This window comes from Bos grunniens, chromosome 15 (genome assembly GCF_055505025.1).
Source record: "Bos grunniens cultivar Pamir isolate PY7600 chromosome 15, Bosgru_T2T1.0, whole genome shotgun sequence".
Lineage (NCBI taxonomy): Eukaryota > Metazoa > Chordata > Mammalia > Artiodactyla > Bovidae > Bos > Bos grunniens.
The window spans coordinates 49,855,377-49,927,465 of NC_141179.1; the positions used below are offsets into that span (position 1 = coordinate 49,855,377).

General features: G+C 37.8%; 2 protein-coding genes and 3 pseudogenes across 2 annotated transcripts; 3 read left to right on the forward strand and 2 right to left on the reverse strand.

Moving 5' to 3' along the window:
• Positions 1–5,523: 5,523 nt before the first annotated feature.
• On the reverse strand, positions 5,524–6,081 carry LOC147358066 (olfactory receptor 52B6-like; annotated as a pseudogene).
• A 19,560-nt stretch (positions 6,082–25,641) lies between these two features.
• Positions 25,642–26,606, forward strand: LOC147358067 (olfactory receptor 51G1-like; annotated as a pseudogene).
• Positions 26,607–37,982: 11,376 nt separating this feature from the next.
• LOC147358068 (olfactory receptor 51L1-like) lies at positions 37,983–39,072 on the forward strand. Its single transcript, XM_086338443.1, has one exon. The coding sequence runs from the start codon at positions 38,098–38,100 to the stop codon at positions 39,055–39,057; it is 960 nt and encodes a 319-aa protein (XP_086194569.1). The 5' UTR covers positions 37,983–38,097; the 3' UTR covers positions 39,058–39,072.
• A 13,561-nt stretch (positions 39,073–52,633) lies between these two features.
• Positions 52,634–53,600, reverse strand: LOC147358069 (olfactory receptor 52A1-like; annotated as a pseudogene).
• A 13,914-nt stretch (positions 53,601–67,514) lies between these two features.
• LOC147358070 (olfactory receptor 52A1-like) lies at positions 67,515–68,579 on the forward strand. The gene has a single exon (XM_086338444.1). It carries the CDS (start codon positions 67,557–67,559, stop codon positions 68,493–68,495), a length of 939 nt encoding a protein of 312 aa, XP_086194570.1. The 5' UTR covers positions 67,515–67,556; the 3' UTR covers positions 68,496–68,579.
• The last annotated feature ends 3,510 nt before the right edge of the window (positions 68,580–72,089 follow it).

The window sequence follows — 72,089 nt, forward strand, 5'->3', positions numbered from 1 at the left end:
GTCGGCAAAATACCATGAACAGAGGATCCTGGCAGGCTATAGTCCATGGGGTTGCAAAGAGTCAGAAATGACTGAGCAGTTGACACACATATTCATAAAGTATACTTTACTAAACACACTAAAAAAAACACATATTATCAAAATTAAGATAACTGTCCCTAAAATATAGTCATTGAAGACGTGAGTGATTGAATATACAAATGAATGGATATCAAGTTTGTGTTATGAACTGAGAACAGAAGCACTATCTTGTTTTTAAAAATTTAGCAAAAGCTAGAGTCCCAGCAAGTAGATAGTGTTATTGAAAGAGGAAGGCCTCTTGTCCTTCCACAAATTCACTATAATATGATTTAAGCATCTGTCTCATTTGTACTTGGACTTATAAATTAAGAGACACTCTTACTCATATTGTAATATATAGTAATGTTCAGTCACTAAGTCTTGTCTGACTCTTTGTGACCCCATGAACTGCAGCACACCAGGCCTCCCTGTGCCTCACCATCTTCCGGGATTGATCTAAGTTCATGTCCATTGAATGGGTGATACTATCCAACCATCACATCTCATGAACCTTTATCAGCAAAGTGATGGCTTTGCTTTTTATGTTGTTTGATGAAGTCATGATTATTTATTTGCCTTCTAAAAGCCTTCTCTGCCTACCTGAAGAATGTGTATATATTCAGAAGGCCAAATAATAATTCATCTTTGTGTTCCAATCCCCTATTATTAAGCAAAAATGCAATGCAATTATTTTCATTATATCAAACATTAACCTTTGTGCTATGCATTGGTCATCTTTATGCTGAGTGATCACATCATGGTTATCTGGGTCATTAAGAACTTTATTGTATAGTCCTCCTATGTATTCTTGCCATAAAGAAGGCTGAGTACTAAAAAATTGATACTTTCAAACTGCGGTGTTGGGAAGACTCTTGAGAGTCCTTTGGACTGCACGGAGATCCAACCAGTCCATCCTAAAGGAAATCATCCCTGAATATTCATTGGAAGGACTGATGCTGAAGCTGAAGCTCCGATACTTTGGCCACCTGATGTAAAGAGCCGACTCATTGGAAAAGACCCTGATGCTGGGAAAGATTGAAGGCAGGAGAAGGGGACAACAGAGGATGAGATGGTTGGATGGCATCACTGACTCAATGGACATGAGATCGAGCAAACTCAGAAAGTGCTGAAGGACAGGGAAGCCTGGCATACTGCAGTACAAGGAGTTGCAAAGAGTCAGACACGACTGAGTGACTGAACAACAACGTGCTGCAGAAAACACTTTGTGGCAAAAATGATAGCAAGCAAAAAATCAGAGCAGAGGAGGTCACCATCTAAGTGTTTAGCATTTTCCTCTACATAAAATATTGCTGCAAAATATTTCATTAGCACACTTAGTCATTTAATCATTCAATTGAATAACTATTAAAACACAATTTCCTTTTAAAACCTACAATATGGATAATTATATGATTATATATATAATTTATAAAAAGCTTCTATAAACAGCTTTATGTATTTAAAAAAGAATTATAACAATATGAATATTTTCAAGACAGTCAAATTACTTCAACCGCTTGACCATGTATATGTTTCTACTATGTTCATGATGCACGTCTTTATTATTTGATGCCAGAGAAGAATTTTACCTCCTTTGTAAATCAAGAGGTGAATATTTCTTAGGGGAGATAAGGAATTACATTGCAATAATTATGGTATGAGAGTTTATAGATGATAAAGTTTGTCCTAGTACTATGGAATACAATAGAATGTTTAGTGTAGGAAGAGCTAAACTAGGACGATTGCATGTGCTAATATAAACATGCCAAATGAATCCAGTGAACAGAATCCAGACCGCTTATACTTCCCTTTTTTTCAGAATTACTCTGACACAATTTATTCCCCATTAAATCAGAATAAGAAATACAACAGTTTGATCCAGGTTTAGCAATTGATCCTATATAGAGAAATCATATGTTTTGTCCCAGTCATTGTAACTAAAACCAGGTATGTGTGCTTAGTTGCTCAGTCATGTCCGACTCCTTGCGACCCCATGGACTGTAGGCCTCTTTGCTCCTCTGTCCATGGGGATTGTCCAGGCAAGAATACTGGAATGGGTTGCCATGTCCTCCTTCAGGGAACCTTCCCAACCCAAGAATCAAACGGGTTCTCCTGTATTGCAGGAGGATTATTTACCAGATAAGGTACCAGGGAAGCTCAAATTCAATTAAGAAGCTATCCATTCCTGCTGGTGAGGTCTAATAGCAGCCTGACTTTAGTCCTACCTGAGAAATAGAAATTCAGTTATCCTTGGCTGTCATAATATCCCACAGAATGTTACCATGAAATATCCTGCTTTTTGATTCCTTTATCTAACCAAAGGTAATTTCTATTGTTTGTCACCAAAAGAATCTTTAATACACTAAGGTCCTGAAGAGATAAGAAAGTCATACTTGTGGATGCTAAAGGAAAGTTTTTTGAGAGGAAAGGAAATGAATGTTTTGGTTGTAGGTCATACATAATACATAAAGATATATCGGGGGTTGTTACATAAAATCACTAGAATTTATTTTTAATTAATTGAGATATTTATCCATTCAACAAATACTTATCAATTATTTGTGTATTTGGGGGTCTTCCCTTGTGGCTCAGCTAGTAAAAAATCTGCCTGCAATGCGGGAGACCTGGGTTCAATCCCTAGGTAGGGAAGATACCCTGGAGAAGGGAAAGGCTACCCATTCAAGTATTCTGGCCTAGAGAATTCCATAGACTGTATAGTCAACGGGGTCGCAAAGAGTCAGACACAACTGAGCCACTTTCACTTTCTTTCTACGTATTTTGGGCCCTACGGATGTTATGGTAAGAGTGGAATCAGAACCGGTTTCTGAGTACAAACATTTTATATATTGTCCTGCATATAGTAAATTGAAGTAGAAGAGACATGGTTTATTACCAAAAGGATATTTAAATGCCATATACAAATACAGTGGCACATTACCTTAGTTCAGTTCAGTTCAGTTCAGTCGCTCAGTCGTGTCCAACTCTTCCTGACCCCATGAATCGCAGCACACCAGGCTTCCCTGTCCATCACCAACTCCCGGAGTTCACTCAGACTCACGTCCATTGAGTCAGTGATGCCATCCAGCCATCTCATCCTCTGTCGTCCCCTTCTCCTCCTGCCCTCAATCCCTCCCAGCATCAGAGTCTTTTCCAATGAGTCAACTCTTCACATGAGGTGGCCAAAGTACTGGAGTTTCAGCTTCAGCATCCTTCCCTCCAAAGAAATCCCAGGGCTAATCTCCTTCAGAATGGACTGGTTGGATCTCCTTGCAGTCCAAGGGACTCTCAAGAGTCTTCTCCAACACCACAGTTCAAAAGCATCAATTCTTCGGCACTCAGCCTTCTTCACAGTCCAACTCTCACATCCATACATGACCACAGGAAAAACCATAGCCTTGACTAGACGGGCCTTTGTTGGCAAAGTAATGTCTCTGCTTTTGGACATACTATCTAGGTTGGTCACAACTTTCCTTCCAAGGAGTAAGCGTCTTTTAATTTCATGGCTGCAGTCACCATCTGCAGTGATTTTGGAGCCCCCAAAAATAAAGTGTGACACTGTTTCCATTGTTTCCCCATCTATTTCCCATGAAGTGATGGGACCAGATGCCATGATCTTTGTTTTCTGAATGTTGAGCTTTAAGACAACTTTTTCACTCTCCTATTTCACTTTCATCAAGAGGCTTTTGAGTTCCTCTTCACTTTCTGCCATAAGGGTGGTGTCATCTGCATATCCGAGGTTATTGATATTTCTCCCAGCAATCTTGATTCCAGCTTGTGTTTCTTCCAGTCCAGGGTTTCTCATGATGTACTCTGTATATAAGTTAAATAAGCAAGGTGATGATATACAGCCTTGACACACTCCTTTTCCTATTTGGAACCAGTCTGTTGTTCCATGTCCAGTTCTTTTTTTTTTTTTTTTGCATTTATTTATTTATTTATTTTTGATTCCAAATAATCATTTTTTATTACCAAATCATGCACTCATTCATTCATTTGACAGCTTCTTTTGAATGTCGACTATGTGTCAAGCACTGGGAGCTGAAAATTTTTTTTTAATTTAATTTTATTTTTAAACTTTACAATATTGTATTGGTTTTGCCAAATATAGAAATGAATCCACCACAGGTATACCTGTGTTCCCCATCCTGAACCCTTCTCCCTCCTCCCTCCCCGTACCCTCCCTCTGGGTCGTCCCAGTGCACCAGCTTCAAGCCTCCAGTATCCTGCATTGAACCTGGACTGGCAACTCGTTTCATACATGATATTATACATGTTTCAATGCCATTCTCCCAAATCTTCCCACCCTCTCCCTCTCCCACAGAGTCCATAAGACTGATCTATACATCAGTGTCTCTTTCACTGTCTCGTACACAGGATTATTGTTACCATCTTTCTAAATTCCATATATATGCATTAGTATACTGTATTGGTGTTTTTCTTTCTGGCTTACTTCACTCTGTATAATAGGTTCCAGTTTCATCCATCTCATTAAAACTGATTCAAATGTATTCTTTTTAATGGCTGAGTAATACTCCATTGTATATATGTACCACAGCTTTCTTATCCATTCATCTGCTGATGGGCATCTAGGTTGCTTCCATGTCCTGGCTATTATAAACAGTGCTGCGATGAACATTGGGGTACACGTGTCTCTTTCCCTTCTGGTTTCCTCAGTGTGTATGCCCAGCAGTGGGATTGCTGGATTGCTTCCTGACCAGCATGCAGATTTTTCAAGAGGCAGATCAGGTGGTCTGGTATTCCCATCTCTTTCAGAATTTTCCACAATTTCTTGTGATCCACACAGTCAAAGGCTTTGGCATAGTCAATAAAGCAGAAATAGATGTTTTTCTGAAACTCTCTTGCTTTTTCCATGATCCAGCGGATGTTGGCAATTTAATCTCTGGTTCCTCTGCCTTTTCTAAGACCAGCTTGAACATCAGGACATTCACGGTTCACATATTGCTGAAGCCTGGCTTGGAGAATTTTGAGCATCACTTTACTAGCATGTGAGATGAGTGCAATTGTGCAGTAGTTTGAGCATTCTTTGGCATTGCCTTTCTTTGGGATTGGAATGAAAACTGACCTTTTCCAGTCCTGTGGCCACTGCTGAGTTTTCCAAATTTGCTGGCATATTTAGTGCAGCACTTTCATAGCATCATCTTTCAGGATTTGAAACACCTCAACTGGAATTCCATCACCTCCACTAGCTTTGCTCGTAGTGATGCTTTCTAAGGCCGACTTGACTTCACATTCCAGGATGTCTAGCCCTAGGTGAGTAATCACACCATCGTGATTATCTGGGTCATGAAGATCTTTTTTGTACAGTTCTTCTGTGTATTCTTGCCACATCTTCTTAATATCTTCTGCTTCTGTTAGGTCCATACCATTTCTGTCCTTTATCGAGCCCATCTTTGCATGAAATGTTCCCTTGGTATCCTTAAAAAAAAAAAAAAAAAAGATTAACTAGTAGGACAGGGAGATAAGGACAAAGTCCAGTCCTGTGGTGAGGAGAGCAGCAGTGAGCCCATAAATGCTATTAGGGACAATGCTATTGCAAGCCAATTTGGCAATGCCCATGTTCTCACAGTAAGTATGGTGAATGATGTTGCTCTGGCAGAAGTGCAGGCGGAGAATGAGTAGGACCCCAGGGGTGACCACAGCCAGACCACTTCAAGCCACTAGAGCCAGGACCACTTTGCTCATGAGAGAGCCTGTAAGTAGGGTAGTATAATGGTGTGGTGCACAGATAGCCACATAGTGGTCAAAAGCCATGGCCAGTACGACAGCAGATTCAGAGAAAAATAGAGCATGAACGAAAAACATCTGTGTGAGACAGGCAGAGAATGTTGATATGGAAGGGCCCTGCCAAAAGATAAGCATTGTGGGCACTGTGACGGTACAAAGTAGAACATGATTGAGAGCTAGCATGGCCAAGAAGAGATACATGGGTTCATGGAGGCTTCTGTCCCAGATCACCATCACCATAACCAGGCCATTGCCTGTCACAGCCAAAAGGTACATGAAGCTGAAGGGGGTGGAAATCCAAATTTGGAAGTCTTCTAATCCTGGGACACCAGTCAGCAAGAAGGCGGTGAAGGGAGGGGATGTATAGTTTGATGTTGTTGTAGAGAAGTGGCATAAATCTTTTATGTGAAAAATAGAAGGAAAAGAGCCAGAGTAAATAACCGCAAAAAAGAGCGTCTATTCCTTCAGCTTAGTCAAATCTGAAATATTAATTTTGGCATGATAATGGACAAAAGCAAAGTAATCCAAAAAAAAAAAGGGACAATCGTGGGCAAAACAATTCCTTTTTATGGAACATTTTTTCTCTGTGAAAAAAAATTTGTGAATCAAAAAAGAGTTGAGTTGAATTTTTGTAATGCCAGTTGTTATAACTATACAGTTTAAGCATGTCTTTTGAACCTTAACAGCTCTGTGTATATAGTGTTTCCCTCTAATTTGGTAATAAATTCTTAAATACTGAAAAGATAATTTTTCTCTCTCCTTTGTCTTGGTGACACTGAATAGAAGATTGGAGAGAATTAATATTCTATTCTTCAGTGGACAAATTTAATGGGAGGAGATGGGTTGGATGGTAGACTGATAAAGAAAAAATTGAAGGCAGCATGAAAGGTTGAATTCTTGTTTTCCATCCTGAGGGTATGAGATATTTCCCTTGGTTTAAGTTTTCCCACAATTAAAAAAAAAAAAAAAAAGATTTATTCATCTGAACTCTTTTTTTTTTAAATTTTATTTTATTTTTAAACTTTACAATATTGTATTAGTTTTGCCAAATATCAAAATGAATCCACCACAGGTAATGTTCATATTAACATGCCATTTAAACTGCTGTGCAAAAATTGTAGTGTTATCTATACCATCATAACACTAGCTCTCAAGGATCAAGAAATGGAGTCAGAGAACACAAACAAAACTCAGAGTACTGAATGATCTTACTAGAGCAAGTAGATCACTGAAAAAAGTCAAAGCACACTGTTACTCAGTACCTAGAAGGCAGTGGCAACCCACTCCAGTACTCGTGCCTGGAAAATCCCATGGATGGAGGAGCCTGATGGGCTGCAGTTCATGGGATCGCTAAGAGTCGGACACGACTGAGTGACTTCACTTTCACTTTTCACTTTCCTGCATTGGAGAAAGAAATGGCAACCCACTCCAGTGTTTTTGCCTGGAGAATCCCAGGGACGGGCGAGCCTGGTGGGCTGCCGTCTATGGGGTCACACAGAGTCGGACACGACTGAAGCGACTTAGCAGCAGTAGCAGCATTATTGAAAGAAATTTCCAAACAGTAGAGTGACTGCAATCTTTTATTCACAAATAAAAGATTAAGACATAATTTCAGCTACTTTTCTTTAGTAGTAGCAGTTCTTGCTCTTAATATATCAAAAATTATAAGGTAGATTTTCAAAAATCCCTCATTTGAAATTATCCATTATTCAGACCCATAGAACATAAATTCAATTGGTCATGTTTGTAGCCCAAAGTGGTACATTTGGTAAAAGCATCATATATATAAATCAACACTTCCTGACTGCAACTCTTAGCATGTTTAAAGTGATGGATAATAAACAATATTTCATCTAAAAAGAAGAAGAACAACAAAAATCTGGGATCTGCCCATGCTTCACTCTCATGTGAGGCTGTCACACCATTTAGCAGATGGAAAACTACCCTGCGTTTCAAGATACCTGACAATCCTCTCTTGAGTTAACTGAAATCCTTTTCACATTACCCCAATCCTTGTGAAGGATGTAGGGCACATTACCCAATTATCAACATAAATTTACCCTCCTCTCTCTCTCTTTCTCTCCCTCCTTTCATGAAATTCAGGTAAGGAAGAAAAAAACAAAACTTCTCATCAAGAGGCAAACACACAGATTAGGTAAAGGAGCTTTTAATGAAAACTCCAAGAAAGGATATTTTGAATGGTTGTTTCATTAAAACTGTGGAGGTATATCCATAATTTTATTAACTTCACTAGACTGAAGCTTTCCTTCTTTTTTGCGGCTATGTCCTAGTAGTGCCTGGCTTTGCTGTATAACACACACAGAAAATATCAGCATGTTTACATGGAAGACATATCAGATACCAGCATAGGAATGGACAGTACAACAGAAGTGGTAACAATAATAATTTCAAATTTGTATCCACCCTTATTATGTGCTAAGTGTTCCCTAAAATCTGTTCTAACCACTTTACATGGATTATCTAATTTAATGGTCACAAATACCTGATAAACTAGTTATTATTGGTATCCCAGTTTTACATGGAACATAACTCAGACATTGGAGGATTTTCTCAAGATCACATCACTAATGAGTATGTAAAGCCTGCTTTAAAATCCAGGGATCCTAATGACGGAATTCACAGTTATAACCACAAAACTGTTCTAATTTACCTTTTAGATGCATGGTTTTTCTAAATGACTGGAACATAAAAAAAGACAGTCTTAAATTTCCTCTTTGTATATTCACAGTGATATTGCCAGGTCATAGACAAAAAGAAATGTCTAGCTTATATGGATACAGAAAAATAAATATATTTATAGGTTTATCTGTATTGTGCATAGATATCCATGAAAACAGACCAGGGAATAACCTCTGGGCTGAGAAGTCTTTTGGGTATTTTACATGCTGAGTGACTCCTTTTATAACTGAAACCCACAGTCAGTATTTGGATTAGCTGACTAAGCTTTCCTTTCATACTTGGGAAATTAGGTTTTCCAGTTTTAAACTGCATTTAATAATTTTCACCCCAGAGCCACTTCTGAGCAACAGCTCTGCCATTTTGCCAGCTTAATATGCAAGCTTAAAATAAAATAATAATAATAATAAAAAAACACACAGAGGGTTTCCTATTGCTTGACTTCTCTGCAACCTAAGCTTCCCTGGTGGTTCAGCTGGTAAAGAATCCACCTTCAATGCAGGAGATCTGGATTCAATCCCTGGGTTGGGAAGATCCCCTGGAGAAAGGACTGGGTACCCACTCCAGTATTCTGGCCTGGAGAATTCCATGGTATTGTCCATGGAGTTGCAAAAAGTTAGGCACGAGGGTTTCTCTGGTGGCTCAGCTGGTAAAGCATCCTCCTGCAATGTGGGAGACCTGGGTTTGATCCCTGGATTGGGAAGACCCCTGGAGAAGAGAATGGCTACCCACTCCAGTATTATGGCCTGGAAAATTTCATGGATTATATATAATCTGGGGGGTTGCAAAGAGTCGGATAATGACTGAGTGACTTTCACTTTCATTACTTTCATAACAAAGACAAAATATATGTCTGTACATTACCACTTGTTCTTTATTGGCATGTGTTAAAATTTCACTGAGGTGAAAGTATGATAGAATATTTGAAGAACTCTCACTTTTCAAATGAAGCTTTTAAAAACTCACATGTATTATCTTATAGAGAAGTTTTATATTTTCAGAAAATATGAGAATCTGAAGAGTTTATGTATGTCGCCCATACCCCATCCACCCAGCTCTGTCTTAATCTTAACCTCTTACATTAGTGTGATACATTTGTTACAATTGAAGAGCCAATATAGACACTTTATTAACTACAATCCATAGTTTATACATTAGGATTCATTCTTTGTGTTATATATTCAATGAGTCTTGACAAATGTATAATGGCATGCATCTGCCATTACAGCACCATACAAAATAGTTTCACTGCCCTACGGATCCCGTGTGTTCTATCTATTTATCCTTCCTTCCCTTTAACCCCTCTGACAACCACTGATCTTTTTTGTTCTCTATAGCTTTTTTCCCCCCACAATGTCCTGTAGTTGATTGGAATCATACTGTACTGTAGGCTTTTCATATAGGCTTCTTCCACTTAGCAATATACACTTAAGTTTCTCCCAAATCTTTTATGGCTTGATTAATTCACTTATTTTTATTCCTGAATGACATTCCATTGTATCAGTATACCACAATTTATCCATTTATCTAGAGAAAAATATCTTGTCTTCATTTCTTTAAAAAATATTGTGTAAGGAATTTCCTTTGTAGATAGATAAGTAGGAGAAGGAGAGATTGCACCTATCTGGTTTCAGAACTGATCTCAACTTATTGCACTTTAATAGAAGTTTCATTATTAGTTTCATCCTGTTTCCTCATGGTGTTCTATGAAGAGACTATGTTTTGGAATGAAAGAGTGTGTGTATGTGCTCAGTTGTGTCCTACTCTTTGTGACCCTGTGGACTGTAGCCCACCAGGCCCCTCTGTCCATGGGACTTTCCTGGTGAGAATACTGGAGTGAGTTGCCATTTCCTTCTCCAAGAATGTAAGAGGCAAGTACTCTAATCACAGCTCTAGGTCTGAGAATGGATAGTCCTCTGAGGCTTAATTTTATCTTCTGTAAATGGGGTATAATAAACCATACCCACTTTGCGGATATACTCACAATATGACAAATGTGAAACATTTAGCAAAGTATGCAGATGCACTGTAATTTATTAACAAAATATAACTTTATTTTTTCTTATTTTCCTTAATATCCTGGCAAGCCATGTTTTTAATCCATGGATTTGTTAATCCTTGCAGCTAGATAATATAATGTCAGCTAGGCCAGTGAGAACAAAAGAAGGTTACATTTTATATATTATGAGAAAGTAATTGGCTAGGCAGTTGGTTAATTTCAGCCTCTCTGAAATATCTAGACAACTCACAAATATCTGAGACTTGACCCTTGGAACAATGTACAATGTGATCTTGTCTACAAACCAACTCAGATGTGCTTGTTTCTGAGATGATTCTGAATATCAAGTTCATCCAGATCCATTATTTTGAGGATTGCAGGCACTCTTATCTGGGTTCTATACTCAGAATCTCTAAGTCTGCTGTCAGTGTGTCTGCTGGGCTGCATTTTCATCTACAGACACTACTTTTCTTCCTCCCTTTCTCCTTCACTTCCCTCATTTCTTTTATTTCTTTCACCAACTTTAAAATTTCCTTTCATATCCCAGACATAATGATACATGGTGGTCTGTTCCATCATACATCTGAGAGACCCTCCCTGACTAACCTTCAAGGCTAATTAAAACCGTTACAACTTATATCCTTTATAGAATTGACTTTTATATGTAACTCATCAGTATTTGCCCTGCTTCATTTCACATTCCAAGGCCAAATTTGCCTGTTACTCCAGGTATTTCTTAACTTCCTACTTTTGCATTCCAGTCCCCTATAATGAAAAGGACATCTTTTTTGGGTGTTAGTTCTGAACGGTGTTGTAGGTCTTCATAGAACCGTTCAACTTCAGCTTCTTCAGCATTACTGGTTGGGGCATAGACTTGGATTACTGTGATATTGAATGGTTTGCCTTGGAAACGAACAGAGATCATTCTGTCTTTTTTGAGATTGCATCCAAGGACTGCATTTCGGACTCTTTTGTTGACCATGATGGCTACTCCATTTCTTCTGATGGATTCCTGCCCACAGTAGTAGATATAATGGTCATCTGAGTTAAATTCACCCATTCCAGTGCATTTTAGATCGCTGATTCTTAGAATGTCGACATTCACTCTTGCCATCTCTTGTCTGACCACTTCCAATTTGCCTTGACTCATGGACCTGACATTCCAGGTTCCTATGCAATATTGCTCTTTACAGCATCGGACCTTGTTTCTATCACCAATCACATCCACAGCTGTGTATTGTTTTTGCTTTGGCTCCATCCCTTCATTCTTTCTGGAGTTATTTCTCCACTGATCTCCAGTAGCATATTGGGCACCTGCTGACCTGGGGAGTTCCTCTTTCAGTATCCTATCATTTTGCCTTTTCATACTGTTCATGGGATTCTCAAGGCAAGAATACTGAAGTGGTTTGCCATTCCCTTCTCCAGTGGACCACATTCTGTCAGATCTCTCCACCATGACCCGCCGGTCTTGGGTTGCCCCACGGGCATGGCTTAGTTTCATTGAGTTAGACAAGGCTGTGGTCCTAGTGTGATTAGATTGACTAGTTTTCTGTGAGTATGGTTTCAGTGTGTCTGCCCTCTGATGCCCTCTTTCAACACCTACCCTCTTAGTTGGGTTTTCTTACCTTAGGCGTGGGGTATCTCTTCATGGCTGCTCCAGAAAAGCGCAGCCGCTGCTCCTTACCTTGGACGAGGGGTATCTCCTCATCACTGCCCTTCCTGACCTTCAATGTGGGATAGCTCCTCTAGGCCCTCCTTTGCCCGCACAGGCACAGCTCCTTGGATGTGGGGTAGCTCCTCCCGGCCACCGCCCCTGACCTCGGACTTGGGTAGCTCTTCTCAGCCGTTCCTCCGCCTTCGCAGCCTGGCACTCTTGGCTGCTGCCCTGACTATGCCAAAGCCTTTGACTGTGTGGATCACAATAAACTGTGGAAAATTCTGAAAGAGATGGGAATACCAGACCACTTGACCTGCCTCTTGAGAAATCTGTATGCAGGTCAGGAAGCAACAGTTCGAACTGGACATGGAACAACAGACTGGTTCCAAATAGGAAAAGGAGTGTGTCAAGGCTGTATATTGTCACTCTGCTTATTTAACTTATATGCAGAGTACATCATGAGAAAAGCTGGGTTAGAAGAAGCACAAGATGAAATCAAGATTGCCGGGAGAACTATCAATAACCTCAGATATGCAGATGACCCCACCCTTATGGCAGAAAGTGAAGAGGAACTCAAAAGCCTCTTGATGAAAGTGAAAGTGGAGAGTGAAAAAGTTGGCTTAAAACTCAACATTCATAAAACGAAGATCATGGCATCTGGTCCCATCACTTCATGGGAAATAGATGGGGAAACAGTGGAAACTGTCATACTTTATTTTTCTGGGCTCCAAAATCAGTGCAGATGGTGATTGCAGCCATGAAATTAAAAGACGCTTACTCCTTGGAAGGAAAGTTGTGACCAACCTAGATAGCATATTCAAAAGCAGAGATGTTACTTTGCCAACAAAGGTCCGTCTAGTCAAGGCTATGGTTTTTCCTGTGGTCATGTATGGATATGAGAGTTGGACTGTGAAGAAGGCTGATCGCCGAAGAATTGATGCTTTTGAACTGTGGTGTTGGAGAAGACTCTTGAGAGTCCCATGGACTGCAAGGAGATCCAACCAGCCCATTCTGAAGGAGATCAGCCCTGGGGTTTCTTTGGAAGGAATGATGCTAAAGCTGAAACTCCAGTACTTTGGCCACCTCTTGTGAAGAGTTGACTCATTGGAAAAGACTCTGATGCCGGGAGGGATTGGGGGCAGGAGGAGAAGGGGACGACAGAGGATGAGATGGCTGGATGGCATCACTGACTCGATGGACATGAGTCTGAGTGAACTCCAGGAGTTGGTGATGGACAGAGAGGCCTGGGGTGCTGCGATTCATGGGGTCGCAAAGAGTCGGACACGACTGAGCAACTGAACTGAACTGAACTGAACTGACATCAGTATTTGATATTTATTTCTCTACTTTCTATTTCCAAAGACATAAGAAGCTATCCCTGAAGCAGTTTTCCCCCTACATCTCTATATAGGAATACAGTAAGTATTCAATACATATGCTATTTCCCTGCTGAGAGTTGAAGAGTTGCTACCATGACTATGAATTTTTATGCCCTTTTGGACATGAAAGTTTAAACCATGTCCATCCTTTCTGAGAATATCTTGTGCTGTGCTAAGAGAAAATATGGCATGATTTATACACTTAATGAATTTCTAAAAATTCCTAAAGTGTTGTTAAATTTCACTCAAATCTTTAAAAATCATTATAAATAAATGACATTAAAATTCATTAATCAAAATTTCCCAAAGAATGCAAAGTAACAAATGATAAAATGGAGAGTCTTTACATCATAGGTCATTCAGTCAGTCAGTCAGTTCAGTTGCTCAGTTATGTCCGACTCTTTGTGACCCCATGAATCGCAGCACGCCAGGCCTCATTGTCCATCACCGTCATAGGTCATTAGGAAAATACAAATATAAATCACAGTGATATACTACTTCATACCCATTAGAATGCCTATAATCATGAAGACAGAAAAGTATTGGTAACTATGAAAAAAACTGAAATACTCATTGCTGCTATGAATATAGAAGAGTGAAGCCAACTTGGAAAAATACATTGACAGTTTTTTAAAATAGTAAACAGAGTGACCACACAGTTCACAATTCCACCTCTAGGTATGTGAACAAGAGAAATTAAAAGATACGTTCACATGCACTTGTGTATTTATTTTACTAGTAGTATTATTCATAATAGTCCCAATGGGGAAGTAACCCAATTGTCCATCAACTGTTGAATGGATAAATAAGATATGGTCTACCCCCAAAATTAAATGCTTCTTTTTGATATAAAAAGCACAAAACATTAACATATATTATAACATAGATGAACCTCAAATACATTACATTAGGTAAAAGAAGCTAGAGACCAAAGACCAGCTATTATATGCTTTTATTTATATGAAATATCCAGTAAGGGTAATATATAGAGTCAGAAAGTAGATAAGTGGTTACCTAGGCTTGAGGATGCGAATGGAAAGTTACTGCTAATGGACAAGAGGTTCATTTTGGGAATGACAGAAATATCTTAAAATTAGTGTGGTAATAGTTGAATATTTACATAGATTCCTATTTAAGTTAAATTCCTAAGAAGTGAACTTTGGGTCAAATATCTGTGTTTTTGAAGACTTTGGACACATGATGCCAAATTCTGCTCCAGAAGTGTTGCCTCCAGGGCTGCTGCTGCTGCTGCTGCTAAGTCACTTCAGTTGTGTCCGACTCTGTGTGACCCCATAGACGGCAGCCCACCAGGCTCCACCTTCCCTGGGATTCTCCAGGCCAGAACAATGGAATGGGTTTCCATTTCCTTCTCCAATGCATGAAAGTGAAAAGTGAAAGTGAAGTCACTCAGTCTTGTCCGACTCTTAGAAACCCCCCATGAACTGCAGCCTACCAGGCTCCTCCGCCCATGGGATTTTCCAGGCAAGAGCACTGGAGTGGGGTGCCATCGCCTTCTCTGGCCTCCAGGGCTACTGCCCCCATTAGCTCACTTGTGTGGGATGTTTGTAAACAAGTAAGTATGCATTATGATATAATAGACATTAAGCAAGACAGAGGAGAAGGAAGTGGCAACCTACTCCAGTATTCTTGCCCAGAGAATTCTGTGGACAGAGGAGCCTGGTGGGCTGCTATCTATGGGGTTACTTACAATCAGACATGACTGAAGGGACTTAGCATGCATACATGCACTGGAGAAGGAAATGGCAACCCACTCCAGTATTCTTACATGGAGAATCCCAGGGACAGAGGAGACTGGTGGGCTGCCGCCTATGGAGTCTCACAGTCGGACACGACTGAAGTGACTTAGCAGCAGCAATAGTTGAACAAGTATTTCAATAAAGTAAAATGCATCAAAATGTACAATTAAAATGGATGTATTTTGTGGCATAGGTATCTCAATGTTGTTGTCCAGTAGTGTCTGACTTTTTGCGATCCCATGAGGGTCGCCAGGCTCCTCTGTCCTCCACTGTCTCTTGGAGTCTTCTCAGATTCATGTCCTTTGAGTCAGTGATGTTATATAAGGAGCAAGTGTCTTTCAATATAATAGCTATAGTCACTGTCCACAGTGATTTTGGAGCCCCCCAAATAAAATCTGTACAACTTCCACTTTTTCCCCTTCTATTTGCCATGAAGTGATGGGACCAGATGCCATGATCTTTATCGTGTCCATCCTTGCATGAAATTTTGCTTTGATATCCCCAGTTTTCTTGAGGAGATCTCTAGTCTTTCCCATTCTCTTGTTTTCCTCTATTTCTTTGCATTGTTCACTTAAGAAGGCCTTCTGAGAAGGCCCCTCTTCTATCTATTCTCTGTAACTCTGCATTCATTTGGGTATATCTTTCTCTTTCTTCCCTGCTTTTCACTTCTCTTTTCTCAACTGTTTGTAAAGCCTCCTCAGACAATCACTTTGCCTTCTTGCATTTCTTTTTATTTCATGTGCTTTTGGTCACTGCCTCCTATACAGTGCTTTGAACTGCTGTCCATTGTTCTTCAGGCACTCTGTCTATCAAATCTAAGCCTTTAAATCTACTCATCACTTCTACTGTATAATCATAAAGGATTTTATATAGGTCATACCTGAATGACCTCGTGATTTTCTCTACTTTCTTCAATTTAAGCCTGATTTTTGCAATAAGTAGCTTATGATCTGAGCCACAGTCAGCTCCAGGTCTTGTTTTTGCTGACTGTATAGAGCCTCTAAATCTTGGAGTGCAAAAATATAATTAATCTCAATAAAGCAGTTTTAAAACTTAGTGGAGAAGACATAGGAAATATATAATCAATGTTGCCATTATTGACAATAAAATTGTGTTTCATTTACAAAATTTGCAAAGTAGAAAGCTACTAGATAGTAGCTATCCAAAAAATATCTAGTGCTAAACAAATAAGGAAGCAGGATGGGTATGATAAGTACTAGTATAATGATTAATACACAAATGATAATAATATAGAGATGCTAATGCACTAAGATGTTATCAAGTATCATATATGAATGTATAAAATTGAGAGAAGAAAGTTAAGAGATGTTATAGAGATGTTATCTTAATAGTGATTTTAAACAAAAGGATTCCGAGGTTGGGAAGATCCCCTGGAGGAGGAAATGGCAACCTACTCCAATAGTCTCGCCTGGGAAATCCTACTGTTCATGGCATAACAAAGAGTCAGACACAACCAAACAACTAACACTTTCCCTTTCAGGTGTCATCTAAGTCAGAGAAGAGTAATAACCGTTCTTGCATAAATACCTCACTTAGAAAGGGAACAGAATAATTTCCATTGGTTTACATAGTGATAAAGGGGTACTGGTTTGATAATTGCAAAATTTTAAGGGTTCCTTCCTGCTTACAAGCACAAGATGGCAGTGTCCCCTCATGTATGGATCTCAAATGACATAATAGCAAAGTTTGTTCCTTCTAGTTATTTTCCGATATAGTTGACATACATGCCTGCCTACTCAGTCGTGCCCAATTCTTTGCAACTTCATGGACTGTAGCCTGCCAGTCTCCTCTATCCATGACATTTCTCAGGCAAAAGTACTGGAGTGGGTTGTCATTCCCTTCTCCAGGTAATCTTCCCGACCCAGGGATTGAACCCTCATCTCCTGTGTCTCCTGCATTGGAAGCAGGTATTCTCTAGGACTGGCATAATCTCTAGGACCTACCCAATTTTATGTTTATTTTTTAGTTCTGTAGTCCCCTTGTTTTATTTTATAGTCTTAGTATTCATAGTTCTTTTATTCCACCAAGTATTTATTCAGTTGGAACCCTCCTGTCTCCCACTGTATATGTAAACTCAGCAGCCAGAAGAGGTAGGGTCAGGATTTCCTTTAATTTGTCCACTTTTGTCTCTGTTAGGTGTTCTGTTCTTGTGGAAAATCCTGCTGTCTCAACCTGAACACCATTGCCTGAACTTAAATCTAGAATATACTACATAAGTATCTGTGATTTGGGCATTTACTTACCTTTTCAATTTTATAGCTCCCTCAGAGCATTGATAGCATTGAAGACTTCACTTGTTAATCTGTGCTTTTAATTTTCAATTATACATTTTTCATTTAAATTTAAAAAAAATATTCCAGTTTCTTCCTGAATATTGAAATCATGGCAGATTCATTTTGATATTTGGCAAAACTAATACAATTATGTAAAATTTAAAAATAAAATAAAATTAAAAAAATAATATAAATTTATTTATTTTAATTGGAGGCTAATTACTTTACAATATTGCATTGGTTTTGCCATACATCAACATGAATCCGCCACGGGTGTACTCATGTTACCCATTCTGAACCCCCCCACTCACTTCCCTCCCCATACCATCCCTCTGGGTCATCCCAGTGCACCAGCCCTGAGCATTCTGCATCATGCGTCAAACCTGGACTGGCAATCCATTTCACATATGATAATATACATGTTTCAATGCCATTCTCCCAAATCATCCCACCCTCACCCTCTCCCAGAGAGTCCTAAAGACTGTTTTATACATCTTTGTCTCTTATGCTATCTAGCTTACAGGGTTATCATTCAGTTCAGTTCAGTCACTCAGTCGTGTCCAACCCTTTGTGACCACATGAATCGCAGCACACCAGGCCTCCCTGTCCATCACCATCTCCCAGAGTTCACTCAAACTCACGTCCATTGAGTCGGTGATGCCATCCAACCATCTCATCCTCTGTCGTCCCCTTCTCCTTCTGCCCCTAATCCCTCCCAGTATCAGAGTCTTTTCCAATGAGTCAACTCTTCGCATGAGGTGGCCAAAGTACTGGACTTTCAGCTTTAGCATCATTCCCTCCAAAGAAATCGAGGGCTGATCTCCTTCACAATGGGCTGGTTGGATCTCCTTGCAGTCCAAGGGACTCTCAAGAGTCTTCTCCAACACCACAGTTCAAAAGCATCAATTCTTCGGCGCTCAGCTTTCTTCACAGTCCAACTCGCACATCCATACAGGACTTCTGGGAAAACCATAGCCTTGAATAGATGGACCTTTGTTGGCAAAGTAATGTCTCTGCTTTTTAATATGGTATCCAGGCTGGTCATAACTTTCCTTCCAAGGAGTAAGCATCTTTTAATTTCATGGCTGCAATCACCATATGCACTGATTTTGGAGCCCCCAAAAATAAAGTATGACACTATTTCCACTGTTTCCCTAACTATTTGCCATGAAGTGATGGGACCAGATGCCATGATCTTCGTTTTCTGAATGTTGAGCTTTAAGCCACCTTTTTCACTCTCCTCTTTTACTTTCATCAAGAGGCTTTTTAGTTCCTCTTCACTTTCTGCCATAAGGGTAGTGTCATGTGCATATCTGAGGCTATTGATATTTCTCCCGGCAATCTTGATTTCATCGTGTGCTTCTTCCAGCCCAGCGTTTCTTATGATGTACTCTGCATAGAAGTTAAATAAGCATGGTGACAATATACAGCCTTGAAGTACTCCTGATGGTTATTGTTACCATCATTCTAAATTCCATATATATATACATTAGTATACTGTATTGGTGTTTTTCTTTCTGGCTTACTTCACTCTGTAAAATAGGCTCCAGTTTCATCCACTTCATTAGAACCACAGCTCTCTTATCCATTCGTCTGCTGTTGGACATCTAAGTTGCTTCCATGTCCTGGCTATTGTAAACAGTGCTGTGATGAACATTGGGGTACACGTGTCTCTTTCAATTCTGGTTTCCTCAGTGTGTATGCCCAGCAGTGGGATTTCTGGGTCATATGGCAGTTCTATTTTCAGTTTTTTAAGGAATCTCCACACTGTTCTCCCTAGTGGCTGTACTAGTTTGCATTCCCACCAACAGTGTAAGAGGGTTCCCTTTCCTCCACACCCTCTCCAGCATTGATTGCTTGTAGACTTTTGGATAGCAGCCATTCTGACTGGCGTGAAATGGTACCTTATTGCTGTTTTGATTTGCATTTCTCTGATAATGAGTGATGTTGAGCATATTTTCATGTGTTTGTTAGCCATCTGTATGTCCTCTTTGGAGAAATGTCTGTTTAGTTATTTGGCCCATTTTTTGATTGGGTGTTTATTTTTCTGGAATTGAGCTGCAAGAGTTGCTTGTACATTTTTGAGATTGTCAGTTGCTTCATTTGCTATTATTGTCTCCCATTCTGAAGGCTGTCTTTTCACCTTGCTTATAGTTTCCTTGTTGTGCAAAAGCTTTTAAGTTTAATTAGGTCTCATTTGTTTATTTTTGCTTTTATTTTCAATATTCTTGGAGGTGGGACATAGAGGATCCTGCTCTGATTTACATCAGAGAGTGTTTTGCCTATGTTCTCCTCTGGGAGTTTTATAGTTTCTGGTTTTTATTTAGATCTTTAATCCATTTTGAGTTTATTTTTGTGTATGATGTTAGAAAGTGTTCTAGTTTCATTCTTTTACAAGTGGTGGACCAGTTTTCCCAGCACCACTTGTTAAAGAGAGTGTCTTTTCTCCATTGTATATTCTTGCCTCCTTTGTCAAAGATGAGGTGTCCATAGGTGCATGGATTTATCTCTGGGCTTTCTATTTTGTTCCATTGATCTATATTTCTGTCTATGTGTAAGTCCCATAATGTCTTGATGTCTGTGGCTTTGTAGTAGAGCCTGAAGTCAGGCAGGTTGATTCCTCCAGTTCCATTCTTCTTTCTCAAGATTGCTTTTGCTATTTGAGTTTTTTTTTTTTTTTTTTTCCATACAAATTGTGAAATTATTTGTTCTAGCCCTGTGAAAAATACTGTTGGTAACTTGATAGGGATTGCATTGGATCTATAGATTGCTTTGGGTAGTATACTCATTTTCATTATATTGATTTTTCCAATCCATGAACATGGTATATTTCTCCATCTATTAGTGTCCTCTTTGATTTCTTTCACCAGTGTTTTATAGTTTTCTATATATAGGTCTTTTGTTTCTTTAGGTAGATATATTCCAAGTACTTTATTCTTTTCGTTGCAATGGTGAATGGAATTGTTTCCTTAATTTATCTTTCTATTTTCTCAATGTTAGTGTATAGGAACTCAAGGGAGTTCTGTGTATTGATTTTATATCCTGAAACTTTACTATATTCATTGATTAGCTCTAGTAATTTTCTGATGGAGTCTTTAGGGTTTTCTATGTAGAGGATCATGTCATCTGCAAACAGTGAGAGTTTTACTTCTTCTTTTCCAATTTGGATTCCTTTTATTTCCTTTTCTGCTCTGATTGCTGTGGCCAAAACTTCCAAAACTATGTTGAATAGTAGTGATGAGAGTGGGCACCCTTGTCTTGTCCCTGACTTTAGGGGAAATGCTTTCAAATTTTCACCATTGAGGATAATGTTTGCTGTGTGTTTGTCATATATAGCTTTTATTATGTTGAGGTATGTTCCTTCTATTCCTGCATTCTGGAGGGTTTTTATCATAAATAGATGTTGAATTTTGTCAAAGGCTTTCTCTGAATCTATTGAGATAATCATCTGGCTTTCATTTTTCAATTTGTTAATGTGGTATATTACATTGATTGATTTGTGGATAGTGAAGAATCCTTGCATCCCTGAGATAAAGCCCACTTGGTCATGGTGGGCTTTTTAATGTGTTGTTGGATTCTGATTGCTAGAATTTTGTTAAGGATTTTTTGCATCTATGTTCATCAGTGATATTGGCCTGTAGTTTTCCTTTTATGTGGCATCTTTGTCAGGTTTTGGTATTAGGGTGATGGTGGCCTCATAGAATGAGTTTGTAAGTTTACCTTCCTCTGCAATTTTCTGGAAGAGTTGGAGTAGGATAGGTGTTAGTTCTTCTCTAAATTTTTGGTAGAATTCAGCTGTGAAGCCATCTGAACCTGGGCTTTTGTTTTCTGGAAGATTTCTGATTACAGTTTCAATTTCCATGCTTGTGATTTAATTATTTTAAAGCCTATCTAAATTTTTTTTATTTTTGGATCCTCTATGTTTATCCTTGTATTATTATTATTTTTAATATTAATCTTATAACACATATACTTGTTTCTTTTTCTGCTTGGTTATGCTATGGCCAAATATTTTGTGTAAAAATAAACTAGAAATTATTTAAGTCTAGGATAATGTCATATGATATTATATAAGTTTGCAGAATATGTATACACTTCTGATAGATGGTTATTGGCACTGATAATCTCATATCTCTTTAATAAAATCAGAATTTGAGGTTATTTTCACCTATGTTAGTCTCTCTGAAAACTTATCTATTTGTGACTCACCCGTACATCTAGGGAAGATCCCATATGGTCTGCGTATTCTCTAGGACCTGGGTAATCTCTAGCACCTCTCCAGAACTAATATCTATTTTAGTTCTGAAGTCCCTTTATTTTATTGTGTAGTTTTAGTATTCATAGTTCTTTTTTTCCACCAAAGAGTTTTTCAGTTGGAACCCTCCAACCTCTCATTGTGTATCTAAACTCAGCAGCCATTAGAGGTAGAGTCAGAGTTTACTTGCATTTGTCCACTTGTTGCTCCCTTAGGCTTTCTCTGCTCCTGTGAAAATTCCTGCTGTCTCATCCTGAACAACATCCCTCCCTTAGGCTCACAGCTCCCTACTCCTTAATGTACCACTAGTGTCTGTGATTTCCTCAGGCTTCCAGAGACCAATAAAACCAGGAAAAATGATGAGCTTCTTTTATCACAGATGTATAAACTGGAAACATTCTATACTCCTTAGAAAACACTATTTCCAAATTGAGCACTTTAACTATGAGCAAGAAAGCAAAGTGGCGAAAGTTAATCAAGTGACAGAGAAACACAAGTGGCCTACAGATAGGAGTAAGTCGATTATGGGGGAGGAGGGCAGATCTGGGAGGGAAAAGCACTCTCAATTTCTCAGTGGAAAGAAGGGAAGAAACTGTGGGTCAAAAGTAAAAGATTGGCTTTGGATAGTTGGAGATAGAGAATTTGAATGAAGTGAAAAAATAGTGAATTTTGCAGGGAAAAAATATATCATGTGATGCAATAATATGAGATGAAATGTGTTTTGTTATTTTAAATACTTTGGAAAAGATTATTTGGATAGAGTGGTGAGGAAAGAAACTTGATTATACAAATTGAAGAAAGGAAAGAAGGCCTGCAGTTTAGTGAACAGGAGTGGCAACGAGGTCAGAAGTAGTAAAATGTGTAAGAGGCAATCTAGGGGATTTGAGAATGAGAGCACAAAGATGGACAGGGAAGGGAGCAAGGGAAAAATCACGTGTATAATCCACCTCTCTTTTTCCATACACAGGGAAAAAGGAGTTTATAAGTACTGAAATGGCTTCCCTTTCATTCAGAGATCAGTAGGTCATTTAACATATTTTAAACACAGAAATGAACTAACTTGTTTATGTCTTTAAAAATTCACTGCTCTAAGGAGATTTGGTTTGAGGGGAATGACACAAAAGTGGAAAGTATTAGATGAGATAAGTGGCTAATAAAATAGTTTAGAAGAGAAATCATGACAGTGGTAAACAGCAAAAGTGAATAAGTTAAAATATTTTGCACATCAAAACAAGAAGACATGTTAGTGGATTTGAATAACAAAGGACAATGCATGTTGATCTTATATAAATATTTAGTGGTTTAAAAAAGATAATAAATACACAAATCATTTTAAGATTCTAAAAGTTCTGTTAGATAATAGACCTGAATATTTTTCATGAATAAAACTTAAGGAATTGAATAATAGTGTCTGTTTTTCTTAAGCTATGAAAAGATCTGTGTTAATAAGAGAGATCTCTACTCATGAAATTAAAAGACACTTGTTCCTTGGAAGAAAAGTGATGACCAAACTAGACAGCATATCAAAAACAAGAGACATTACTTTGCCAACAAAGGTCTATCTAGCCAAAGTTGTGTTTTTTTCCAGTAGTCATATATGTAAGTGAGAGTTGGACTATAAAGAAAGCTGAGCACCAAAGAATTGATGCTTTTGAACTGCGGTGTTGGAGAAGACTCTTCAGAGTCCCTTGGACAGCAAGGAGATCCAACCAGTCCATCCTAAAGGAGATCATCCTGAGTATCCATTGGAAGGACTAATGCTGAAGCTGAAACTCCAATACATTGGCCTCCTGATGTGAAGAACTTACTCTTTGGAAAAGACCCTGATGCTGGGAAAGATTGAAGGCAGGAGGAGAAGGGGACGACAGAGCATGAGATGGTCAGATGGCATCACCAATTCAATGGACATGAGTTTGAGTAGGCTCCAGAAGTTGGTGATGGACAGGGAAGCCTGACACACTGCAGTCCATGAGGTCACAAAGAGTCGGACGCGATTGAATGACTGAACTGAACTACTCATGAAAGAGTCATTGAATCATGCAGAAAAAAGCCCAGATGATTAAATTTCAGGGGATTTGGTAATATGCCTAAGATGCTATATGGCTGTTGTGACAGACAGCCTGGCAGTAAACATATAGACTAGTTAAGTACTGATGTGTTTAAATGTCTAAGGGAACTGATTTTTTGTTGTTGTTGTTTATTTTAATATCATTGTGGCATTAGGAATAGCACATGCTGTAAGGCATATGACTGAATCTTCAAACATTGACCAAGCTAGTCACATAACTGCAGCAACCATGTAGATGGGTTAGCCACTGTCCTGGGAAATCACCATCCACATGAGCAGAACCCTAAAACTGATATCCATTAAAGCTATTATTGTACTTATGGAGTATTGGGCAAACCATTCGAGTCTCTAAGCCTCCACTTACATATCTATAATATTTCTTTCTGTTCACATCACTGAGATACTTTATGGTACAAATATGATTACCAAAATGTAAAAATTCAAAATGAAGGGGGACTGTGGCAAGCATCTTTATAAATAATTTAATTGTCTATACAATATTGTGGGGCAAGGCTTGTTATCTTTTTCAATGAGGTACATAAAACAATGAGCAGAGGAGCAAAACAAAAACATCAAGAGAATGAACTATGTTATTGCAATTATAGTGGACCACTGAATCGCAGTCTGTGGGTGAATTAATTTCATTCTAATATCTAGGGATGATGAGACTGTGATGGTTGATATTTTTCTTATAGTTTTCAGAGATGGCCAAAGACCATGTCCATAGATGGCAACATCAGAAAACTTGTGAATTCCAGTGACAATAAAAGGGATCGATCAACAAACTGACATAACTCTCATATCAATTATTATCAGTGGAACAAATAATGGAAATTCACTTAAATAAAACTCTTGCTTCATTGCAGGGTATTACTGTTAGTCTTTGCAACCCAATGGACTGTACCTCTGTCCATGGAATTCTCCAGGCAAGAATACTGGAGTGGTTGCCATTCCGTTCTCCAAGGGATTTTCCTGACATCCTGACCCAGGGATTGAACCAGGATCTCCTACACTGCAGGCAGATACGTTACCACCTGAGTGATCATTTCAGGGTAAGTACATAAAGAAACCTTGGTGGAGAATATGAAAGAAACCAAATTCCAAATACTCTAGACTGTAAATTGCTGCTGCTGCTGCTAAGTCGCTTCAGTCATGTCCGACTCTGTGCCACCCCATAGGTGACAGCCCACCAGGCTCCCCCATCCCTGAGATTCTCCAGGCAAGAACACTGGAGTGGGTTGCCATTTCCTTCTCCAATGCCTGAAAGTGAAAAGTGAAAGTGAAGTCACTCAGTCGCGTCCGACCCTCAGTGACACTGTGGACTGCACACTTCCAGGCTCCTCTGTCCATGGGATTTTCCAGGCAAGAGTCCTGGAGTGGGGTGCCATTGCCTTCTCTGAGACTGTAAATTAGGTCAATCCTATTTACCCTTGATGATTTTGGATCTGATTCCCATTTAAACCAGTTTGAGGGCCAGTCTGTGTGCCTCTTTCAACTACGCACACTTGCTGGACAGTTCATATCTTATAATGTTACTTGATTATTCCTGTGGGCTTTATCTATTGGTTAAAATAAATCCATGCATTCATTGCTTTAACTTTTTCTGTCATACATTATAAAATGTTTCCACCTAGTATCCTTGTCAGAGAAAATGAATGCTTTAGGGTTGTGTTATTCCTTTTAGGAGTTCACATTTTTGTGGTAGAAAAATGGCTCCGTGCGACAGTCTCATGACAAGCTGTAATTCAAGTATTGAACAGTTGGCTTCATTCTACCTCTCTGGGATTCCTGGCTGCGAGGATGTTCAATACTTTATTTCCATCCCCTTTTGTGTGTTCTATCTGATTGGAATAGTGGGCAACTGTACAGTTCTTCACATCATCCACACTGACAAGAGTCTCCATGAGCCCATGTACTACTTCCTGGCCATGCTGTCCCTCACAGACATGGGCATGTCCATCTCCACCCTGCCCACAGTACTGAGAACCTTCTTTGATGCTAAGGTTTGATGCTAAGGAGATTGAGATGAGTACTTGTGAAGCCCAGATGCATTTTATTCACACTTTTTCTCTAATGGAATAAGTTGTGCTCCTAGCCATGGCTTTCGACCGCTATGTTGCCATCTTCGATCCTTTGAGGTATTCCAGCAAACTTACCCCACAACACATTGTCTACATAGGGGTCTTCATCATAATCAGATGCTCCACTGTCCTCCCTGTTGTTCTTGTTCATATCCCCACATTTTCTTTCTGTCACTCCCATGTTCTCTCCCACTCCTTCTGCTAACATCAAGATGTCATCCAATTGGCCTGTTCTGACATCTCATTCAATGTTTTGTATAGCTTGTTTGTTGTTGCATTTTATTGGGGTGTAGATTCTCTAGGAATCTTTTTATCTTGCTCTCATCCTCTGCTCTGTGTTGCACATTGCATCCCAGGGAGGGAAACTCAAAGCCCAGAGTACATGTGTCTCCCATATTTGTGCTGTGCTCATTCTATATGTGCCAATGATAGGGTTGTCCTTAGTGCATCGTTTTGTAAAATATTCCTCTCCCATTATTCATATTACCATGGCAGATATTTACCTGTTAGTTCCACTAGTTCTCAACCCAATTATTTATAGCATCAAGAAAAAACAGATTCGCCAAGGCTTCCTGCTGCTGCTGCTGCTGCTAAGTCGCTTCAGTCGTGTCTGACTCTGTTTGACCCCATAGATGGCAGCCCACCAGGCTCCCCCGTCCCTGGGATTCTCTAGGCAAGAACACAAGAGTGGGTTGCCTTTTCCTTCTCCAATGCATGAAAGTGAAAAGTGAAAGTGAAGTCGCTCAGTCATGTCCAACCATCAGCTACCCCATGGACTGCAGCCTTCCAGGCTCCTCCATCCATGGAATTTTCCAGGCAAGAGTATTGGAGTGGGGTGCCATTGCCTTCTCCGAAGGCTTCTTAGGGATATTATTATCCAAAACAATCAGGTTTGCTCACACTTAGAAGATATATGATCCCCTTTCAACCTTTACATTCATTTTCTTCATCCTGAAGATAACCTGTCAGAAATTCTTAGACACATTTTGTACTTATAGTTCCATGATAGTCAATAATTTCTACATGTCACCTCAAGAAAAATAATTGTACTTATTTCTATCAGTACTTCCTTGCTTTATATCATCTCAAAATCTTTGTGTCAGGAGATTTAGTAAGAGGGAATTTATTTCATTCGGCTATTTTATGGTGATATTTTCCATTTAGATTTTAAGATAAAATCAAGTTTCCATGTTAAAACTAAGATAGACAAGTTAACTATTCAAAGGAAAAAGAGATAATATAGAGTAGAGTAGGTGTTGATAGCTAGGTACATTTTGTTTCCATTGAGGCAAATTAGACTTCATTCTCCATATTTTAATTCACATAATAATCAAATGAATGTTTTATTTTAGAGATGGGATAAATGAAAATATTGCATTTATCTCCTTTACATCTACTTAAATGATTGTCAGAAAAAAAGCTAGACAGTAAATGCATATACATACTTTTCATCAGTGGAGAAAACTCACAAGACAAATACAGACTTCACACAAAAGGGACTCTCTACTCATGAAATGGGGTAGAAAAAAAGTAAAAATCCTTTGGTTAATGTACACTTCTATTAAGTCTAATACCATCTGATCTGCCTCTTGAGAAATTTGTATACAGGTCAGGAAGCAACAGTTAGAACTGGACATGGAACAACAGACTGGTTCCAAATAGGAAAAGGAGTACATCAAGGCTGTATATTGTCACCCTGCTTATTTAATTATATGAAGAGTACATCACGAGAAACGCTGGACTGGAAGAAACACAAGCTGGAATCAAGATTGTGGGGAGAAATATCAATAACCTCAGATATGCAGATGACACCACCCTTATGGCAGAAAGGGAAGAGGAACTGAAAAGCCTCATGATGAAAGTGAAAGAGGAGAGTGAAAAAGTTGGCTTAAAGCTCAACATTCAGAAAACGAAGATCAGGGCATCTGGTCCCATCACTTCATGGGAAATAGATGGGGAAACAGTGGAAACCGTATCAGATTTTATTTTTGGGGGGCTCCAAAATCACTGCAGATGGTGACGGCAGCGATGAAATTAAAAGATGCTTACTCCTTGGAAGGAAAGTTATGACCAACCTAGATAGCATATTCAAAAGCAGAGACATTACTTTGCCAACAAAGGTTCGTCTAGTCAAGGCTATGGTTTTTCCTGTGGTCATGTATGGATGTGAGAGTTGGACTGTGAAGAAGGCCGAGCGCCAAAGAATTGATGCTTTTGAACTGTGGTGTTGGAGAAGACTCTTGAGAGTCCCTTGGACTGCAAGGAGATCCAACCAGTCCATCCTGAAGGAGATCGTCCCTGGGATTTCTTTGGAAGGAATGATGTTAAAGCTGAAAGTCCAGTACTTTGGCCACCTCACGTGAAGAGTTGACTCATTGGAAAAGACTCTGATGCTGGGAGGGATTGGGGGCAGGAGGAGAAGGGGATGACAGAGGATGAGATGGCTGGATGGCCATCAATGACTCAATGGACGTGAGTCTGAGTGAACTCCGGGAGTTGGTGATGGACAGGGAGGCCTGGAGTGCTGCGATTCATGGGGTCGCAAAGAGTCAGGCACGACTGAGTGACTGACTGAACTGAACATGTGCAGACTGGTTCCAAATAAGAAAAGGAGTACATCAAGGCTGTATATTGTCGCCCTGCTTATTTAACTTATATGTAGAGTACATCACGATAAACACTGGGCTGGAGGAAGCACAAACTGGAATCAAGATTGACGAGAGAAATATCAGTAACCTCAGATATGCAGATGACACCACCCTTATGGCAGAAAGTGAAGAAGAACTAAAGAGCCTCTTGATGAAAGTCAAAGATGAGAGTGAAAATGGTGGCCTGAAGCTCAACATTCAGAAAACTAAGATCGTGGCATCTGGTCCCATCACTTCATGGGAAATAGATGGGGAAACGGTGGAAACAGTGTCAGACTTTATTTTGGGGGGGCTCCAAAACCACTGCAATCATATGGTGATTGCAACCATGAAATTAAAAAATGCTTACTCCTTGGAAGGAATGTTATGACCAACCTAGACAGCATATTAAAAAGCAGAGACATTACTTTGTCATCAAAGTTCAGTCTAACTTAAGCCTATGGTTTTTCCAGTAGTCATGTATAGATATGAAAGTTGGAATATAAAGAAAGCTGAGCACAGAAGAATTGATGCTTTTGAATTGTGGTGTTGGAGAAGAGTCTTGAGAGTCCCTCGGCCTGCAAGGAGATCCAACCAGTCCATTCTAAAGAAATCAGTCTTGGGTGTTCATTGGAAGGACTGATGTTGAAGCTAAAACTCCAGTACTTTGGCCCCCTGATGTGAAGAGCTGACTCATTGGAAAATACCCTGATGCTGGGAAAGATTGAGGGCAGGAGGAGAAAGGGACGACAGAGCATGAAATGGTTGGATGGCATCACCAACTCGATAGACATGGGTTTGGGTGGACTCTGGGCATTGGTGATGGACAGGGAGGCTTGGCGTGCTGTGGTTCATGGGGTTGCAAAGAGTCGGACACAACTGAGCAACTGAACTGAACTGAACTAACATTTGCAGAACCTTGAACAAAAATAAAGCAAGAAAGATTCCCTCCAGATCACCATTAATTGTAACTGCCCACCACCCTTTGCTGTCTCTCACAATTCCCTAGAAAATAAGAAGAAAGACATTTTCAACAGCTAAGCTTAAAGTACACATTTTAATGAAAGAATCAAAATGGATCCAGACAATTGGAGAATTTTAAAGAGAATGCTAACTAATAATTTTTGTACAAACACTATTTTAAATCACCCCAACACCCCTGCTTTGTTAAATTATGGAAAGCAAAAATAATAATTAAATATTTTATGCAAGGGTATGGCTGGAATATTCATTGGAAGAACTGATGCTGAAGCTGTAGCTCCAATACTTTTGGCCACCTGATGCAAAAAAACTGACTCATTAGAATAGACCCTCATGCTGGGAAAAATTGAAGATAGGAGGAGAAGGGGGTGACAAAAGATGACATGGTTGGATGGCATCACCAACTCAATGGACATGAGTTTGAGCAAATTCCAAGAGATAGTGAAGGCCAGGGAAGCCTGCAGCCCATGGGGTCAAAAAGAGTCGAACACAACTGTGAGACTGAACAACAATGGCTAGATAATTGAAAAGCAAAAAAATACAGAAAGTAACTTTAAAAATCAAACTATACAGAACCATAGTTTTCAAAAATTCTTTTAAAAAGTAACGTAAACTCAGGAAGAAGAATTACAATAGACAACAAACTCTGCAGTTCCAAATGAATTGAAGACAGAAAAAATTCTGCCAAAATATACCTTAAAATTAAATCAGATAAGAAGACAGATTTTTTTTTATCAAAATGAATCACTGAACACTGGAGAATACCAAAAAGAATTTTTTAAAAGTGCTATTAAGGTTTACAAATGATGGTAGCATTATTTCTTCATCCTAACTATGTGCAGGCTGAGCTCCAGGGCAAACCTGTCATATTTTCTTTGCCTATTAAGGAATTTGTTTAACATCCCTTTCTAAAAGAGTCTTCTTTTCTCCTTCATATCTAGGCTTACTTGCACTCTGTCCTCTACTTACTCTTCATTAGTCACAGTTTTTTCTCCTTGTTATATGTAGAAAAACTAAATATGCAAAGATTTACCTGAAGCTTTCTCTCTTACACTTGGGAAACTGATGTTCTTGAGTTGAATCCCCCCCCATTTTGGAAGAAAAAGCAATTTTTGGTCTGATTAACCAAGAAATGAACATTAAGCTTCTTATTAAAAAATGATAATTGCACATATTAAATCTTGACTATATAAGAAGCTTGTGGATAGTCATGATGATAAACCAGAGACAGAGATAAAAATTGACAGAAGGTGTACAAATATATATAAGGTAGAAATTTCTCCTTTATATTAATTAAGGTTCTATTAGGGGAAGAAACAGAGAAGGCAATGGCAGCCCACTCCAGTACTCTTGCCTGGAAAATCCCATGGACAGAGGAGCCTGGTAGGCTGCAGTCCGTGTGGTCGCTAGGAGTCAGACATGACTGAACGACTTCACTTTCACTTTTCACTTTCATGCATTGGAGAAGGAAATGGCAACCCACTCCAGTGTTCTTGCCTGGAGAATCGCAGGGACGGGGAGCCTGGTGGGCTGCCGTCTATGGGGTCACACAGAGTCGGACATGACTGAAGCGACTTAGCAGCAGCAGCAGGGGAAGAAAAGTCATTCTCAAACTGCATAAAGGCTTTGATAAAGGCATCAGGGGGTTATTGAAAATATGTGTGCAGGATTTATGAAAACCAAAAAGAAATATTTATTTGTATGTCTTATAAATATATAGATGATGTATGTATTATAGTATTACAGAAGGTAATTTGCTGCCAACACTAGTCCTAAAGTGTCAAGAAAAAAGAAAGGTATTTACCAAAATATGGAAGGGACAGGAAGGATATAGAGAAGGACACTCAGCATGAGTTTTCCCTTTCTGTAGAGAGATGCAGCCACCATGAGGAAGCCACAGTGAGGGTTGGTGTGGAATCAAGGGAGTAAACCCTCCAGCTGTATGTTTTTCTGTATTCCTGTTTTGCACCATTTCCATTGTTGATCAAATCAAACCAGAAGTCAGAGGGCAAAGTGGCTTGTTGAGGCAGCTCACTGTGGTGAGGAGACAGAACATAGCAGATCTGGAAAAGAGCTTAAGGATGCCCTTCTTCCTGTAGTCAGAGCAACCAGTCTTCCTTTCATAGTTGTATCTACTCTTGGGTTTTGTGGTCTAGGTAGTGCTCTCTATATACTTGTTAATGTGAACATTTGTCCATTACCTTCTCATCATCAGAATGAATCATCCATAATGGAGCTTACATCTAGGTTGCCAAAGAATTCAGCAATGAGAGGTTGAAATTGTTTATTTCCCTCTATTTTATACATGAGAAATATATAGACCTCATGATAAAGTAATATGGTTGCACCAACTAATAATCCTCTGAATTTGGGATCTTTGATCATATCAAGCTTAGATGATGTCAAAGTGATTTAAGTTCATATTTAAAAAGTAAGTATAGGAAAAGTATAAGGCATCTGGTGCCAATGAAATCAGGTAAATTCAAATTGTTTTCTGGTAATTTAAAAAAGAGCTGTGTTAATTTGGAGTTGCAAAGGGTTTCTAGTGATGCCAGTATTTTCATGGACTATTAGTAGATGGTGAATTTCTTAATAAGTAATTTTTCATTATGAAAGCTATTGCTTCTATTGACATAATTACTTCTATTTTCAATTCCTGAGAGAGTCAGTTCTCAATGGGTATCTTAAATACTGGAAGATTACTGGCTTAGTGCAATCTACAATATCTTAGTTGAGTGAATCAGTGACAGTGTTAAGACTTATAATTAAACCAATATTACCAGTCTCAAGACCAGAATTGCAAAGATTAAAAGTAGAACACATTTTTAAAAGAGTTCGTGTACTAAGCATTTAAAAGTCAGTATTGTTGGTGGACACAGTTTTATTCACCCTGAGTAGTCCACATGCCAACCCTGCTGCATGGTATAATTACCAATAGACATTTAGAAGTCAATATTGTTGACAGACATAGGAAACCTTATTCATTGAGTGAAAGCTTCTCTTCATAGTCTGATCCAATGTATATAATCTATTCAGCAGGAAGAGCTCAATGACACAGTGAAGTCAGTACCACTCCAGAGAATCAAGATTTGAGTGATCACATTGACTTTATTGTTTATGATCTTTCAAATACACTTTATTTTTTATTGTAATTTTAAGAGTACAGCAAAATTGAGTGGAAGTTAATAGACATTTCTCACATATTTTGTATTGTAATAGTTTTGAGGGAGGTGACTCACATAAGTGTTTCATTTTTATCTAGTATTGGTAACAGAACTGAACTAGAGTCATTCCCAGCCTTTAAGTTGTAGATTCTATGTCCCTCAACAGTTTAAGTCCTTAATAAGTTCTTCTCATTGGCTACTCCATAGCTAACATTCTTTATCACATGCATGCGTGCCTGTCAGTGACTCATTTTATCCGACTCTTTGTGACTCTATGTGCTGTAGCCCTCCAGGCTCCTCTGTCCATGGAATTTTCCAGGCAAGAATACAAGTGGGTTGTCGTTTCCTACTCCAGGGGATCTCTCCAACCCAAAAATCAAACCTGCATCTCCTGTATTGGCCAGTGGATTCTTTACCACTGAGCCACCTGGGAAGCCCAACATCTTTATTAGCCAGCCATATTCTGGATACAAGCTACTATTTCATCACATGTTGCACTACCACATTTGTTCCAGATATTGAGGTGATCAATATTTGAGACTCTCTATAACCTTCATGTTTCTTTGCCTGTAGCTCAAATGGTAAAGAATCTGCCTGCAATGTATGATACCAGGATTCTATTCCTGGGTTGGGAAGTTCCTCTGGAGAAGAGAATGGCAATCTACTTCAGTATTCTTGCCTATAGAATTCCATGGCCAGAGAAGCCTGGCAGGCTACAGTCCCAGGGATCACAAAGAGTCAGACACGACTGAGCAAGTGAACTGCACTGATAATGCAGCTTGGGAATGCAAAGGCAAGAAGGCTATGTGTGTGTTAGTTGTTCAGTCATGTCCAACTCTGCATCCCCATGGACTGTGCACATCAGGCTTCCCTGACCATCAGCAACTCCTGGAACTTGCTCAAATTCATGTCCATCGAGTTGGCAATGGCATCAAGCCATCTCATTCTCTACCATCCCTTTCTCCTCCTGCCTTCAATCTTTCCTATCATAGAGTCTTTTCCAATGAGTCAGTTTTTCACATCAGGTGGCCAAAGTATTGGAGCTTCAGCTTCAGCATCAATTCTTCCAATGAATATTCAGGACTGATTTAGGGAATGGAAAACAGAGGATTTGGAAAAGGGCCAAAAACTACAAGGGTGGCATAAACAGGGTTACAGGTGCAGTCTTGAATTTCTCATGGGGACTCACATCCTTAAGGACTGGAGGAAGACTTATTAACTCATCTTTCTTTCCTTGAGAATTAGATCAGTCACTCATGACAAGAGCAACTGTATCATTAGGTGAGGATTGGGAGAAGTAAAACTGAGAGGTAATAGGAAAATACAGAGGGGGCTTGAGAGATCAAAGAGAGCCAGGCAGACACCCAAAGTGTGAGAAGAAGGACCAGGGGAATGGTTTGAGAAGGAAGAGGTTCTCAGGTTATTAGAGTGCATACTTTCTCCAGATCTTTATTGTCCATACCCATAGACAGAGGATTCAAGCCAGACATAGGTTTTTCAGATAGAACTTGCCTGAGTCTGAGTGAACTCCCGGAGTTGGTGATGGACAGGGAGGCCTGGCGTGCTGCGATTCATGGGGTTGCAAAGAGTCAAACACGACTGAACTGAACTGAATATACCCTAGACTTTCATGGCAAGTAGTCCCCTGTCTGTCCGTGCACATGACTGTTTACACAGCGTAAAGGAATATTACCAGACATAACAGAAGACGAATCCAGAATAAGAGTGGGATTACAGCAGATAACATTTCAGGTCCCTTCTAATACCATGTATCAGTGATTTTTAACATGATATTAACTATTAATTAAAAACTTTAAATTAAAAAAAAGTTTTTAATTAAGAACTTCCCTGGTGGCTCAGACAGTAAAGTGTCTGCCTACAATGCAGGAGACCCAGGTTCTATCCCTGGGTCAGGAAGATCCTCTGGAGAAGGAAATGGCAACCGACTCCAGTACTCTTGCCTGGAAAATCCCATGGACAGAGGAGCGTGGTAGGCTACAGTCCATGGGGTCGCAAAGAGTCGGACATGACTAAGCAACTTCACTCACTCTATTAATTATTTTCTAAACCTCAAAACTTACAGATTTTTAAATTTATTACCTAACTCCACTGACCTCCTTCTCTGGGGATGTGAAAGATACCAAAAGCTATGTGAATGAATTTGAAATTGCAGTATCAGGACAAAGAGGTTTTTGATTGTCACATCAAATGGGAGCTAAAACATGGGGGCTGTGAAATAATAGATGGACCAGATACTAATGAATATGGAAAGTAATGAATATTTATGTTGTGGTAACAGAATGCTAATGTGACTGCTCATATTCCAGTTCACTGAAGATTCCAGTTCACCCAGGGTCCAGGTCACTGAAGTCCTCAAAATCTCATTCTTACTCTTGGTGAGATTTCTCATTCTATTTTGGACTCTTCTTACAACCCCCCAGTATTGGCACTGATTAAAATGAAATGTATATATGTAGTTTCATCATGATGATCAGAGGAATTTCTGGGTAGAAAAAAATACTATGGAGCAATTCATATTTCTTGCTATACTGAAATTTTAGTGGAGGAAAAGATTAAACTGATACAGTTCATTTTCTACTTCTCAGAGCATCTGGGTCACTTGTAAGACGGCTACTCATGGTGTTTCCTCTAGAGGAGAGTAATTAATAGTCTCCCCTTGTCTTCCTCCTCTCATTATACTTCAATTGTTGTTGCTGTTATTGTTATCATCATCATTGTTGATGTCATCATCATTGTTCTCATTTTCATCACTATCATCATCACAGAAAAGGCTCTGTACCAAGTATTTCACACACAATATCTCCTTCACCTTAGCATATCCCATCAAACTATTAGTATCTTCAGTTTACAGAAGAGGCAACTTTGGTACAGAGGAAAAAGAGTCATTTTGTCTAAATTAAAATGAGTAAGCTTTGAAACCAGAATATAACTTAAGTTAATGTGATTGCAGAACCAGAGAAACAGACTCTACATAAGGGAGATGTTAGATCTCTGTCTCTTTAAAACCTCAGAAAAAAGTCAGTGATATGATGAAAGATGACCTCTAGATCAGGTATCTTCCAGTTTTCAATGAAACTTCATGTTTACTACTTCATGTCAAAGGGAGAGAACATTTATAAAAGAACAAAAAATGGTCTGAATTGACTAAGCAGTGAGATAAAAACCAGATTTTAAAATTTTGATTATAGAATAGAAATTGGAAAAGAATCAACAAAGAGAAGGGATAATATTGGAAAATCTGAGCATTGAAAGTAATAACCAGTGCAATTTTAGACAGGAAGGTGAGGAGATAGACAGGAATTTGAGAAGTTAAATAGCAGGACCATAAGAAATGTCGGTTCATACAGTAAGTGGGTAGAACTTAAGTGTAATATGAACAGTCAGGAAGATTGAATTTGTTTCTAGAATTTACTTATCTGATGTCTTGATTATGGATCTTGCATTTCTTAGAAAATTATTAAACAATTTGGGGAATATCTTCTGTAATCAAGGGTATTTACATGGAACTAGAGGAGACTGAGGGGATTTCATTTCCCAGAACATCAAAGAAGACTTTCCAAGACAGAAGATGCTGATTTATTAGTTTACAGTGGAAGGTAATTTGTCCCATAGACTTTAAATTCTTAAACCAATATTTTGGTGAGCATGGAGGCTGGGCAGTTGATGAGCAAGTGGGTTTTGAGAAGTGGCTCACCTTTCTTAATACAGAGATTTCTTTCTTGACCACAGAAGAAATCCTGGAATCTAGTGGGGGAAGATATATTTTCTCATTTGAGCATAAAAGTTTTGGTGTGAAGGTCAGATGCCAGTAGGCACTTTTTTGTGCATTTTACTTTTGTTGTTGTTGTTGTTTTCTCTTATTTTTGATTTGATGGATAAGTTTCCAATCTCTCAACAATCCCTATAACTATTGTTTTGTAATTTTTTACAGGAAAAAAAACTAGTCTCTAAATGATTAATCAGTTCTGTAACATAAGAGGAAGAATGTTCAGAATCTTTTAAATCAGATTCAAAATCAATTATAGTTTGCTTAACATTCCATATATTATATATTTTATAATTAAAAGTTTTAAAATCCACATATTCTTCTAAATCATCTTAACCTGTATTTACCTCAGGGGGATGCTCATCCCAGAACATATTGATGTTAGAGTTGACTCTATGTAGATATAATCCCTAGGTGGCACTAGTGATAAAGAATCCATCGGCCAATGCAGAAGACTTAAGAGAGGTGGGTTCTATATCTGGGTAAAGAAGATCCCCTGGGCAGGAAATGACAACTGTCTCCAGTATTCTTGCCTGGAAAATCCCATGGACAGAGGAGCCTGCCTGGTCCCAGTCCATAGGGCCTCAAAAAGTTGGACCTGACTAAAGCCAGTTAGCATGCATATGTGGATACCATCCCTGGGGTATCAATCATGTGGTCAAACTTATGTATAGTAAGAATAAGAACCATCCTGACCAAATCTTGCCTGAATACTGTAATGATGCCTTGCATATTCAAGTATTGCTGAAAAATCTATCAAGCTCAGATGAAGACATTTATAAAAGCCATTGTCTCTGTCTCTCTCTTTAGTCTTTAAGTCATGTCCGACTCTTGTGACCCCATGGACTGTAGCCTGCCAGGCTCCTCTGTCCGCAGGATTCTCCAGGCAAGAATACTGGAGTGTTGTAGAAAGTCAATTTTTTTTTTTTTTTTACACAGCTAAAATAGCACCAGTAGACTTCCCTCATGGCTCAGATGGTAAAGAATCTGTCTGCTATGTGGGGGACTTGGGTTTGATCCCTGGGTTGGAAAGATCCCTTTTGGCATGGTAACCCACTCTATTATTCTTGCCTGGAGAATCCCTGTGGATAGAGGAGCCTGGAGGGCTACAGTCCATGCAGTCCCAGAGTCAGATATAACTGAGCGCCTAAGCACAGCATAGCACATAAGACCAGTAACTCTGGCCAAGATTGTTCTAAAGAAAAGTATAAAATTAATAATATAATCTACAATGGTTTTGTATGTGCTGCTCTGGGGGCAGTGTCTTTAGAAGGAAATTGTGTATATTTAGACAGCTTGTTAATAGTTCTTCATCTGAGGAGAAGGGAAAGTCCTTATAGTTATAAAACTGAATGTTTTCTGTAATTGATGACACTCAGCAGTGAAATAAATAAAAACAAAGCAAAACTGTGAGGGTGAATCTAGGAGAGATTATAGGACAGACTGAAGTTTTGTTTTGTTTTTGTGACACAGGTGGTGATCTTATCATTTGTTCCCCCTCTGAAGTGTGATTGTGAATTGGTATTGTGGTTTAACAGTAAGCCCTATGGAAACTGCAAACTCCAGCAATATCCTGGCCTCCACCTTCTATCTCACAGGTATCCCTGGATATGAGGAATCTCATCACTGGATTTCCATCCCATTCTGTCTCCTCTACCTTATTGGAATCATGGGTAACTGTACTATCCTACATGTTGTCTGGACAGACCCCAGGCTCCATGAGCCCATGTACTACTTCTTGGCCATGCTTTCTCTCACTGACATGGGCATGTCCTTGCCCACAGTGATATCACTCTTCAGGGTGCTGTGGTCCATTTCCAGGGAGATCCAGTTCAATACCTGTGTAGTCCAAATGTTTTTCATTCACACTTTCTCCTTCACTGAATCATCTGTGCTCTTGGCCATGGCCCTTGACCGATATGTGGCCATCTGCCACCCACTAAGATATGCCACCATTCTCACTCCTACACTTATCACTAAAATTGGAATTGTAGCCCTGCTTAGAAGTGCCTTTGCCATGATTCCACTTCTAGCCCGGCTGGCTTTCTTTCCCTTCTGCCACTCTCACGTCCTTTCTCATTCTTACTGTCTACATCAGGACATGATCCGCCTTGCTTGTGCTGACACTAAGTTTAATGTTATTTATGGGTTAGTTCTGATCACTTTGCTGTGGGGAATGGACTCTCTGGGTATTTTTGTGTCTTATGTTTTCATCCTTCACTCAGTATTAAAAATTTCATCTCAGGAGGGGAGATTTAAGGCCCTCAACACATGTGCATCCCACATCTGTGCTGTACTTATTCTTTATGTGCCTATGATTGGGCTCTCTATTGTCCATCGTTTTGCTAAACACTCATCCCCCCTCACCCACATCTTCATGGCTCATATCTACCTGCTAGTTCCACCTGTGCTCAACCCAGTCATCTATAGTGTGAAGACCAAGAAGATCCGCCAAGGAATTCTCCACCTGCTTTTCCCCCTAAGAATCAGTTCTTCTGTGATGTAGACATGTCCTCAAGTCAATGATGGCATCAACCTTAAGTGTGAAAATACATAGTGAATGTCTACACTCCATGTTGGCACCAGAGTTACCAATAAAAGATTACTTTATAAAGAGAAATAGAACTGACTGTTGATCTAAAGGAGAGAATTGATGTCCACTGGAATTATAAAGCCTGACTTGGCATGTGCTTCATAAACCTCCTTTAAGTATGAAATTGTTGGAGTGAAGTTTTGGAAATCATTTCCATCTGTTGTCTCTCATTTCTAATCCTAACCATGATTCAAGGTTACCCATCCATGACATTTTCCCTGAGTAGTCTAAATCTTTTTTTTTTTTTGCTTCTTGACATACTGTATTTGCCCACAATTATTATATTACCTTTCTCATAAGTGTGTTTATAAATCTGCTGAAGTTTCCTATATTAAAGATTGAAAAAATCATATGTTGATATAAGAGCTTATTACAGCTCACAGCATTTTATCTATCTTCATGGTGCATTAGTAGCATATTTTAAAATTTTATACACATGTTCAGTCTTTTCTGAGGAAATTTAGTTTCACCAGGAATAGAAACAGTCAACCTTCATAGTCTGTTTGTTTTTACTTAATTTTCAGAAATAATTTTAATCTTTCAGAAAGCTGCAACTCAGAACCTTTTGAAATCCCTGAGATAATGTCTTGTGAAGTCAGGGTTTATAATCCATTGGATTAAATGTATCTAAGAATAATTTAGGATATAATATTCAAATGTAAAAATTCTAAGTCACTAAAGTATAACCACTTACATTTGTGATAGCAAGAAACAAAATATAAAGCTTTTTATCCAGGACTCTTAGCATACAAACTCTTTTCATATAACTCAAATGATCTAGTTTCATGTATGCATAGAGTTGTATAAAAAACTGATACTTCTCATTGAAATTTCTTAATTCACATGTCTACACTTTTTCAAAGACAAGCAAATTAAGCAGGAAAAAAAGATTTAAGAATGCTTTATAACTTTCAGTATGTATATTGGTTTTAATAATAAGTAATATGTTTTCTCAGATCTTACTCTATCTACTGTAGGAACTGTGTCTCATACAGCTTGCTACTTGTGAGAATGAACACTAGGTTGGTTAAATTATGCACTTAATAATTATTGAATACATAATTGATTAATAAATGAATCAATCATTGGATATAGAAGAACTAGTTGTTTTGCATTTTTAAAAAAGTCTTGGAGAGAAAGATTTCACCTGTCATGAGCCTACATTTCATATAACAAAAGAGGTATTATTAACTTAAAATTATATTTCAAATGTCAAGCATGTGACAGACATCTTCACATGACTTATTTCTTTTGCCTAGTTTAAATGCAATTTCTAATTACCCTTCTCCTTCAGCATATTCACTTTGACCAAAGGGATATCAAGTAAAAATAAAGCAAGATATATGAACATCAGACTTAGTTAATATTTCCTGAAGTAGATAAGAAAAATAAAATTAATAGAAATAAATTTTAGAAGAAAATGTGAACATTATCATCTGCTGTATGTCATATAAATAGCATTTAACTATAGCCATTCTATAAAACATTCAAATTTAAAATATATTTTTAGTGTCTGCTTGCTGAACACACCTATTATAATGCTTCTGCTCCAAAAAATGAAAAAAAAATTATCGTTTTTTTGGCTAACAGAAATATATTTAAACTATTGAATGTTAGACTTTTCATTTCACTCACAAAGAAAAATATACAAATGAATATCTAAATAATGCAAGCCAACTTTTGACTTTACGTATTATTATCCTCTAATGTTTCTTAAGATGTATTATGAGTTACATTATATTCATAAAGTATACATTACTAAAAGCATTCAGAAAACACATAGTCTCAAAATTAAGATAACTCTTCCAGCGAAATATAGTCAGTGAAGACATGAGTGATTGAATAAACAAATGAATGAATAGCATTTTTTATTATGCTATGATCGCAAGTTTGTATAATGAATTGAGAAAAGAAATACTATTTTGTTTTTAAAAATTTAATGAAAGCTGAAATCCCAGCAAATAGATAGTGCTATTGAAAGAGGAAGGCCTCTTGTTTTTCCATAAATTCACAATAATATGATCTAAGCATCTATCTTATTTGTACATGGGTTTATAAATTGAGGCACTCTTACTCATATTGCAATATATAGTAATGTTGAGTTGTTAAGTTGTATCTGACTCTTTGTGACCCCATGGACTACAGCACGCCAGGCCTTCGTGTTCCTCACCATCTCCCGGAGTTTGCCCAAGTTCATGTCCATTGAAAAGGTAGAAACATCCAACCATCTCATCCTCTGCTGTCCTTTTCTCCTTCTGATTTCAATCATTCCTAGCATCAGGGTCCTTTCCAATGAGTTGGCTGTTAAATCAGGTGGCCAATGTATTGGAGCTTCAGCTTCAGCATCAGTCCTTCCAATGAGTTATTCAGGGTTGATTTCCCTTAGGATAGACTGATTTGATCTCCTTTCTGCCCAAGAGACTCTCAAGAATCTTCTCCAGCACCAAATTTGAAAAGATCAATTCTTCAGTGTTCAGTCTTCTTTAAGGTCCAACTCTTACATCCATACATGACTACTGGAAAAACTATGGCTTTGATTATATGGACCTTTGTTGGCAAAGTGATGTCTTTGCTTTTTATCGTTTGATAAAGTCATGAATATTTATTTGCCTTCTAAAAGCATTCTCTGCCTACCTGAAGAATCTATAAGATATCTAGAAGGCCAAATAATAATTTATCATTGTGTTCCAATCTCCTATCATTAGGCAAACATGCAATGATATTGTTTTCATTGTGTCAAATGTTAGTCTTTGAACTATGCATTGATCATCTTTATGCTGCAGAAAGCCCTTTGTAGCAAAACATGATAGCAAGCAAAAAATCAGAGCAGAGCATGTCAGTATCCAGTTTACCATCTAAGTATTTAGCTTTTTTTTCTATATAAAATGTTGCTGCAAAATATTTAATTAGCATTCTTAGTCATTCACTCATTCAACTGAATAAATATTAAAACATAATTTCCTTCAAAAAAAAAAACAAACCTATAACATGGATAAGTATGTGATTACACGGAATACCTAGAAACAGCCATATATATTTATAAAAAGAATTATAAATATTTTCAAGACAGTCAAAATGCTTCAAGCATTTGACCATGTATATATTTCTATTATGTTCATGATGCACTTTTTTACTGTTTGATGCCGGAGAAATATTTTAGCTCCTGTATAAATCAAGAGATGAATATTTTCTAGTGGAGATAAGGAGTTACTTTGCAGTAATTATGTTATGAGAGTTCATAGATGATAAAGTTTGTCCTAGTACAATGGAATGCAACTAGCAAGAATATTTAGTGTAGGAAGAGCTAAACTAGGACAATTGCATGTGCTAAATATAAACACGCCACATGAATCCAGTGAACAGAATCCAGACCACTTATCATACTTTCCTTTTCTTCAGAATTGCCCTGACACAATTTCATCCCCATTAAATTAGAATAAGGGATATAATTGTTTGGTCCAGGTTGAATAATCTGACCCAATATATTGAAATTATGCATCTTATCCAACAGTTATTGTAGCTAAGACCAGATAGTGTCACCAGATTCAATAAAGAGGTCATCCATTCCTGCTGGTGAGGTCTTATAGAAGGCTGACTTTAATCCTACCTGAGATATAGATATTCAAATTATCCTTAGCTGTCATGACATCCACAGAATGTTACCATGAAATATCCTGCTTTTTGTTTTCTTTATCTAACCAAAGGTAATTTCTATTGTTTGTCACCAAAAGAATCTTTAATACACTAAGGTATTGAAAGAGATAAGAAATTCATATTTTGTGGAAGCAAAAGGAAAGTTTTTTGATAGGAAAGGAAATGAAATATTTAAATTGTAGGTCATATATACTGCATAAGGTATATTGGGGGTTTGTTACATAAAATCATTAGCATTTTTATTAAGATACTTATCCATTCAAGAAATGTTTATTAATTATGTGTATATTCTGGGCCCTGTGGATGTTATGGTAAGAATAGAATCAAAAAAAATTCGTGAATATATAGAGTTTACATTTTGTCCTATCCATAGCAAATTGAAGTAGAAAAGACATTATTTGTTATCCAAAGGATATTTACATGTATGTAGCTACAGTGGCACGTTACCTTAATATGTTCAGATAATTCTTTGTGGTACTTGAGCAATACCTTGTTAGCTTCCTTTTTACCCAATATTAGGAAAATAACATTTAGAAATACAAATTTTTAAAGATTTATTCATTGCATAGATGTTGCAGGAGTAAATCTGTCCAGATTTATTTAGGTAAATAAATATTTATTTATTTAGTTTGATCAGCCTCTTCATTTTTAGGAGAGGAGATTGGGGTACAGAAATATTAATGTTTTACTAATACATTAGTGGTTAAGCCAGGGATAGAGCTGTGTTTTTGAGAATCTTTTGAGTATATGTCCCATTTCTAATTCTCATCCTCTTCATATGTAAAATTAGATACTTTAATTCAATTATCAAAAGCAGATGTATATTTGGGGGGAGGTTTTCGCTTAAAAAGTGCCCCCCAAATTAAAAAAAAGTTAAAGAAAAACCTGGTGTGGCTCAAGATTTATTTGTTTCTCTCTCTCTTTTTTTTTTCTTACTTTGAATATTGCAACTTAATCATGGCTATGTACTTGTCATGACTGGGGCAGCGGGGTTACTAGCAGAGGCTAACTGCAGTTAAACTACACAAATTGGAAGTAAATTGCCACACATTTACTTTGAAGTGTACAAAACTCCCTGTATAGCACAGGGAGCTCTGCTCAGTATCATGCAACAACCTCAATGGGAAAAGAATTTCAAAAACAATAGATACATATGCATAACTGAATCTCTTTGTTGCACATGTGAAACTATCACAACTTTGTTAATCAGATATACTCCAATATAAAATAAAAAGTTAAAGAAAAATATGAATATAATGTTCATCCATAATATTCTAGAGAATACAGAAATATTCAATTTTGAAAAGTACTGTTTGCTTTGTTAGTTTTCAGTTTGTCTTTTAGTGCACTATTATGAGAAAAATAATGGTTGTTTTTTGTTTATGTAAAAGACTCTGAGTTTATGTTTGTGACTCTTGCCTTTCAGAATGGTCACCATTGATGCCCACACACATGCCTATAGCTCAGTCTGCCTGAACAGCTCTGCCCTTGTCAGATGAGTTCCTTTATGCTGCCTTTCTTCTGAGTTCCCTGTGATGGTAATTTTTTAATTACAATATCCCTGCCTTTCCCATCAGTCTTATTTGCAAATTATTGTTAATTAACTTGTTCTAGTTACAGTGGAGAATGTATATTATTTCAGAAATAAGGATGGGAAGAAACATCACATTGAATAATCATATTGATCAAAGATGATAAGTAAATGATCCCTATCATATATACATTAAGGTTGACATTAAACACAATACATTTATGTATATCATAATTCAAATTTTGAAGTAAAAATAACTATCAGAGTCAGCCATGGGCAGTAGTAGTCCCCATTTTATACAACAGCAAAGTAGGTTTGGGGAATTTTAAATTTTATGTAAGTTGAGTTTTTTTTTTTTTTTTCTCCATAAATATTTCTAAGAAAAGTTTCCCAGTATTTAAGTCTCTTTAAAATCTCATATTGTAAGTTATCCTCTCAGTTTCTTTATTCTAAAAACTGACTGGAAGACACAAACTGAAAGGAACCCATGTAAATAAAAGTGAAAAAAGAAAACTGAAAAACAGTGATTCATGAAATGTCAAAGTCAAAATGCTATTTCTACACATTCAGTCTTTAATTAAGTTAAAATATATAATTTTAACTTATAATTGGAAATGTGTTATTAATTCTTGGTGAGACGTGGTATTATTAATCCTGGTGTTATTAATCATGAGACAGTTAAGCATCTGCCTGCAATGTGGGAGACCTGGCTTCGATCCCTGGGTTGGGCAGATCCCCTAGAGAAGGAAATGGCAACCCACTCCAGTACTCTTGCCTGGAAAATCTCATGGAAAGAGGAGACCAATAGGCTACAGTTTTCAGTTCAGTTCAGTTCATTTCAGTCGCTCAGTCATGTCCAACTCTTTGCGACCCCATGAATCACAGCATGCCAGGCCTCCCTTTCCATCACTATCTCCTGGAGTTCACTCAAACTCATGTCCATTGAGTCGGTGATGCCATCCAGCCATCTCATCCTCTGTCATCCCCTTCTCCTCCTGCCTCTAATCCCTCCCAGCATCACAGTCTTTTCCAATGAGTCAACTCTTTGCCTGAGGTGGCCAAAGTACTGGAGTTTCAGCTTTAGCATCATTCCTTCCAAAGAAATCCCAGGGCTGATCTCCTTTAGAATGGACTGGTTGGATCTCCTTGCAGTCCAAGGGACTCTCAAGAGGCTTCTCAAACACCACAGTTCAAAAGCATCAATTCTTCGGCTCTCATCTTTCTTCAGAGTCCAACTCTCACATCCATACAGGACCACTGGGAAAATCATAGCCTTGACTAGACGGACCTTGGTTGGCAAAGTAATGTTTCTGCTTTTCAATATGCTATCTAGGTTGGTCATAACTTTTCTTCCAAGTAGTAAGTGTCTTTTAATTTCATGGCTGAAGTCACCATCTGCAGTGATTTTGGAGCCCCCAAATATAAAGTCTGACACTGTTTCCCCATCTTTTTGCCATGAAGTGATGGGACCAGATGCTATGATCTTCGTTTTCTGAATGTTGAGCTTTAAGCCAACTTTTTCACTCTCCTCTTTCACTTTCATCAAGAGGCTTTTCAGTTCCTCTTCACTTTCTGCCATAAGGGTGGTGTCATCTGCATATCATTTTATGGGTTCGTAGAGTCGGACACGGCTGAGCGACTTCACTTTCACTTTACTATTAATGCATTATGTGCATATATGTGACTATACATCTATACACATGGTATATGTATATGCATATATATGGGGCTTCCCTGGTGGCTCAGATAGTAAAGAATCTGCTTGCAGTGCAGGAAACACAGGTTTGATCCTTGAGTCAAGAGGATCCCCTGAGGAAGAGAATGGCTACCCACTCCAGTATTCTTGCATGGAGAACTCCAGGGACAGAAGAGCCTGGTAGGCTGTAGTCCATGGGGTTTCAAAGAGTTGGACATGATTGAGTGACTAACACCTTCCCTTTTTTCATACATATATATGGGCTTCCATGGTGGCTCAGTGGTAAAGAACCCACCTGCCAATGCAAGAGATGTGGGTTTGATCCCTGGATTGGGAAGATCCCCTGGAGAAGATAATGGCAACCCACTCCAGTATTCTTGCCTGGGAAATCCCATGGACAGAGGAGCTTGATGGGCTACAGACTATAGGGTAGCAAAAAGTTGGAGGAAGTTAGTAAATCAACAACTATATATATATATATATATATTTAATAAGCACATGTGGTAAGTTGCTTCAGTTGTTTCTCAAAGAGTTGGGTACAACTTGACAACTGAACAGCAAATATATACATATAAAACCTTTATAATTTGCAGATTCAGTGTTTGTAAACTCACCTACTTGTTAAAATTTATTTGAAATATCAAAATCAACACTCACAGTGTCTTCATTGTCATTGGTAATTGTGCACAGATCAGCAAAATATTTGAACTGTCCAATGCACATGTTCCCATATCCACAGGATGATGTTCTGCCTTCTTGTTTCAGATCTTATACTATAAATGAGTACCCTTTCTTGCAGTCTTTTTATAATGTGTTTTTTTTCTCATTTTTGTGCTTGTGGTGATTTTTCTGTATAAAATGGCCCCCAAGCAAAGGGCTGAAGTGTTGCCTCTGTTCCTAAACACAAGGCTGTGATTTGCTTTATGAAAGAAATAATATGCTGGATAAGCTTCTTTAAGGCATGAGTTATATAGCGCTGTTGTCCATGAGGTCAATGTTAGTGAATGAAAAATACTATGCATCCAGTAAAGGAAGAGGAAATTTACAATCTGCTTATGAGGCTGCTCAGACAAGTGCTTAAGTAACATTTACAGTGTGTGATGATGCTATGGAAAAATGGGAAAATGGCTAAATTTGTAGATCATGAGATAGTAGTCAATTAAATAATATGTAATAGGCAACCCGGTTGTGAGGGCAGAATCCAAATAAATTTACAGACATATCACCCAGGTTGAGGAAAATGTGTAACCCTTTTTGACTAGTTTTATTATAATGAAATACTGAATGTGATTCCTTATTTGTAAGAAATACATATTAATTGTGTTTAACATATATTAAAATCTGTCTTTAAACAGAAATACACACAAAAAAGATTATGTGCTAATTGGTTGATGAAAATGTGTCCAGAAGCCCCAAAGGACTTCATGTTATATTTCTCCAAAGGAAAGATGGTTCAGAATTTACTGGAATGTTTGCAATGACTTCACAGAACATACTTGCAGCAAATAATGAGGACTGATTATGTCTGTATGTATATATATATATATATGTGTGTGTGTATATTATATATATACATATATATTCTGAAATTCTAGTCTATTGAGATATACAGGAAAATATATGCATGTTTACATATATACACATACACACATGTTTATGGCATCATTAATATGTTTGAAAAAATGTTTACTTAAAGAAAAAATTAACTAAATTATGAAACTTCTACAATATTCTGTTATAGGAATTTTTAAAATGAAGGAAGCCCAAAAGTTTTAATTACAGAGATGTCTGTTTTGTGACAGTAGATGAAAAATTCCTGAGGAGCAATATTTATTAAATGAAACTCATTTTTATTTTAAATAATTCCACATATATTCTGGTATTAAAAAGCCTGAATATCACACTCTAATTAACTCTGATAAGAAAGTAAGGAGAGCAAACAGAAGAAGAAATTTACATTGTTTGAGTTTTATATAAGAAAATGCATTAACTTTAAATAAGAATATCCTGTGGATTTTTTATGAGGTGTGGTGTAATTTTTACTTAATTGATTTTTCATATATGTATAAGTCACAAAAGTTTTCATATATATTAAAGCCTATATAATTTTGTGTTTGCAAAGTTATCTAAGCATAAATTTTAAATGTATTGAAAGGTAAAAGCAAGCTAAATAAAATATTATATGTATGAAATCTAAATTATAACTCAGTGAAGATAAGCAGATAATGGAAGCTAGAGGCAACACTTTACCAATGAACTTTAAATAAAAAAAGTTAAAATGCATTGCAGCAAATCTGAAGCAATAGAATGACAGAGGAATATTTCAGAGAACAGAGAAAGTGGACTGTTTAAAGCTACATTTGCAGAGTCACCTGCTGTTCCTGAGGATAAAGCAGGAGAAGAACAATTTTTTTTGCTGGCAGAAAACCAATTTTAAAAGTCAGGAAAAAATAGCAACAAAAAAAGAGAGAAAGACAGAGCAGGCAATATAAGTATCTGACTGCAGGTGAGAAAGAAGAACCCAGAACTAAGACTGATAATGAAGTAGTCTTCACATAACACATTGGCTGAATGAAGCTTTCCCAGTGACTCAGACAGTAAAGAATCTGCTCACAATGCAGGAGACAATCTCTCCACAATCTTTGGGTTGGGAAGCTCCTCTGCAACAGGGAATGGCAAGCCACTCCAGTCTTCTCAGTTGGAGAAGAACTCCATGGACAGAGGAGTCTGATGAGCCACAGCCCATCGGGTCGCAAAGAGTCAGACACAACTGAGCAACTACAACACACACACACACATACACACACTGGCTGAATGGGAGATCAAAAATAAAGAGAACTTTGAGGGCGGGGGGAAAGAGTTTTTGGCAGTCTTGCCTTGCTTGACTCACAGGATTATTAAGCTGGGTTACGGATTGTATACTTAGCTCACAGTTGAAAGCTCTAGCAAGCAAAACCTTACATGCAGAAATGTAGCCAATAAAGTGGGAGAGGAATCTCCAGTTGAGTCAGAATCTTGACTAGATAAGTGTAATAAATCCTGGCTGGTTAAGAACCTGCCTGCCAATGCTGTAGATGTAAGAGATGCAGGTTCGATCCTTGGCTGGGAAAGATCCCCTGGAGAAGGAAATGGCAAACCACTCCAGTGTTCTTGCCTGGAAAGCTCCATGGATAGATGAGCCTGGTGGGCTACCGTCCGTGGGTCAGAAAATTTTATATGTCATATCTGACACGCTAGGAAAATTACTAGCTTTAGCAAGAGACAGGAACATGAGTTCAGAAACAAGGAGAAAAAGAAATAATTGAAACAAATACACAGTTGTTTTTTATTGTAATTATTAGTCAAGAATTTTCAAGTAATGGTGTTTAATATGCTCAAGGAAACAGTGAAACAAATAATGAATAAATGAGAAAATTGGGAATTTCAGCAAAATATACCCAAAAATAAACTACACAGTAATCCATATTCACAGTGGGAAATTTTAATTCTATTAAATGTTAAAAACACAACCAAGGAACTGTAAAATTATAAATAATGAAATCATATAACATTAAAAATTTGATCATAAACATAAATATATAGGTATGGAAATAGTTACAGATATAAATAATACTCGGAGAAGGCGATGGAGAATCCCTGTCCCTGGGATTCTCCGGGCAAGAACAATGGAGTGGATTGCCATTGCCTTCTCCAATGCATGAAAGTGAAAAGTGAAAGTGAAGGCGTTCAGTCGTGTCTGACTCTTCACGACCCCATGGACTGCAGCCCACCAGGCTTCTCCGTTCATGGGATTTTCCAGGCAGGAGTACTGGAGTGGGGTGCCAGTTAGACAGCTTAATTTGTGACAATAAACGTTTTTCCAATGTGTACATTTAGGAAGTGACTAAATAAAATTTTGAACCAAGTTCATTGGACTCCAGAACTCTCACATGTAACCAATTTCGACCATTTCTTTCATAACAAATTGAAATCTGCTTTTTCTATTAAATATACTTGGCAAACATTTGATTGCTTGCACTCAATGGTGATGAGCTTGAAAAATGAAACCTATCTATGAAATATTATCATTAGGATATGAAAAAATAAAAAACAAAATAAACTTTGCTTAATACTAAAAAAAAAAAAGAAAAAGAAGAAGAAAAAAAGACATTTAGAAACCAATATAATAAGAATTCCAGGGCTTCCTTGTGGCTCAGTGGTAAAGAATCTGTCTGCCAATGCAGGGGACACAAACTGGATCCCTGATTGATGAAAATCCCACATACCATGAGGCAACTAAGTCCATGCACCACAACTACAGAGACTGCACTCCAAATCCTAGGAGCCACAGCTACTAAAGCCCTGGCACCTTGGCGTGTGTTCTCTGCAACAAGAGAAGTCACTATAATGAGAAGCCTGTGCACCACAACTAGAGGGTAACCCCTGCTTCCATAACTAGAGGAAAGTCCTCACAGCAGTGAAGACCAAGCATAGACAAAAATAAATAAATTTAAAAATTAATAATAATTTAACAATTCATAATTTCTGTCCAGGTTTCTTAGACCTCCATCCTTACTAGGTCAAAATTGTTTGTTGACTCAAATAATTGAATGAACTTTAGAACAATGTGGTCCACAGTAAGTTTAAAAGTTGCCTTTATGTTCAGAACATTCATAGAAACCCCAAATACCAAGGATTTTTTCAAATTGCTCTTTATATAAAGAAATTAGTAGACACTTAAGAACAATAAAAAATATAATGATAAGATTGTATGCTATAGTCCTAAATTTGTCAGAAAAAAACATTTCATGGCATGAGATTCACCAATTTGGTAGCATAATATATATTTAGTAAATATAACTTCATGAAAAGGATATATTTATAGATATTTATATCTATAGTAGACCAGAAGGAGACATTCAAGGGGTGAATTTTGATGAGACAAAGTAATCATTAAAGATTTTTTAATAGCTGGAGAAAGAATGTAAAGGGACTTATATACCAAACATAGGAGTTGGGTCCTGTAATTCTAAGTATAAGAAAAATTCAGTTATATTCCACTATGATCTGCAGAGGGTCTCTGCATTTTTTTATTTCACTCAAACATGGCTGCCTGGAGCCAGCAAGGGAGATCCCACCCATGACAAGATCATGCAGAGGAGACCAGACAGGCAAGGCAGATCAGGACTCCAGGGACTTCCTGGACCTGCTCGAGCATCTACCCCAAAACCAAAGTCTGTCTGTCTACTGTTTACTATATTATGCCTTTCACCAACTCTTCTGACATTAACAGGGAGCTATCCCTGACTACCTTTGTCTGAAAAAGATCAACTTAGGGCTCTAGTTAATAAGTCTCCTGGGCATGAAAGGAGTATTTCAATTCAAACTTTTCCTGGCATTCTAGCTTGCTTGGCAGGTTTGTCCATACTCTTGCAACTAACGCACATGATTGTTCACAACTTCCCAAACATGAAAAGCACGGGAAGCCTAAAGCATTGTAAAAGTCCTAAAGGGCATAGAGCCCTTTGAGAGGTGAAAAATTATTAGATAATACTGGTGAAGGGCTTCATCGTTGAGCCAATGTTTGCTGCCAAGTTTCTTTAACCCTTACCCATTGTGTGCCTGGGAGTGCATTAGTTAATACAGTTAGAATGTAGAAAAACAAGTAGTAGCCTTGACAATAGCAATAAAAGACCTTTGAGTTAATAAGTTCTTTCTTTGTTGTAACCCACTGCACCTTTGCTCCATAAGAATGTAACTTTATTTAGTACTTTCTGAGGATGACACAGATTGGAAAAATAAAGAAAAAACACTTTAAAGGAAAAATAAGTTTTCTGGTTGACCAACTTTTATCAGAAAAGGGTCATAACATGTTAATAGGCCTCCAAGCCAGAAGATAATAACAAGACCTTTTAAGTGGAAAGGTATGCAGCAAACATCCTGGTTTTGATAAGGGTTAAACAGATGTATTGTTGAGCTGACTCTGCATGACTCTACATCTTTCACTTCTGGAAATGTGTAACTCAAGGTATAAAAGCTCTTTTTGAAAATAAAGCTGCAGACCCTGTTCCACCTAAGCTTGGTCTCCTTGTGTCATTCTTTCTTTCTTTCTCTTTCTCTCTCTTTCTTTCTCCTTTTTCAGGCTGATCCCCTTGAGCACAGAGGCCCTCTGAGTTCACTTTCTGTCCGGGTTTCTAAGACTCTCTCGAGAAGGCGCTCTGCATCTTCACCCCATCGAGAGGGTGCCTGAGGCCTTCATGAACAGGGCAAGTCCCATGTCAGGGGCTTTATTGGTTTTCTGTGTAAACCAAGGAATATCGGCCTCTTTCTCTCTCCTTTACTTTCTCTCTCGCCGATGCCGTTCACCCTGAGGGTATCCCTGGATCCTGCTGGGCTGGACCCCGGCACATGGCCTTGGTGATAAGGAGAGTCATGAGTTCCAATGACTATTATTGACTATTCTGATGATCTATAGACTATTATTTAGCCTGTGAACACCATATCATCCCTTATATTTCACATTTTATTAATGTATTCATCAAGTAAGATGATACTCAAACCACTAACTGGATTTGCAGATCACATATGCTCAAGATGACACATTAAATCCATAGGATCAACTAGTTCTATCAAATGTCAAGCCTGACTTTGAAACAGAACATTTTTTTTACTACCTTATCTTGAATGTTCTTGGTCTTCACCCCATAGACAAAAGTGTTGAGGAAATGTGGAACCAGCAGCTAAAGAATGGACAAAGTGATACATGTGTAAGATGAGATATATGTAGTAAACCTATGAGTACAAAAGGAGAGAAAAGCAGTTCTTCCAGTTCTGGAACTGGAGCTGGAAGAAGATACGTATGTGGGGAGTACATGTATTAAATGCCTTAAGGCGTGCCTCTTTCTGGGGCAGGTGTAAGACAGTGATAAATATTTGTGTATAGGAGAGGGTGATCAAAATGAGGTCAAAGTCACTAACAACAATAGCTTCAAGGAGACCATAGAACTTATCAACATCTCCAGTGGCAATCCCTGCAAGGGTCATATATTCACAGTAAGCATGGGACATTAACTGAGTTCTGTAAAAGGTAAGATGGCACTTCAGGGGCAATATGCACGGGATGAAGAGAAAGGCTGCCCGCAATATCACTCCAACTCCAATGTCAGTGACTAGCTGTTGAGTGAATATGGTAGCATGCCTCAGAGAATAACAGATTGCTACATAGTGGCCCAGAGCCATGGCCAACAGGACTCCCAATTCAATACCCTGACATGTGTGGATGAGCCACATCAGAAAGAGGTAAGCATCAAATTAGACCACTGACAAGTGAAACCAAAAAATTCTAAGCATCTTGGGGACAATGCTGGTGCTAAGTGCAGTGTCCATGGCTCCCAACGTGGCCAGGAAGGTATGCCTAGGCTTATGGAGACTGGGTTCAGATTTGATGATGATCAAAAGTAGAGAATTCTCCATCAAAGCAATGATGTACATTGCACAGAATGGAATCCCAATCCGACACTGTACAGTTTCTAGGCCAAGAATCCCAATAAATATCAGCACAGAGGGCATAAACACAGTGCCATTTGTAATAAACATGGAAGCTCAGGTGCCTCTTAGCAAGGGGATGATATTGGCCAAACTGTGATCCTTTCTACTCTTCTATACATATGTTATTCTCAGCTTTTCCCTCAAGTACTGAATGACAGAAATAGGAGAATCAACTTCATCAGTTTATCTTTTTTTTTTTGCAATAGCTGTTTAAATAGCAATAGTGAGACCTATGGAAAGTTTAACAAGTATTCAGTTTAGCACAATTATCTTTCCACATTCAGTGACATCCACAGCATAAATACTGAGTGTTTGGACTTCATGCCTTTGATGGGGTCAATGGTATCAGGATGCTCTGTGGCATTCTCCTTCCTCCCCCAATCCATCTTCTCTTACTTCTTCTAAACTGTTCATTGACTGAAGAAAACAAAAAAGAAGAATAAAAACACACAGTGGAACAATACTTTAGACACAGAGGCACCAAAATCCTTGGGCTGCACTTTTCTCTCTTTCCAAATTTCTGTAAACCCTTGACTGTCCTTCTACTTTAGGCTGGTACATAAAGAACATACTGGTACTGTTTTGATCAAAATTGAATGAAGTCCCCTTTCTAAGACTTCTAAGACTCCACTCACAAAATGATCTCTCTTGACTTTGAAATTCCTGTTCAGAACAGAATTTTCTAACATGAAATTTGCTGTAGGACTCAGACATCCAGGTAGATGATGGCAGCTGCCTAAAATTTTGATTCAGAAAACAAGACTAACATACAAATCCCTCAGTTAGATAAGGACCTACAGCTCATCACTCTGTCTCTTTTCCACAGATTAAAGTATAAAGACAGTTTGAAAATTTTTATTTAAGAAAATTAAGAGGGTTAGAGGGTTCATGATGGAGATGAGAGACCCTGGACTTTTCACCAGGAGAGCAATGAGAAGATGCAGGTTAGAGCAAAGTTTGAGTGAATGACATTGGAAGCCTTAGATCTCCATGTGGAGGCAGAGATCACAGAGACAGAACTTAGACATCAAGGCTACTTACTGCCAAAGGGAAGTAAAAATGTCTAATTTTTTTAATCTTCTGAAATATGATAAACATGAAGGAGTGGACCTCTTTGAGAATTGTCTAATGGTACCTGGAAAATAACTGACAAACACACAGGCCCATTCAGGAGGAAATGTCTTGCACTTCAGGAAGCAGAGAAGAAATCAAAATCTCACTGTACTACAAAGCCATTTGCTGGGAGCTCTTGACACTTTCCAGTAAATGAGCACCAGCAATAAACTATAAAGTTCAGCTGTAGGGATTCAGTTCAATTAAGTTGCCCAGTCATGTCCGACTCTTTGTAACTGCATGAATCGCAGCACACCAGGCCTCCCTGTCCATAACCAACTCCTGGAGTTCACCCAAACTCATGTGCATTGAGTCAGTGATGCCATCCAGCCATCTCATTCTGTGTTGTCCCCTTCTTCTCCTGACCCCAATCTCTCCCAGTATCAGGGTATTTTCCAATAAGTCAACTCTTCGCATGAAGTGACCAAAGTACTGGAGTTCCAGCCTAGCATCAGTCCTTCCAATGAACACGGTATAGGGATTACATGAGTATATATGAATGAATATATATATATATATATATATATTTTTAATTAGAGCAGAAAGTTTGCAGAAGTAATTTGTTGTCTATGTCTAAATTAAGCTGATCTAAAAGGACAGATATGGTATGGACCTAACAGAAGCAGAAGATATTAAGAAGAGGTGGCAAGAATACACAGAAGAACTGTACAAAAAAGATATTCACAACCAAGATAATCACGATGGTGTGATCACTCACCTAGAGCCAGATATCCTGGAATGTGAAGTCAAGTGGGCCTTAGAAAGCATCACTATGAACAAAGCTAGTGGAGGTGATGGAATTCGAGTTGAGCTATTTCAAATCCTGAAAGATGATGCTGTGAAAGTGCTGCACTCAATATGCCAGCAAATTTGGAAAACTAAGCAGTGGCCACAGGACTGGAAAAGGTCAGTTTTCATTCTAATCCCAAAGAACGGCAATGACAAAAAATGCACAAACTACCACACAATTGCACTCATCTCACATGCTAGTAAAGTAATGCTCAAAATTCTCCAAGCCAGGCTTCAGCAATACATGAACAGTGAACTTCCAGATGTTCAAGCTGGTTTTAGAAAAGGCAGAGGAACCAGAGATCAAATTGCCAACATCCACTGGATCATTGAAAAAGCAAGAGAATTCCAGAAAAAAACATCAACTTCTACTTTATTGACTATGTCAAAGCCTTTGACTGTATGGATCACAATAAACTGTGGAATATTCTTCAACAGATGGGAATACCAGACCACTTGACCTTTCTCTTGAGAAACCTATTTGCAGGTCAGGAAGCAACAGTTAGAACTGGACATGGAACAACAGACTGGTTACAAATAGGAAAAGGAATATGTCAAGGCTGCATATTGTCACCCAGCTTATTTAACTTATAGGCAGAGTACATCATGAGAAACGCTGGGCTGGAAGAAGCACAAGCTGGAATCAAGATTTCTGCGAGAAATACCAATAACCTCAGATATGCAGATGACACCACCCTTATGGCAGAAAGTGAACAGGAACTAAAAAGCCTCTTGATGAAAGTGAAAGAGGAGAATGAAAAAGTTGGCTTAAAGTTCAACATTCAGAAAACGAAGATCATGGCAACTGGCCCCATCACTTCATGGCAAATAGATGGGGAAACAGTGGAAACAGTGTCAGACTTTATTTTTTTGGGCTCCAAAATCAGTGCAGATGGTGATTGCACCCATGAAATTAAAAGACGCTTACTCCTTGGAAGGAAAGTTATGATCAACCTAGATAGCCTATTCAAAAGCAGAGACATTAACTCGCCAGCAAAGGTCCGTCTAGGTGTCAAGGCTATGGTTTTTCCAGTAGTCATGTATGGATGTGAGAGTTGGACTATGAAGAAAGCTTAGTGCTGAAAAATTGATGCTTTTGAACCGTGGTGTTGGAGAAGACTCTTGAGAGTCCCTGGACTGCAAGGAGATCCAGCCAGTCCATTCTGAAGGATATCAGCCCTGGGTGTTCTTTAGAAGGAATGATGCTAAAGGTGAAACTCTAGTACTTTGGCCACCTCATGTGAAGCGTTGACTCACTGGAAAAGACTCTGATGCTGAGAGGGATTGGGGTCAGAAGGAAAAGGGGACAACAGAGGATGAGATGGCTGGATGGCATCACCGACTCGATGGACGTGAGTTTGAGTGAACTCCGGGAGTTGGTGATGGACAGGGAGGCCTGGCGTGCTGTGATTCATGCGGTTCTAAGGAGTTGGACACGACTGCGCGACTGAACTGAACTGAACTGAAACATTTTTAAAATGTCATCGTCCTAAGCATTCCTAGACATTTCTCGCAAAATCAAATCATCACCTCCAAATAATATTCTTAGTGCTTTACTGGCCTCAGACAATCCATATTCTATTCATAAAATTTAAATTTGGAATGTCTTGTATAATAGATTACCATATCACCTTTGTCAAACATAATTATTCAGTATAACTTCCTGACAGCTGACTAAATGTGTGTTGATGCCTGTCCAGGACTCTCTGTGTAATTACTGTATTCCTCTCACAAGAATACCCCTTATATTGAGCTAATCTGTTCCCTGTAAAAACTGTCCTTCTTTTTAAGTTACATATCTTACGATGTAAGAGAACAAAGATTCAAGGCACTTAAGATTCTGTCTCCTTCAGCTAAAATATATATATGTCTATTCAGCCTCTTTAATAGCATGGTGCTCACTAGTCTTTACCTCTCATTCTTCCAAAGCAGACTCTCAAATTTATTATTACTGTTCTAAAATTGTAGTTCCTAGGACCTCAAAATCAACTCTATCAAAATAATATCCATACTATTTACTTTTATGACTTCATCCACTGTCTGTACTTGGGTTTGTACTTCAAGATATATAATCTCATCTCTACTTAACCTAGTACACATTCTTAACTATTCACTTACTCAGTAACCACAAGTAGTATGGGAAAGGGCCAGCAAAGAAAGTCATTTTTTTCCCTGGTCCTAGTTATGGAAGATTTGTGTTTTGTAATATCATTTTCCCTGCTGACCAAAGTTCATTAGCCTCTTGTAAATCCAGAGAGTATTATGATTATTATTTTAATCCTTGGGTCAAAGAAGGAGGTTCAGGGCCAGAAGGGCAGCCAGCATTTCTTGGAACTCCCTTCTTACTCAATACCCAGGGGACCCTGATGTATCTAGTCTAGCAAGAGGTGACAATATTCTCCTCATCCAAAAGTGCAATTGCGTTTCTCACAGCACCAGACATGAGATTCCTCTCATTCTACATTTGTAACAGCAAAAGGTAATATCAGAGGGGAAATGTTCATTGAGCAAATTTGCCTGCTTTGTCCCATGTTTTTTAAGACAATTAAATTGGAAACAAAACAAATAACTGTCTTTTATTATTTATTCTACTTATTTGCTCTTGATCATCCACGGCCATTCCAAAGATTTCCAGATGCATGTCAATGATACAAGCAGGAGTGTGTTTGAATAAAGTAGGGAGGCAGGGCTTTGTTGTGTACTAAGTTTCATAAAAAGTAAGACTTGCTAAGACAAAGGGAAATAAAATCAGTGGGGAACTGAAGATATACTTCCTATCTACAGAGACTGATGTTGAAGGAAACTGTTTTTCTGAGAGATGGAGATCATAGGCTTTTTCTAGAGTCAGTCTCTTGATCACAGGAACTTCTGTAGTCTTAAACATTTTTAATACATAGTTTAATATAAGATACATATATATTTTGACTTTAATTTTCTCATCATGCAAAATTAATGCAAAAAAGGAAAATATTAATAATCTTGAAACTGAAAGTAAAATATTATTAACCTATTGGCACCCTGCCCTTTAACAGTTTTCTTTGGTTATTTTACTCATAGTTACATTAGATGCATCATTAATTTATAATTATTTAACAATTTATGGAAAATGTGCAAAATATTTTATCTGAATGAGATAAAATTTTGTGAGAGAACCCTTTATTAATATAACACATGAGCATTGGAAACTCTGTTCTTTTAAGTTCAAAAAATTCTACACAGATGATATTTATGCATAGAATATATTCTTGGGTGTATGTTTACAACCATTGCCTTATCCCAAGCTATATCACAATTTTCAAAACAGAAGATTTCAATAAATATTTTTTAAAGAAGTTAAAGTACATTAAGAGGGATTTTAACTCTGAATATAAAGCACTTATATCCTATGTGAAACTATTAATAACTTTATTTTGGACTGCACCGTGCAACCTGATCATAGTTTCCCAACCAGGGATCGAACTTGCATCCCCTGTATTACAAGGCAAATTCTTAATTGCTGGACTGCCAGGGAAGTCCCAAAACTTTCTTGACAAATGCAAATTCCTCTGCCCAAAGCACAGTGAGGAAAACAACTGAAAAGCTGGAGTGTGAAGTAGGAAAAGTTTTATTGCAAGAAAAAAGCAAGGAGTATGAGCACCTTCACGCCTAAAAGACCTAAATTCCCCATGGAGTTTTAGGGAAGAGTTTTCAAAGGCAAATTTGGCTGGAAGGCTATAGGATGTGTGACTTTCTTCTGATTGGTTGGGCGGTCAAGTAACTAGATAGAGGCCAGGGAACTTCAGCTATCAGCCCTCTGGTTCTGATCAGTCTGGGATCCATGTGCCTGTGGCCAGTAAGAAATTACCATCCTCCAGCTGGATGGGGTCTTTAGTTCTTGTATCAGGTTGTTATACACACACACTGAAGAGGAACTACAGCTCTTCCTTATAACTGCACTATTTTTCCTCGACTAGTTGTTCAGTCACTAAGTTGTGTCTGACTCTTTGCAACCCCACAGATGGCAGCATGCTAGGCTTCCCTGTCCTTCACTATATCATGGAGTCTGCTCAAACTCATGTCCTTTAAGCCAGTGATGTCACCCAACCATCTCATCCTCTGTCACCCCCTTCTCCTCCTACCCTCAACCTTTCCCAACACCAGAGTCTTTTCCAGTGGGTTGACACTTTGCATCAGGTGGCCAGAGTATTGGAGCTTCGGCATCAGTCCTTCCAGTGACTATTCAAGGTTGATTTCCTTTAGGATTGACTGGTTTGATCTTTTTGCTGTCCAAGGGATTCTCAAAAGTCTTTGCCAGCACCACAGTTTGAAATCATCAATTCCTTGGTGCTCAGCCTTCTTTATGTTCCAACTCTAACATCACATCTGTACATGACTACTGGAAAAGCAATAGCTTTGACTATATGGACCTTGGTTAGCAAAGTGTTGTCTCTACTTTTTAATACATTGTCTATGTTTGTTATAGCTTTTCTTTCAAGGAGATTTTGCGACTGCAGTCACCATCTGCAGTGATTTTGGAGCCCAAGAAAATAAAATCTGTCACTTTTTCTACATCTATTTGCAATGAAGTGGTGGGATTGGATCCCATAAGCTTAGTTTTGTTTTGTTTTGTTTTTTTAATGTTGAGTTCTAAGCCAGCTTTTTCACTCTCCTCTTTTACCCTCATCAAAAGGTTCCTTAGTTCCTCTTTGCTTTCTGCTATTAAAGTGGTATCATTTGCATATCTGAGGTTGTTGATATTTCTCCCTGCAATCTTGATTCCAGCTTGTGATTCATCCAGCCTGGTATTTCACATAATGTACTGTGCATAGAAGTCAAATAAGCAGGGTGACAATACACAGACTTGATGTACTCCTTTCTCAATTTGGAACCAGTTTATTGTTGCATGTCCGATTCTAACTGTTTCTTATTCAAATGTATATAGGTTTCTCAGGAGGCAGGTAGGTGGCTTGGTATTCCCATCTCTTAAAGAATTTTTCACAGTTGGTTGTGATCCACACAGTCAAATGCTCTAGTGTAGTCAATGAAGAAGAAGAAGATATTTTTTCTGGAATTCCTTTTCTTTTTCTATGATCCAATGGATGTTGGCAATTTGATCTTTGGTTCCTCTGCCTTTTCTAAATCCAACTTGTATGTCTGGAAGTTCTCAGCTCATGTAATATTAAAGCCTAGATTGAAGGATTTTGAGCATCACCTTGCTAGCATTTGAAATAAGTGCAATTGGACTATAGTTTGAACATTCTTTGGCATTGCCCTTTTTTGGGATTGGAATGAAAACTGATCTTTTCCAGTCTTGTGGCCACTGATGAGCTTTACAACTTTCCTGACATATTGAGTGCAACAGTTTAACTGCATCATCTTTTAGGCTTTGAGATAGCTCAGCTGGAATTCCATCACCTCCACTAGCTTTGTTCACAGTAATGCTTCCTAAGGACCACTTGACTTCACACTCCAGTATGTCTGGCTCTAGGTGAGTGACCACATCATGGTGGTTTTCTGGGTCATTAAGATCTTTTTTGTATAGTTCTTTTGTGCATTCTTGCACTTCTCCTAATCTCCTCTGCTTCTGTTTCATCCTTGACATTTCTATCCCTTATTGTACCAATTTTTGCTTGAAATATTCCCTTGGTATCTCCAGTTTTCTTGGAGAGATCTCTAGTCTTTCCCTTTCTGTTGTTTTCCTAGACTGATTTTCATTTATTTCTGCATTCTCCTGCTTCCCTAGTTAGTATCTGCTTGAATCTGCTTGGAACTCAGGGAAATTCTATGATGCTTTATATCAAGCAAAAATAAATAGGGGATTGGGAAGGATTTGTACCAGAGGGTCCTATTCAGTTTGAACATGTTTGCCAAGTACTACATCAGGAATATGTTCACATATCTTTTTTCAAAGGTATTATATAATGAAAATGTAATAAAGGAAATTAAGAATAATAACTAAAAACCTATATCCAACAGTAGTTGTCTACAGAGAGAAGTATCTGTATAATTGAATCACATTTCTACACAACCTACACAGCATTTCCTCCCCTATTTTCAGATGTCATAGATACTGTTTACCTGGCTCAGACAGTAAAGAATATGCCTGCAATGTGGGAGACCTGGGTTTGAGTCCTGTGTCTGGAAGATACCCTGGAGGAGGAAATGGCAACATACTCCAGTATTCTTTCCTGGAGAATTCCATGGACAGAGGAGCCTGGTGGGCTATAGTCCAAGGAATTGCAGAGTCAGATATGACTGAGTGACTAACACTTTCACTTTTCACCTGGTGATTATTATTTCTAATATATTTTTCTCATATTTTGGGTTTATGTGTATTTTAGTCAGTTTTCTATCTCTAGCTTCTTCAATTGTGATAATAATTGTAACTTTACACTATGCTCTCTTCTGTATTACAATACCATCTCGTGAGGAGCAAAAATTTGAAGAGTTATTAAATAAAGCAATTTTTAATGAATTTATCTTTTTTAATTGTTGTGAATGTTTGAGCATATCCTGGATTAAAAAAAAAAAGACTATGTATGTTGCTTCCCTGATAGTTCATATGGTAAAGAATCTGCCTGTAATGCAGAAAATGCAGGTTCAATCCCTGGGTTGGGAAGATCCCCTGGAGAAGGAAATGGCAACCTACTCCAGTATTCTTGCCTGGAGGATTCCATGGACAGAGGACCCTGATGGGCTACAGTCCATGGGGTCACAAAGAGTCGGACACGATGGAGTGACAAATACATTCACATTCACGTATTTTGCAAATATTGCCTCCCAGTCTCTGGTTTTATTTTACTCTTTCTATAGCATGCTAGGGCTTCCCTGGTGGCTCAGAGGGTAAAGCGTCTGCCTGCAATGCAGGAGACCTAGGCTTGATCCCTGGTTTGGGAAGATCCCCTGGAGAAGGGCATGTCAACCCACTCCAGTACTCTTACCTGGAAAATCCCATGGACAGAGAAGCGTGGTAGGCTACAGTCCATAATGTTGCAAAGAGTTGGACATGACTGAGTGACTTCACTTTCACTTTTCATAGCATGTTAACCAATATTTTTGATTTTCATGAAGTCTGATATTGATCAGTTGATACTTTTGTTTTATGTTTTTTGGTCCTTTCTAAGAAATCTTTGCATAACGTGATCACAAAAATGCTGTTTTCTCCTGGCAATTGTATAATTTTAGATCTTACATTTAGGTTTATAATCAATTTCAAGTTATTATTATTTGTTAAGAAGAAAACTAATTTTTTAAAATGACTACCCTGTTGTTTAAACATTATTTGTATAAAAGACTATTTTCCATTGAATTATCTCAGCATTGTTTTTGAGACTCAATTGATTTTTTAATATAGGGATTACTAATGACTTCATAATGTATGGATTTTGGCACTTCAGCAGATTTTGGAGATAAAAGTCACTCAATGACTAGCTTTTTTAAAATAAGAAATGAACAGAAAATAGGTCTTAAGTCTTACTCTGCTGAGGGCCTAGTTTGCAAGATTGATGGATGCTTCATAATGAATACATACCCACAATTTTGGTTAAAAAGTTAAAATTTATGGCACCCTATATTAAAGAATATTGAATTACTTTTAAAAAGTAAACAAGAAAACAGAAAACAAAGAAAGAAAGAAAGTGAAAGCCAACAAACAAAAGGATTGACAGGCATGAATGTATTTCCAAATGTTGAAATAAAGAAAAACACTTGTTATCCTTCTGGGAGTAAAATTAACTGGGGACAGTTTTTCAAAGAATATTCAGCATGAACTGAAATCTGGATAAGATATGCTAGCCTTCTCTAATGGGAACAGAGTGAAGAAAATGAAAAAAAAAATGTGTGCAATATTATTCTAGTAGATGACATATTGGAGATAACAGAATTCTTCTGAGTAGATAAAATAACTGTTGTATTTGTATAGCTTGAACGTCAGGATCCAGGAAAGAACTTTTAGAGTCACCAAAATTTAAACACAATTATTAGGAGAGAATAGATGGGACACAACATGGTAAATTAGGAAATAAAAAATAGGCTGAAGAGAAGTATAGTTGTCAGTAAAATCTCTGAATCAGTTCCATTCAACATGAGTCAGTATAATGTTTTCATTCTCCTTCACAGAAGAATTTCTGGAAAGAGAATTTAGATCTTTCACTTTTCATCACTATCTCTCATTCACCCTGAAATCCACTGTCAGTACTTTCCTCCAGCCCACAGAAAAGATTTGTCCTAAATTTGCCAACATATCCAAATTACATCAACTATGTCTAAAAGTTCAGTTCAGTTCACTTCACTTCAGTCGCTCATTCATGTCCGACTCTTTGAGACCCCATGAATCACAGCACGCCAGGCCTCCCTGTTAGTTACATATAATAAAGTCTAGAAACTGGGTAAAATACATCAAAGAGAAAGGTATCATATGCATAAGACTTTCTAAGAATGTATTACTTGCACACATGATAAAAGTTATACTAATTCATCCCTCTGCATTTCCAAAAATTTGAAGAAATACTTTTCTTCATTAACAGAATATGAAATGATTCCTTCATATATCTGACACACATAACAACTTCTTTTGAAGGAAGAGATGAGCAACAGAAGGGAAGTTATAAATGGAGGGGTGGAAAAAATATAGTCATGTGTGCAACCAGTTACTCAGAACTCCAACTGGTAGGATTTAGAAATGTCCACCACAATTGGTCACTCTGAGAAATTCACCAAAAAAAATTTTCCTGAATGTACAAAAATAGTCTCAATAAAATACAAATCAAAGGAGTGAGACTGCAGGAAATAAGTGCATAATAAAAGAACATTATGGATACAGATTTTTCTTCCCAAATTGTCTGATTGAAAGGGAGTATTCCAGGTTATTTACTTAAGTAGAATTCATTAGCAAAGAAACATGTCTATAATAGTAGTAGACTTTATGTTTGCTTTTTCCTTTGAGAAATGAGGAAGGCAGAAAAAGAACTTGGCTTATTAAATGAACACTGGTATATATAAATATCTCTTATGTAGAATGTTATGCAAAAGAAAAAAAAAAAAGAGCAAGGAGATATCTGTAAGTTGTAGTAATAATTTCAGGGATATTAAGTATGGATGAACCCAAGAGGACATAACTAAACTTTGGTGGGTCCCTTGTGGTTTAACTGGTGGCTAATAAGCCCCTCATTTTATGGTTATAAATCCTCTTTCTCCACACATTTATTAGAGAATGTTAAACTAATGTTTAGCAGCTTTCTTCTTCAATTCAAGCTGAATAAATTGCTGCTATGCCTCCAAGTAATACAGATATTGCCTTTGGTTTTATTAGAGAATGAATACAAAAACATGATCAGACAAACTTACAAAAGATGGAATATGTCTATTACAGAGACAAGAGAAAAAACATGAAAGGCTGTCCCAGAGATATCTACTCATCGCAGATGGCTCCACCACCAAATGGATTCGTGTTCCTGACATTGACTGTGTGCTGTTACAGGGAGTCCAGATAGAATGAAGAGGGACTGAGAACACATAATACACAGGAATAAGCAGAGTCTGTGTTATAAATGTTGAGAGATGTCAATATGAAGAACTGACAATACTTTTCAGATATCTGGTAAAAGCAGAATGGGCACTCAACAATTAGCAAGTAAGTCTCACTGTTCCCAAGTTTACCTCTGTAATGTTTCATTGTCAGCTTTTTCAACAGTAGTCACTTCATCCATTCAACTCTGCACTCAATCATGTACTTCCCACCTGCCAATCCACTATCTGTAATTATCAGATCATGCTCAAATATTGCTCCTACTTCTTCAGAAAGTTAAATACTGTGGATTTCCATTATCATTCTGAATATGTTTTAGAAGGAACAACGACTATTGTTAGAGTTAGGTATGCATGGATTGATATACGATTAGTTATTGGGGAGCAAACCTATGGATATCCAATTGTTCATTTTAATGACTGCTGTTGCTGCTGCTGCTGCTGCTGCTGCTGCTGCTGCGTCGCTTCAGTGTGTCCGACTCTGTGCGACCCCATAGACGGCAGCCCACCAGGCTTCCCCGTCCCTGGGATTCTCCAGGCAAGAACACTGGAGTGGGTTGCCATTTAATGACTAGTCTATCATAAATCTATGTCGACTGATACAAGCTATAGCATTAAACGGAGAAGGCAATGGCACCGCACTCCAGTACTCTTGCCTGGAAAATCCCATGGACGGAGGAGCCTTGTGGGCTGCAGTTCATGGGGTCCCTAAGAGTCGGACACGACTGAGCGACTTCACTTTCACTTTTCACTTTCATGCATTAGAGAAGGAAATGCCAACCCACTCCAGTGTTCTTGCCTGGAGAATCCCAGGGACGGGGGAGCCTGGTGGGCTGCCGTCTATGGGGTCGCACAGAGTCGGACACGACTGAAGCGACTTAGCAGCAGCAGCACAGCATTAAAATGACCTCTTGAGTCTTCCATTTGTGGTTTGGCAGCAGGAACCACAGCTGCTTCCCGCATTACTGCCCCATCTGTTGACATTCTGTGTAGGGTTAACTGATCATGAGCTTACTTACATGAAGCAACTTTATTGGAGAGTCTATGAAGGAATGAAAAAAACCTAACCCTATTTCCACAAACTTACAAACATTTCTCTAATGTTCAGTTTGATAATTTCTTGATTTAAAATATGCAGTGCTTAACAGGAAATGATTTTGATCAGTTTAAGTTCAGTTTAGTCGCTCAGTCGTGTCTGACTCTTTGATCAGGTTAGCAAATTTAATATAATGGGTAAGGTCCAAAGTTTTCAAAAAAATCATTTGTCAGTGAATTGAGTAATGATTACATTTTTTCACGTGTTGTAAATTTCTCTTCTTAAACATTTCTGAAATCCTGAGGTGAGCTTTCTGTTTCCTGTGTGTAGTTCTATATTTGACATCTTTTAAGAAGCATGGGAGAAGGCAATGGCACCCCACTCCAGTACTGTTGCCCTGAAAATCCCATGGACGGAGAAGCCTGGTAGGCTGCAGTCCATGGGGTCGCACAGAGTCGGACATGACTGAAGTGACTTAGCAGCAGCAGCAGCAAGGAGCATATCCTTCCATCCCTTCATTTTCTATTGAATTGTTACGCCTGAGCTCAGAAAAAATGGCTCAAGTGTTTCAGACTATCTATTTTAAATGAAAAATCAGTGAGCTTAAATTAGTTAAATCTCATGCTAATGACAACTCTGAAAGGTTTAAACTCAAAAGAGAAGACTATTAAATTTACATTTCCCCATGTTCTTATATCCTTAGACCATTAAGAATGAGACCTCTTACCTCTCTATTCAGTTGCTACTGTATTTCTTATCTCCTAAAGGTCCACTGTACTTATTTTGTATGTGTATTCAGTAATGTATTTTATTCATTTTAAATACAAAATCTTAGTTATTTCAGCTGTTGGAAAAATAGGCAAATCTAATGCAGTTTTACTAGAAATGTAAAAAGGTGGCAAGAAACTTTGGATTTGAGTGATCTTTTCTAAAACTGTCCCTTCACATTCCTCTGAAAGATATCTAGTCTTCAATAGATATATAATATAGATCACTACATAAACAAATATATTTTTATTTCAGGTGACAAGCTTATCTAGGTCTAGTCTCTTTCTTGGATAGCATTCTGCACTAATAATGGTCAAGTCTGAGATTTTGCCAGTCCAAACTGACTGTTTTAGACTGAGAAACGACTGAGAATAACAGAGTACTAAAGCAGAAATTGGAATGTGGAATATGGAGCGAATTATCAACCTCTGCCTAAAATGTAGCTGCCAGCAAAATAAACAAGCATACTGTTTTTGTCCACAGGTCTGAAGTGAAATAACAGATGAGTCAGTAGTTGATTCTCTTACTCGGAAATTTGACTGGTTCTATCTAATGCAGTGGCAAATCACATTTTTAGGGCTTGTCTGTCTTTAGATGTCTGTCTTTAAAAAATGATGTATCACTATGGATCTGTCTTTTACCTCTATATTTGAATGAGGCAGATGACATGGTCTTAGTGTTCTGGCAAAAATCATGCATTCAATATTGTGACTTTGGATGAAAATAGGAATTAAAAGAGGAAGCAGCACTGACTTAGATATTCTTTTGTTTGCATCTGGAGACCCTAGGACACTATGTCCATTTCCAACATCACAGTCTTCATGCCCTCTGTGTTGACACTGATAGGGATCCCAGGCCTAGAGTCTGTGCAATGTTGGATTGGGATTCCATTCTGTATTATGTATCTCATTGCTATGATCGGAAATTCTTTGCTTCTGATCATCATCAAATCAGAGCCCAGCCTCCATGAGCCCATGTACATTTTCCTAGGCATGCTAGGGGTAACTGATATTGCACTTCTTACCAGTGTTGTGCCCAAGATGCTTGGAATCTTCTGGTTTCACATACCAGAGATATATTTCGACTCCTGCTTGCTTCAAATGTGGCTCATTCACACATTTCAGGGCATAGAGTCAGGCATCTTGCTGGCCATGGCCCTGGACCGCTATGTAGCCATCTGTTATCCACTCAGACATGCTGCCATCTTCACTCCCCACCTCATTTCTCAAATAGCAAGTGCGGTAACACTCAGAGCTGCCCTTCTTGTAGCCCCTTGCCTAGTACTGATAAAATTCCGATTGCAATTTTACCACAAAACAGTCATCTCCCACTCCTACTGTGAGCATATGGCCATTGTGAAACTGGCTGCAGGAAATATCCGGGTCAACAAAATCTATGGTTTATTTGTGGCTTTCAACATTGCAGTGTTTGATCTCTCTTTCATTACATTGTCCTATATACAGATATTTATCACAGTTTTTCGTTTGCCCCAGAAGGAAGCTAGGTTGAAAGCATTCAACACTTGTATCGCTCACATCTGTGTCTTCCTCCAGTTCTACTTCCTTGCCTTCTTCTCCTTCTTTGCACATAGGTTTGGTTCTCACATCCCCACTTTTATCCATATTCTCATTTCTAGCATTTACTTGCTGGTCCCTCCATTTCTCAATCCACTTATCTATGGTGCAAAGATGAAGCAGATCCGTATCCAAATGGTAAAAATCTTCCGTTCGTAAAATTTACCATAAATAATACTTTGCTGTTTTACTTTTTGTGAATGGTAACGGTTTCACAATATAATAAAACAACATGTTATTTGAGATTCTTGAGTTTTCTGTTTGTTATATTTGTTGTTGTTTTTAATCTGCCAGCATGTTAGATGGTTTTAGGATCCTATTAGCACATGTCAATTCTCTGTTAATAAGATTATGGACTCTACCTCGGTAATGAAAGTAAGAATCAAAAAAGAGGGGAATTGTGAGCATAAATCTTTCCCTTTACTTGCAGATATGGTGATATAATGAACAATTCATAAAGGGGCTTCTAGGTGCAAGTAATGTATTCTCTTCTTCAACTGGGTTGTTACGTATTTATGCCTACTTTATGAAAAATTACTTAAGCTGTACAATATATTTCTATACATATGTTAGACTTCAACACAAAGTTTTAAAATATTAAGTCAATGAATTCTCAGAAATGAAACAAAACAAAGGAGAAAATGTATCAAGTTAAAGAAATTGCTATAGGTTAAAGAAGTCTAAAAGGACATGAATATTAAATGCATTGTGTATCTGAATTGGATTTGGGGCAAGAAAATAAAGGTATAGAAGTCTTTGAAAACTTGGAATATGGAATACTACTTAGGCTGTAATGTCTTTAGTGCTAAATGTCCAGATATTGGCTATACTACTATATACTATATTTCCCTAGGAAAAAGTTAATGTAATAGATTAACTTTTTCCTAGGGAAATATATAACAAAATAGTTAGCTTTAAAGGAATATTATGTCTCTAATTTACTCAAAAACACTTCAGAAAAATAATCTATCCAATTATCTACCTATCAATCCATCTATCTAGTCATTTGTTGAGTGATAAAGCAAAATGGGACAAAATGAAAAATCATTTGTGACCCTGGGTACATTGTATAAGGGAGTTTACTGTACTATTCTTGAAAAAGATTGCACATCAGGATACATTGTATTTTTATCAAGTACTTTTGAAAAATATTCTCAATTTAGAAATAGTTACCGTTATTTACTCATTCAGCCAAGCCAGAAACATCATTTGCTTTTGCTATTGTCCTCAGTTCTATAAAATGTACAGGTCTCAGTGATTATCTCTAAAATAAATTCTCAAATAAATTACCTTCTCTCTATTGTGTGTGTGAGTGTGTTCAGTTGTGTCCGACTCTTTGCAACCCCCTAGACTGTGGTCTGCTAGTTACCCCTGTCCATGAAATTCTCCAGGCAAGCATATAGGATTGGGTAGCCATTTCCTCCTCCAAGGGATCATCTTATTCCTGTTTTCAACCATACATAAGAGCCTATGAAGAAGAAAATAATATTTTTCATCTTTTATTTGCTGGCATTTTTCATACAAATGCTGTGTGGATTTTTCAACAGAAAGTATGAATCTGTATCTTATTCCTGATCTTATGCATATCAATATGTGTAGTTTTTTTACATTCTGAGTGCTCTCCTGCTTTTAGAACTTAGGCATTTCCTTCAAGGAATTTAGACCATTTTCCTTTTTGCCTCTATCCCTTCTAATGGCTCTCATAGCATGTATCACAACATTTTCTCTGTATGTAACTTCTTTTTTCACATAGATCTCATGTGTAATTTATATGTATACTCCTGACCTACACATATATGAAACATTTTAAATATGAACAAATACATATTGCTGAGGATTTAGAAAATGAACGCACGAAAATTCTACCACAACTTTCATAATGAGAATTTATTTTCACAATAGGATAATCTGCATGGTTTCCTAAAGAAGACAAAGCCTTCTCAGGTGACACAATGGTAAAGAATTCCCCTACCAGTGCAGGAGACACAAGAAATGTAGGTTCAATCTCTAGGTCAGGGAGATTCCCTGGAGTAGGAAATATCGACCCACTCCAGTATTATTTCCTGGAAAATTCCATAGACAGAGGAGCCAGGCAGTCTACAGTCCAAGGGGTTGCAAAGAGTTGGACCTGACTGAATGACTAAGCAGGCATGCACTAAAAAACATGTGGAAGAAGAGGTGTTTAATAATTTAATAATTAAATTAATAATTAATCATAATAATTACAAATAATAATAATTTAATCAGATAATATTTCCATAGTTGTAGAATAATTATTCCTACTCTTAAATTATCTTTAATTTCTACACTTTATTTTTAGAACAGTTTAAGTTTTACCAAAAAAAATAGGTAAAAAGTCAAAATTCCCATATAACCTTTCTCCCCTGAATAAATATTTAACTTAGCTACCTTTTTGATCTATTCGAGTCACCACGTTTATTTGGTATATCCTAAATTTAAAAACATGCATCTAGTAATTTTTCTAGTATGTTCTTTCTATAACATACTGACTCAAATTTTTTTTTAAAATTCATTGAGATGCAATTCACATACCATGTAACTCATCCTTTAAAGAGTACAAGTCTCTGGTTTTTGATATGTTCAAAAAATTGCACAATCAATACTACTATCAAATTCCAGAACATTTTCACCATCCCAATAAAGATAGTCCACTCCCATTAGCAGGTACTTCTCATTCTCCTGCCCCATTACAGGGCAACCATCTTTGCCTTTCTGTGTCTGTGCTTTCACTACCTTGGACATCTCATATAAGTGGAATGAAACAATATTTGGCTTTGTATGTCTGGCTCTCTTCTTAGAAAGAAACAATAATGAATAGGTAAGATAAATAAAGATAAGAAAGATGTCTACCTATCAATTAATGTACAGTTCTATCAAGATAATTAAACATAAGAAAGAAAGAATAATGAACTAAGAGAACACTTAGAATAATGTTCTCAAGGTTTCTTTGGGTTGTACATAAATAAGCATGTCATTTACCTTTATGCTTAAATGATATTCTATTGTATGATGTACCTGAATATGCTCTTGCACCAAGTAAGCAGATATCTGGCCAAATAAGCTTTTTCATGATCCTTTTCTCTCTGAATGGTAAGGATCACCATCTTAATTTAGACAATTTTACAAAAACAATAGGCATGTTCAGAACCTTCTCATTTTTATTTTTATTTTTCATATTTCATTTAATAATATTTCTTCTAATTTGATGAGTTTTATTAGCCATCTTGTAGTAAAGCTATTAGACTTCAATTTCTAACTGGTTATGATTTTAAATTGTTTTTTCTCTCTTTTGTTTTCTTTTAAAACATTGGGAAATAAGTGCCTTTTCTGAAAATTTGCTGTTTCCTAATTTATTTCACAAAGGCATACATTTCTATTAAAAATGCTTTGGAAAATTTCTTATTGATATTCAGGGTTCAAAGGAACTATAATACATGTGTCAACAAAACAAAACAAAAATCACATCATTTAGAAAACATATCCCCCACTCTTCTAACAGATTTTAACTAAGTAATATATAAGAATATATATGCCTCTAACATTCTACAGCACTTTCATGGCTTCAGGTTCAAACAGTTTTTGCATATTTTCTAAAAGTATATTGGGAGTCATTCAATAGGTCTATATTGGTCATTGCAATATGTATAGAGAGTATTTAACTTATATGCAGAATACATCATGAGAAACTCTGGGCTGGAAGAAGCACAAGCTGGAATCAAGATTGCCAGGAGA

Bases quoted from the DNA above. Each gene is read 5' to 3' on its own strand.
- LOC147358068 (XM_086338443.1), top strand. From the start codon at position 38,098: ATGGAAACTGCAAACTCCAGCAATATCCTGGCCTCCACCTTCTATCTC.
- LOC147358070 (XM_086338444.1), top strand. From the start codon at position 67,557: ATGTCCATTTCCAACATCACAGTCTTCATGCCCTCTGTGTTGACACTG.